The sequence below is a fragment of the Podarcis vaucheri genome, assembly GCF_965113315.1.
Source record: "Podarcis vaucheri genome assembly, chromosome: 1".
Lineage (NCBI taxonomy): Eukaryota > Metazoa > Chordata > Lepidosauria > Squamata > Lacertidae > Podarcis > Podarcis vaucheri.
Window position 1 is genome coordinate 84744599 of NC_138759.1, and position 60948 is coordinate 84805546.

The following is a 60948-nucleotide window of genomic DNA, read 5'->3' on the forward strand; positions in this document are numbered from 1 at the left end:
TCTTATCACTCGTCTGTAGCTCTTGTGCCATCTTACAGTGCTGTTAAGGAACCATGTTTGGGGTTTGTGTTTATAGGGGAGGGGAGGGGGTTTGATTGAAGTAATGGATGTTAAGAGGGAGCAGGGAGTTGAAGGGAGCACTAAATGGCAGTTGGGGTATGGGTGGGAATATTGACATTGTGTGTGTGTGTGTGTGAGAGAGAGAGAGAGAGAGGGAGAGGGGGAGTATGGATGGAATTAGCAGGCTGGGAATGCATTTAGATTGCTGGGTTGAATCACATTCACCCCAGACTTCAGTTTACTGACAATTTGTTTTCATCACTCCTCAAATAAACACTCTTGTCATTAACGCTGCTGCTTCGTTGTCAGTGCAGCCCACGCTTAAAGGGTTTGAACACCGACCCCAGTTCTTAACACTTCTGCTGTGCTGTTAGCACAGTAAGGACTATCAGAGCCCTATGCAGAGAGAGGCTCTAGGAAGCATTCTGACACCTTCAACAAAGGAAGCTCTTATACAGGAAACGAGGACTAGAGGGGAAAGGCAGCTCTGCTGCCAGCTAAGACTGTGCAATTTATCCAATAAAGCTGTATTGGCAGCTGCAGTATCAAGACCTCTGAACAGTTATGCAGAAGCAATCGCCTGCACCCCTCCAGTCCTTCCTGGTCAGCCCTTGCTGTGATCTCATGTCCCTACAAATGTCCCTCAGGCTTATCCTCACCCACTGGTTGCTATTCCATTCTTGGATTTCCTACAGGCACCTATACAACTCATTGGCACCCTAAATTCTCCCTTAGGAAGCTGCCTCATTCTGAATCAGACCATTGGCCAACCTAGCTTAGTGTTGTTGACACTGACTGTAAGTGACTCTGGGATTTCAGACTGGGATCTGCCAGTCCTCCCCAGTGATGCCAGGGACTGAACCTGGGACCTTGTGCAGGATCCCAGCAAAGCACCTAAGGGGATGGAACAACTCATCTATGAAGAAAGATGACAACATTTGGGGCTTTTGGGTTTACAGAAAAGGCGAGTAACATGCTAGAGGTGTGCAAAATTATGCACAGTGCAAGAAAGTGGACAAAGAAACGTTTTTCTCTCTCATAACACTAGCACCTGGATGTTGTGAGATTCAGGATAGACAAAGAAAGTACATCTTCCCACAGTTCATTGTTAAAACTATGGGCATCACACAATAGACAGTGATGGCCACTTTCTACCCTTGCTTTGTCTGAAATTGTTTGGTGTTCTTCAGACATGGAAATCTGCTGAACTAGACTGACTGCGAATACTATACAAGCATTCTTTCCCCCTCAGGGGTGCTCAGTGGTGGCATGACTGAGTGATGGGAGCAACTTTGGGTTCACTGAAGAAAGGAACCCTTCAAACTAGTATGGCTGACCAGTCACAATGCATACGAAGGTTTTCCTAGAATTGAAGGAAATAGGATTGTTAGCTGTTGTTTGAGCTAATGAATAATGGGGTGAGCTCAGGAATTATGGGCCTCTGCATCAATTTTGCCTTGAATTTTGCCTCAGCTGTTTTCCCAATCTGTAAAGCTGAAAAGAAACCGGTCTTCACAGAGACCCTCCTAAAACTCCTTCCATCAAATTAAACTGCTCATTAGGAAGAAAGGAAGATCCCTTACATCAGTCAAACCAATGGTCTTCCAAGGTTTTAGACCGAGATCTTTTCCAGCTCTTCCTGGAGTCGAGTGACTAGATGAAAAAGAAGCCAGGGGAATAGTAGTGTGAAAGAGGAAATTTCTGTAACTATACCTGCTGAATTACCTCTTTTTCGCCTGGGCAGCCTAACCAGGAGATTCTGGGAGTTTTCTCACATAATACATTTGACTGAGTGACAGGCCTTCCCCAATTCACAGACTGCCCTGGATGCTCAGGAAGCAAAGGAGCAAAGTTTGACGTGGCCTTTGGCCACTGGCCATATATACAAAAGGAAGCCTCTTTGGTTTGCCTCATTCACGGTCTGCCTCCGCAATCAGAGGCAGCATCCTTCTGGGTACCAGTGGCTGGAAACCACAGGGAAACCACAGGACAGTGATGTTATGCTCATATCCTGCTTGTAGGCTCCCCACAGGCATCTGGTTGGCCACTGTGAGGTCAGGATGCTGGACTACTTGGGCCATGGGCCTGATCTACTAGGACTCTTCTTATATACATAACCAGATTGAGCCTGAGGAGCTTTGGCATCTCTGCTCATCTTTCCCCTGAGAATATAGGTGCACAAAGGTGGTGGGTGACTGTACGTCTTCCAAGATTTTGAAATGGATTATTGGAGGCATAAGAAAACTAGTCGGCTTGTTGAGATTTATTCAAGCTCAGCTCCTTGTACTACCAGATAGTTAGAGGCACATCATGAAGGCTGAATTATACGCACTTTCCTGAGAGTAAGCCCCAATGAATACGGGGGGGGGGGTGTTTCCAGACAGGGTTTATTGTGGGATCACTTTTCTTCATGCATGCAGGGTCTTAGCAGCCAATTTGTTGCCATTAAAGTGCCAGCCTATATCTCCCATTTCATCTGAAGTTACCTCTCCCAGGGAAAAGCTGGTAAATAAATAAATAAACAACAACCCGAAACCCCAGCTCTGTTGCCAATATCCCATTTGCAATATCTCAGTGTCTCGTTTGCAAATTAAGCCTCTGTCTGGAAGCAGGCTGTCTCCAAGTACCTTACTTCCCAATACATACAAATAATGATAATGGAATTTTCTTGGCTTGCCAGCATATGTGCATTTGGAATCAAATAATGGTTTAGGGCACTGTGGCCAATATGTTTAAACCAGAGCCACTCACCAAAAACCCTCTCCTGAGAGCCAGCTCCCACCAGCCTCAGCCAACACTGCCAATGGTCAAGGATGATGGGAGTTGAGGGGGGGGCAACAATGACTGGCAGGCCCCATATTGGCTACCCCTGCTTGAACCCACTGTGCAACAGTCAGAAATTCAGCAGGTACAGTATTGCACATTACTGCATCTTTCCACCAGAAACCAGTTTCAACGGTGACAGGCAAAAATTCAGAAGGTGAAGAAACAGAACCATAAAATATGAGACAACTCTAATATTCATTTTAGAGAAACCTACCCAGTTTTTCATTGACTCCCAATTTAAGACAAAGCACTGAAGACAACAGGGTTTAAAAGAGCACCATAAAAGCAATCTGCAGAAGTGTCGTGATGTTCAGATTGTGGGACTGTGAACTGGGAGACCAGGGTTCAATCTCCACTCAGCCAGTCACCATCTCTTAACCTAACCTGCCTCACAGCGTTGTTGTGAGGGTGAAATGGGGTGTGGGGAGAACCATGTACACCACCTTGAGCTCCTTGGAAGAAGCAGGTGGTGTAGACGATAAATAAATAAAGAGGTAGAGGTAAAAATAGGTTATATTAAAAAGCCTACGGACGTAGAAAGGTCTTTGGCAACCAAATAGCATCAGCATAGACACCAGGTAAGCCTCTTTTTGGGAGTCACTGCTGAAAAGGCCCCTTCCCTTCCACGCCTGAAGAAGGGCCCATATTGCAGAGATGCTAAGTAGCCCCACACAGCCTCATCTGTAGCCCTACTTTGCCTCACTTTTTGTGGCTGTTTCTGCTCCTTGGGCCCTGAATGAACAGGAGAGCAATGCACAGGGTGGACTTTCCTTCCACTCTATCATTCTCTCTTGAGTGTCCAGGAGCTGTACTTGGGACCTGACTATGGCTCCAGAGCCACCATTTGGCCATCCCGGCATGTTTGCAGAATGAACACTTATCTAGACACATGGACACAAACAGTTCTTTTCGAGTACTGAACCCCTACAGTGGGCTGCTGGGAAAAGAGGGGGCTTTGGAAATGAGGTTGCACCTACCAAGCGGCTGGTCTTCTGCTCAGTCTCTCCCTTGCTCTCTCCTTCTCCTGCTTCCTCCTCCTGGTCTCCTCTCAGCCTCTCTTCCCCCCTCCACTGTGCATGCTGTGCCTTTTCTCATTGTTTACTACTCTGTTGATACACCCACCCTCCCTACTGTGATGGGTAACTGGACGCTCCTATTTTTATCAGGAAGCCAACAGGTGCCTCTTTCAATCACAGCTCCCACTTCTCAGAAGGGGCAGATGGAGCCAGGGCAAGGTGAAGAGAAATCAGTTCTCCCAGCAGCCTCTGAGCAACTCCGGTCTTGGTGAAGAGAACCACAGGAAACATTTTTCTTCCCTATAGGGGAGAGTGCTGTCTAGCAAAATGTCCGCTAGAGACCCGATGCCTTGAGGCATTGCCCACGTGGAGGTACATTGGGAACGAGATGTATTTCATTGGTAGCAAAAGTCCTGGAGCTCTTAGCAACAGGGCTACTCTTTATGAAGCACGAGGCATTTAGATGAAAGGCGGAAGAGAGGGATTCAGAGACCACTCAGATGAAAAGAAATGGAGCCAGCAGAAAAGAAGGAAACAATACTTTGAAGAGAGCACACATGAAACAAATGAGAATCAGGAAGACCAACATTTTTAATAAGGAATGGGGAAAATTTATAACTTATCTTAAAGACAATTGTAAACAGTTAAAATCATTAGTAGGATTGGAATATCACTTGTAGTTTAATGGTGAATTTTGGATACAATGGAGTGATAAAAGATTTTGATTATTATAAAAGATGCAGGAACAAATGATTAACAGTAGGAAGTCCAAGAGATTCCTTGGAATCTTGTTTTTATGTTGTATGTTGGATATGTGACTGTAAAATTTTAATCTGAAAAACCAAATAAATAAATTTCTAATTTTCTTATTCCTTAAAAAAAAAAAAGGTTGCAATGCACTGGCTGAAATTAGAATTGAAATTTGTACCATGCTGTCAAAACCTAAATAAATAAGAACAGAAATCTAGGTTCTGTTTTCATATCTGGGCCTGGAAGAAGGCTGGAACAGGGTGCTTCTTTATGCCTCATTTTCCCACTCTCTGACACTTTATTATATTGTTCCCACAGCAAGGCCCTAGGACTGTCTCTGTCCTGGGAAGGTGAGGAAATTCTACAGGAGCAGAATGTTTGGAGGCAAGCTGAGATATAGCAGCTTCATAAAGGCACATTTCCATCTGGGCCAAGGTGTTCATCCTTGAGATGGGGTGAGACTTGTATAGGTCCTAAACTGGCTGGGCACAAGACAACAGTATTTTGCTGTGATATGAGAGCAAAGCTCTCATATGTCTGTGTAGCATGTGGGATGCTGGAAGCACCCACTCTTCTAAGAAGTAAGGGCAAGCAAGCCTTGTGGTCTGAACCTACCCCCCCCCCAAGCTGGTCAGAAATGCCACTGAATTCAACAGAATTTAATGACTGGCAAATTTATTTAGGGTTGCAACCTTATTTCCATAAAGGGACAGATTATATAGCTAGTACTTAACCATATAGAAAATTTACTAATAGCCTAGGGACAAGACCCCAAAGCATGTTAATATTCTGACCTGAGCAGTCCTTAGGAACAGAATCCCAGTCTGTGTCAGTCCAGCTTCCTCTGGGAAAGATCTTCCTCAATGACAGAGACCTAAATAATGTTTTGCTGGCAACACAAGCTACACAAATATTGTCACTGTCCTTTTTTGCATCTTTCACAGCCTGACAGAGCATGTTTCCTATAAACATTGCTATGGGAACTAAACTGCGATAGTTCTTGGTTGGGAGAAACCCATGGTTTGAACGCCTTGTTTGCCAAGAACTTTATCCTTTCTAAGCCTGTTTTAAAATGTCTTCCTAGGGTGACAGTGAAAACCTGGTGAAAACTATGGGATTAACCTCTTCATCACAAAACCCACTCAATCCACTCAAGTAAACACTCTTCCCAACACATCTTTTTATTTCTGAAGCAGCTCTGACCTCTTGTGGCCAAATAGAGACTGAATGGGTCCCTTAACCAGGGTTGTAACAGGAGCAGGAAGGGGTGTGTGTATAGTGAGAAGGAATAATTGGACCGGGCTTCAAAGAGCAGACAGTCCTACATTTAAATATCACATGGCCCGTTGTAACCTGCAATAGGACTGGCAGATTTGGTAGTGTATTATGAAGCTTTTTGTTTTATCCTGGTTCACAAACAGTGTTTGTGAGTGTATGATATGTCTGGGAAATCTGTCAGGGCAGAAGAAGACTCACTTGTGACCAGTGCTGTATATCCAATAGCTAATAAAGGCACAGGAGAATCGTACAAGACAGATGGTGGACACACAGAGGTAGTCCTGACCATCTTTCCCCCAATCATGTTCTTTTTACTGGTCTTTCTGATGCCTTGAGGCTTCCCACTGCTCATTTATCCAAGTTACTACCCTAGTAGTAAAATGACCCAGTGGTTAGAAAAGTTGTTCATGTTTCGTCTGACTGATTTGCTGTGTGATCTGTGTTAGGCCTCCTCCCTTTTCCACCATGCCTGTTTGTTTTCCTAAGTACTGTAAATGGAGAGTAACCAAAGTGATCGAGAAGGAGCGTCCCATCAAGGCAGGAGACATTGTTGGCTCATGGCAGAAGTTGCTTTATTCACTGCTTGCATAACAAAGCTACACAAGGGTGGGTTCAAATTTGTTTCCAAACATAAAAAGAAGCAAACTGCTGCATGGCTAAATATAACCATGTAGCAAAGAGTTGACTCCTGCCAAATTGTTGAAAAACGCCTCAAGAAACATCACCGCTTGCACTGCTTTGGCCCACAAGCAGACAAGATTCCAAGGAGCCAGAAAGAAAACCGAGCCAATTGGTCACTTGGGTGTCAAAATTCAGCCTTGATGAAAATAGCTCTAGTGACACACTTCATACAATTCACCTAAAAGCTTGGCAGCTGTCGGCGCTCAAATCTCACTGCAAGCCATGAATGGAAATAAATGACTGCAATTTGCCCAATCTAGATTTCCCAGCTCAGTGGAGCAGGCTTCCATGTTACAACTGAAAATGGCCAGAAATCATTTGAAAGCAAGTGTGAATTCAACCCACAAATGCAAATAATGTCACCAGAGTTCCACACCACTTTCACTATTAATGGCTGTCGTGTTTAAGTCAGTTAAGCCAATGATGTAAATATGTCCTCAGGTGAGCAACCAAGTACAGTACAGGTCTTTTTCTGAATACATAGTGTTCAGGTCTTTGGCAATGGTATACTTATGATGAGATAAATATGAACCCTGGGATCACATCATTGTTTCCTTCTTTGGCATTGTGGCACCATGTATTGTGGTGAATGTCAAGGGGTGGGTGGAAATCTAAGGACTACAATGTGTTTCAGGTTTGTCTTGCATTGTATGGTCTCTAAGGCTTGCATCTCTTATGCATCTGATTCTCGAAACTGCTACTGAATTAGAAATGAATATTAGCTTATCCTGTAACAAAAATGGCTGTCTTGTTGCATTACCACAGTGCTTTATTTTCTTCAAACCTTTGCCAGGCTTGTGTGGTCACAGAGTGCGCTGCACATAAATACTTACAATGCAAAAGATGAAGGCAAAAAAGAAATGAGTCATGTAGCATCTAAAACACTAACAAGTATATTATGGCATAAGTTTTCAGGAACCTGAATCCACTTCATCAAATGCATGAAATTATATCCTCTGCTAGCAGATTACATACAGTATATATGTACACATGTGGGTGCAAAGGAAACAAATATTCGTTTTATTTATTTTTTTCCTAACTTATTACAGTGGTACCTCGGGTTACAGACGCTTCAGGTTACAGACTCTGCTAACCCAGAAATAGCACCTTGGGTTAAGAACTCTGCTTCAGGATGAGAACAGAAATCATGCTCTGGCGGCATGGTGGCAGCAGGAGGCCCCATTAGCTAAAGTGGTGTTTCAGGTTAAGAACAGACCTCCGGAACAAATTACGGTAAGTACTTAACCCAAGGTACCACTGTACTTTTATAGACCACCTTTTTTCTTCCAAGTTGCTCAAGGTGGTGTACATGGTTCTCCTCCTCCTCATTTCATCCTCACCCTGTGAGCTAGGTTAGCTAAGAGATGGTGACTGGCCCAAGATCACCCTGTAAGCTTCAGTTACACACAAAGCAACAAAGCTAGACTCTAGCTGCAACTCATATAAACAAGGTGTACCAAGCCTTGTACCAAGTCAGACTATTTGTCCACCTACTTCTGTATAGTCTACTAGGAATGGCTGCTACACCATCTGCTACTACAGAGCCTTTTAACAGGATCCAGGGACTGAACCTGGGACCTTTTGTGTGTAAAGGAAGTGCTGTACCATGGAGCAATGGCTCCATCCCAAATCATCTTGTTGGTATGACATCAGTTTTTGTTTCAGCCAGAATATGAACAGCAAGACGCAGGAGCAATCTAGCTGAGTCCACACATAACAACCTTGGTGGTTAAATATGGGACTAACACACCATTTTGGTCCCCAGACTGTTTTTGTGTCATTTCCTGTTTTACAGGGGTCATTTGCCCATTTCAGGGCAGTGCATCGAGAACTGGGCATCGAGACAGCTTCTGTCTGTGCCCACCTCATTTCCCATTGCAGAAATAAATCAGCCACAAGCCAAATCAAATTTCATCTAGCACTGACCAACAGCAAACTCAGAATGCGGAGAAGCATCTAGCCTCAGAAAGTAATTGTGCAGACAGTCTGCCCTCTCTAGGCTGTCTCGTTACAGGTTCAGAAAAGCACAGCAAGAGCTCTTCATAAAAGGGTGAATCTGCTCTGCAGAGAGCTCCAGCTCAGTTAAGCAGCAGGGCATAAGCTACATCAGAGCCAGGAGTCCAGGGTAAAGTTTTAAAGTCTCAAAATTAATAGCATTTCCCCAGACATTATGACTCATATTTTCAGATTTCAAAGCCCTGGATTCATTTTTCAAGCAGACAAGTCATTAGGTTTGTCCTAGGCCTGAGGTGGTAGTGTCCAACCAGAACGTTGAGGTATAGGTGGTACATTAGAGTTGGAATATAGATTTTCCTGATTTTCTTCAAAGTCATATGTTCTGTTTCTACTTTAATATGGCTGCTGATCTTTTTCTTTCTTCTAACACCATCAGGACAGAATACTGTACATAAAAGGCTGATAAACAAATAACCTTTTATGACTGTACTGGCTTGCTCCTTTTTGGCCCAGTATCACCAAGTATCTGAGCATTTTCTTGTCGTGCCTTCAGTGACTTAATACCTGCCACACTCCTTCTGTTCTTTTTCAGGGGATTGTCACACAGATGCCCCCAGGGATTTTTGTTAGGCAATCATGAATTTTGGGCATGCTTCCAGAGAGTAAGAACATCTACTTGCACTTGATAAAAGAAATGGAAAGGTTTAGGATGGTTATGTTTCCAAAGGTGTCAGCTTATGAATATACCGTATTTTTCGCCCCATAGGACACACTTTTCCCCCTCCAAAAATGAAGGGGAAATGTGTGTGCGTCCTATGGGGCGAATGCAGGCTTTCACTGAAGCCTGGAGAGCGAGAGGCATCAGTGCGCACCGACCCCTCTCGCTCTCCAGGCTTCAGGAAGCTATCCGCAAGCCTTGCAAGCCCGGCGGGAGTTCCCGCGGGCTCCCTAGGCTTGCGGGCAGCAGCCTGCAGCCCCAGCGAGTGTCCGCAAGCCTTGCGCGCCCGGCAGGAGGTCCTGCCTAGCGTACGAGGCTTGGGGCGGCAGCCTGTCGCCCGAAGCACGGGGAGCCCTCCGAAGGGCTCCCTGTGCTTCGGGCGAGTGTCTGCAAGCCTTGCGGGCCCGGCTTGGGGCAGCAGCCTGCAGCCCGAAGCACGCGGAGCCCTCCGGAGGGTGCCCTGTGCTTCGGGCAGGTGTGTGCAAGGCTTGGGGCGGCAGCCGCGGCAGAGGGGGGAATAAATTTTTAAAATTCATTCCCCCCCCCAAAAAAATGAGGTGCGTCCTATGGGCCGGTGCGCCCTATAGGACGAAAAATACGGTAGCTTTTTCTTTAAGCCTGCATATAAGATCAGTGAAACTATGTGACTGATTCCTTAATTGTTCAGGTCAGATATTAAAAGCTTGCTTCAGGAGCTGACCAAACAAAAAACAAACAAAAGCACGTCTAACTCTTACATGTTATATAATAACCTATTATAGATGTTTGCCTTCTGAGAAGTCTTGTTGTTCAATGTAGTAGGCAGCACACAGCACAAGCCTGTGCATATTTACTCAGAAGTAAGACTACTAAATCTAAAGGGCCATAATCAAATAAATGTTCATACAATCACAGCCTTTAAAGCTCCTGGAATATGAAAAGATAGAAATAAACATGCAATTCCTTTTTAGAAAGTAATCTGTTGAAAATCCATTTGTACTCACAACTGCCCAAGAGTCTATTATTATTTTCCAGCTAGGTAAACAACAGCAAGTTCGGTGGGTCTACTCTAAGTAAAACTGAGTACCACCCATGGAGTATTTAAATATGCAAATCAAACTGTTTCCCCTCTCCTTTTGATCAGTTATCAAACAAATGTTTGAAAGGCAGCATATTTAATTCAGCTTATAATTCGTTGCTGTAATGAATTATGAAATTGTGTGTGTGTGTGTGTTGCACCTTTCAGCTTTTGCTGGATTTCATAAAAATAAACACATAAGTGGAGGGAAAAGCCCTCCTGTGAACCGCTGCGTCTTTGTGTTGCTTTGCAATCCTCCATGCATTTTTATTTACAACCCCTCTTCCCTTCGGCCTGCGTTTCCAGACAAAGGCAGACAAGAAACGCACTAAATAATACACAAGGTAAATAATGCAGGCATGAGACAAGAAGCCCCTCCGCGGTGGGCGATGACGTAGCCGCTTCTCATCCCTTGACAGCGCAACTGAGGAAATCCCGCCTCCTCCCAACGTCCATCACCCCCTCCTGAACTCTATGGCAACACGGGCCATGGTCCCTCGCTGGGGAAAACGAAAAACAGGCCGCCTAGAAAGGCATTATACATGCCAGGAAGTCTCTATGGTTTCCCTGAAAGGCGCGCTGCGGAAGCGCCTGTTCCTCGTGCTTCCGGTTGATAGTTGCGGCTGGAGGTGAGCGTTGCTCGTGGTGAGGTAGACATGCTGTCCAACTGGCGGGAGTTGATGGGCAGAGCAGCCCAGGCGGGGGGACGAGGGGAGAGGACGGGAGCTGCCGCCTGGGGGCTCTTCGCTCCCTCCGTGCGCGTGTACGAGAGGAGGGGGGTTCACACGGGCTGTGAGGAATGAGGGCGGTGCGAGGGTCAGGTTGGGAAGCAGTGAGCCGGCGGGATGGACGTTGCCCGTTTTAATTTTGAAAAGCAAACAGAGCAGCAGCTCCTGTGCTGTCTTTTTGGGTCCATATTCCCACATTCCCTCACCCCAAGCAGTGGTTTTCTGCATCCAGGTCAGACATCCCCTAATGCAGGGAAACCTCTGGCCCTCCAGATGTTGCTGCACAGTAGCTTCCATCACCTCTGGCTATGGGCTGACTATCTGAAGGGCTCCCTGTCCCTGCTCTAGTGGGTCAGCAGAGGGTCAGCGTCTGCTCTTGTCACAGCACTGATCTGTTAGGTGGGGCGCACACCAGCTCACACTTATCTGCCCTTTTACTGCCAGGACTGCAGATGGACCTGACCACTGAAAAACTGAGCAGCAATCTAAAATACAGACTAAGTGGCAACCTTGTTGATAGTGTTTGTGTGTGTGTGTGTGTGTGTGTGTGTGTACTAGAGTCCTTGGGTTCTGATCCTTTGTGTTCTCCAGCAGTGTCAAGGACAAATACTTGAATGTGTGATGGATCCTGTGAGGGCTCAGCAGCTGGCGGCTGAGTTGGAAGTGGAGATGATGGCTGATATGTACAACAGGTACCGACTAACCACAAGCGTGAAGGCACTCCTCAGTGGTGCTCATTTAAAAGAGCTATGAAAACAATAGAGCTCTGAAAACAATACGGGCACTGTATGCTGTGACTTGTGTTTTGCTTCTCTAAGTACCCTAGACTTTCCAAGATTATTCTCCCACAAAAATGTACTATTTTAGGACCTATACCTTACTAGACATTGTACAGAACATATTATTAATGTATACCACCCTTCATCCAAAGATCGCAGGGTGGTTCATAAAATAGAAACAGGATAACATCATAGAATTGCCTTTTTAAAAAATCTGATCAAGGTTTCATGTGGTTGAATTGGGAAGCTTACAAGTAGGACATACAGGCAAAGCATCCTTCCCTGTTTTCTGTCTAGCAGCTGGTGCTCGCAGGGGTACTGTATTTGAACATAGAAGTTTTATTTAACCATAGTCGTTGACAGATCTAGGTGTCATAACCTGGTGTCCATCATTGCATCTTGTGTCTGAGAATTCCTTATTGGGTAAAATACTTACGTTTGTCCACCCTGAACCTACTGTATGTTAGTTTCATTGGGTAACACTGAATTTCGGTATAATTAGAGATGGCAAAAGATTCCTCTGTTCAGTCAAAATTTGATAAGTCTCTACCATGTTCCACTTAGCTAAATTTAAAAACCCCAAATGCTCTAGTTGCTGCTTGCTAAGTGATCTAGCTGGCCCTGCGCAGGGGAAATTATATCACAAATTAATGCTTTTATTGTGTTTTTATTATTATGCTCCATAAAATGTGTTCTTAATGTTGTATACTACCTGGGATCTTTTGATAAAGGGTGGTATTTAAATCGAATTAATAGTAATAATAATAGACAGACAGACATGGTGGGGATTTCAACAATTGGTTAAAAATATGCTTTGCCACCTTTTTGTTTTTAAGCACCAACAATCTGACTTAAATGGAACCGATTCCTTTTATCCAAAGACATTCCCCAGCATCGGTCAAATCCAAAGCCCTCCTCCAGATGCCACCATTTCATGCATGCACTGAGACCACACAGCTGTTCCTGTCTAGCTGGCCCTGTGCACATCAGAGAAAGCTACCTTGAAGTTCTTGACTCTAAGCCTCCTAGCTAGCAACCTAAATTTCTCTTTTAGGATCACACAAGTACTTTTCTCTGTGTCACTAGTGCCAACATGCACCATGGTCATTGACTCCTCCCCAGCAGTGTCTGCCAGTTCACTCTACGATCTGCATAACAGTCACATACCCAGTTATCTATATCTCTAATGATTGAATCACCCACGACCAGGATACCCCTGTCTCCACCTGGAGATGTATCCTTTGCATGAGAGGATAACAGCTCATACCCCAGTGACTGGGTCATTCTAAGAGTTCATTTTCCTCTTGCTCAGAGTGGTGCACTCCTTCCCCTAGAGCAGGCATGTTCAAAGTCCATTTCGGGAGCCTAATCTGGCCTGCCGGTCAATTTAATAATTTAAAATTTAATCCGGCCCCTGTGGCAGTATATGTCATGGGGTAAAATTGTAAAAAAAAGCTCAACAACTTCTTTGGTCGGCCCTCATGCATGTTCACTTCATCAAATCTGGCCCTCTTTGAAAAAAGTTTGGGCACCCCTGCATAGAGAGTCGTTCTGTATGTCAGCAGGGGAGTTGTCACCTTGGGACACAGCTTGTCCCCAGAAGCCTTGTCCACCAACCTCTCTTGGCCTTATTTCAGGTCATCCACCTTGCCCTCAAGGGAACAAACTGAGGACCAGGAGCTCATTTTACTAAGCACACATCCATTACTTTTATCCAAAAGGAAGATAGCTGTACGCGTGGCATTCTGTACAATTTATTGTTTGTTTACTTGGGAGCTTGGGACATGTTAGGTCACTAAGGGGCAGGCCAAAGTATTTTGCCCTGACCTCATCCTGCTGCTGAGCTCACTCCTTCATGAGGCATCCACAGGGGCTCTCCTCTTGCTTGTGGACCAGGCTCCCTGGCTAGCTTTTTCCAGATTTATGTCCCTGGCTAGCTTTCCCCACTTGCTAATGCAGCTAGTTAGATCAGGAAGTTCTCATTTGAAAAACACCAAGTTGTAACACAACTGCTGGGCTTGTTCAAATTCCGGTGAGTAGGAATTTGGAAGGAGTGTGTGAATTTAGGTCATTTTAACACCCTGGGCGGTCCAGGAATCAGCGTGTATTTACATGAGTAGAATGTGTCCTTTTATTTAAAATGCATCTCTGGGTTATTTGTGGGGCAGAGGAATTCGTTCATTCCCCCCCCCCCCAAAAAAAAAATAGTCCGACCCACCACATGGTCTGAGGGATGGTGGACTGGCCCACGGCTGGAAAACGTTGCTGACCACTGTTCTATACTGTCATTTTCTACCGTCCTTTTTAACTGAAGTCTATACTATACTGAGCTTGATCTAAAAGCTAAGCCTGCTTTTTAAAATCTAGGCTTACTCTGTCACTAGTTTATTTTTGTTATTTATTTATGTATTATTTGTTTAAACAATTTGTATACTGCTTACCTACAATACTCTCTAAGCAGTTTAAAAAGAGGCAATCCAAAAATAAGTATAAATTAGAACTATACAATCAAACTACAATTAAAATGCCTGCTGGATTATTATTTTTTTAGTCCTCAGAGGTTCAGTCGGGAAAGGGCCTGTCTGACCTCAAGTGGAAGAAGTTCTATAAGACTGGGCCCACAATACTAATGGCAATACTGGTGGATACAAGCCTTGCATCTGAGCCTTAGGGAACCATTAACAGTGACTTCCCCAAAGTGACTTCCTCAGTGATTGGACAGGATTCTAAGCCATTAGATGGTCCTTAAGGTATTCTGGACCAAAATGGTTAAGGGTTACTCTGTTGCATGGGGAATCATAAATCTGAGGTTGGTTTTGTGTTGTTGTTTAATACCACCTTTCTAAAATTGAAATTTTATCTAGGTGTCTGGTATACTGTGGCCCTGCTTGAGTAGAGATGAAAGATAGGTTTCTACAGACTTACTACCGCTAGAATTTATAGCTCCTGAGTTCTAAGTTTTACAGGATTAAGCTCTTAGCACACAGTGGTCTTACTGTGTTGTTTAAACCAATGATTTATATAAAAGGATCGTACTTACCCTCTAGTTGCTCAGCTGTTTAATTCGCTTGTTGCCTTGACACTGGAGCAGAGACACTTTGTTGCAGGGAATCTTTTTCAGACACCAAATAAGGCAAAGGAGTCAAGCAGACACTGACTACCACAGTCTTCAGCTGGAGGAAAAACATTTATTGAGATTTTTCTAGCCTGGAAGGCATGCAGTCTGGTCCTGTGCACATTTATTTGAATGTTCGCTGGGGGCTTACACACAAGTAAGTGTGGAGGGACTGTAGCCATGCAAACTGATTGCATGCATGTTTATTTGGATGTAGCAGCTTAGATGTTCCTGAAGCTGGTTGGCTACTCAAAAACACTCCTTGTCTGCCTTAATGTACGTCTTAATCATTTCACTGTGAAGTGGACTGTGTGTCCCTGACAAAATGATTGCCTAGGGCTCAGTCGGTTAGTTTTTAAATGGGATATGACAATATTGTGTGTGTTTGTACAATTGGTTAGAATTGTAAACAGATATATTAAGTTTGGGAAATAACTTGCAGCACATTCCTAACCATGTCTATTCAGAAACTAAACCCTATTGAATTTAATGGGTCTTACTCTCAGGTAAACAGGGTTAGAATTATAGCTTTAGAATCTTACACCTGACCTGCTGAAGAAATAGTCTAATTGACAGAAGTTCCCTGCAGTATGTGAAGGATGTCATTTGGGAGAGACAGTTGAAGGATGATGAGGGTTGTAAGAGAGACGGAGGAGGAGGAGGAAGTTAGAGTGGTGATCAAGGATTTATATGGGAAAGTTGCCTGAGTGGAATTGTTTACAGGTAAGATTATGCAGACAGAAGATTTGAACCTGCTGCAGTAGAGAAATAGAGGTGTTTTAACAAGTTTCTTTAATCCCAAAGTTCATGATGCTGATTGACATTCGGTAGTGGTTATTCTGTGAACCACCCTGAAACCCTGTGATGAAGGGCAGTATATGAATTTAGTAGATAATACATAAAATAATAATAGAGTTTTGCATTTGAATGCTTTATGTGTGTGTTTTGTGTTTTTTTTTTTTTTTTTTTTTTTACTAATAAGGTACTGTCCTTTATTCCTATATCCTGGGGCAAAATTGGCAGCAGGTGAGTGAAGTGGTGCTGCTCATTTTTGCAAGAGTGTCAGGCAGATTAGGAAGTCTGGAACTGAGATAAACCAGGTTACTCTGTACTGTGGAGTTACGTACAGTTCCTAAGGGACACCAGGCTTTGCACGAGTTCAGAGCAGCAGAGGCAAGGCCATTGGTAGCCCCCAAAGTGGCATCTCCTGCTTGAAGTGGCAGGTTGCAGAACTTTGGCACTGACGAAAACACAGATAGATATCTTTAGGATGACTGTGTTGGTGATCATTAGAATTTGGGTGGTGGTAGGGGAGAAACATTATGGCTTTTTAGGCTTTGATAGAGAGCTTTTAGGGAAGAATTGTGATGTGCTTGTTTTAGCTGAATATAAATAAAGCCGGCTCGGAACAGCCAAAAGATGGCCACTTCCTTCTGCTCAGGCTCTGTTCTTTCCTTGCTGTGCCCCAGAATGACCAATGCCTGCCATCGCAAATGCGTCCCTCCACACTACAAGGAGGCTGAGCTGTCCAAGGGAGAGTCTGTGTGCCTGGATCGCTGCGTCTCCAAGTATTTGGACATCCATGAGCGCATGGGCAAGAAGCTGACGGAGCTCTCAATGCAGGATGAGGAGCTGATGAAGAGGATGCAGCAGGGGGCCGGGCCAGCGTAACACAAACAAATACACGCGCACGCTTTTGATAATGGACAACATGTGCTTACCACCCCCTTTCCCCTACTTTGTGCCTGGACTCTGTGTTGATCTCTCCTTTTGCCAATAAAATGTTGAACATTATATTATCTGTTAACAACCAGGTATGCTGGAGTTTTCGTCCTTCCTTGCTAGGCCTGATGGAAGATGGGGGCACTCTGCAATTCTCTTGCCAAGGGAGATCCTCTTCACCTGTGGGGCCCTATAGAGCTTTCTTGTGCCAGCCCATAAATTTGAAAGCTGCAGAGAGACTGGATGCCTTTTGGCCCATCCCGTTCTTCTGGGTGGATTCACTTTCCTAAAAGCCAGTTTCACAGGTGGTTTTGGTGACTTCTTGCTTCTCTCTTGCAATGGCAGAACAGTGGTAGAAGCAGAGTTTATAATCTTTCTTATTTAGGTAATGCTCCAATTACAAGACGTGCTATTTAGACTAAAAGAGTTGAAATGTAGTCCAGTGTTTCCCGACCATGGCCCCTTTCTGACCTGGTTTCCTTCCTGTGGCCTCCCCATGGCCGGGGGGTGGGGCAGCAGCCCCCCAACTAAGTCAAAATCAATAAAAATCTGAGGTTCTGCCCCCCTAACAAAAATCCTGGCTATGCTCATGCCCCCCTCCCCGGTCGTACTGGTAGAAAGGGCCTATTTAAATGTTTTGTTTGTAAATACAACATGTTTTATTTATCATTTTTATAATTTAAACAAAATACAATTACATAAAATGGTAGGAACATAATGAAATGTTGTTGAAGCAGAAAAACAGAATCATAGCGCTGGAAGGGACCCCAAGGGTTATCTTTTTATTTCAACCCAGGAAACTCAGCTAAAGCATCCATGGCAGATGGCCAGCCAACCTCTGCTTAGAAACCTCCAAGGAAGGAGAGTCCACCACCTCCTGAGGAAGATCCACCTTCCATGTATTATTAAAAGTTAACAACGCTTATTTGACCCAAGTTATTTGACACAGAGGGGGAAACCTACAGATACAGTCCAAAAGGTGCACACGGAGTTCTGTATATATGGGAGAGTTTTAAAATGCAAGTGGTCCTCACCGACCTGGTGCAAACAGATCTTGTCATCAGGAGAGCCCTGGCTGCCTAGATAAAACACTATAGCCCTCCCCCCACTTACCTGGGAGTAAGGCCCACTGAACTCAGTGCAGCTTTCTTCTGAGTAGACACTTAGTTATTTACTAGATGCAAGTCAGCAGCACCAGACAACCCCGATCAGCTAGGCCCTGTGGTGGATTTCAGTCCGCGCCTTGCAGAGCCGGGCCAACAGTGCCAACTTCATCCTTCGGCAACATCTGAAGGCCCTGATCCACTAGGCGCTGGGATGGATTGGACTCTGCACCTTGCAGAGTTAGGCCCAGCATGTGGCAGCAACAAGCAGCTCTGGCTCGCCCAGCCCTACCCATTGCTACCCCACCACTGCACCTAACTGACCTCTAGGGCTTGCCGATCAGAAGGTCGGCGGTTCGAATCCCCGCGATGGGGTGAGCTCCCGTTGCTTGGTCCCTGCTCCTGTCAACCTAGCAGTTTGAAACCACGTCAAAGTGCAAGTAGATAAATAGCTACCGCTCTGGCGGGAAGGTAAACGGTGTTTCCGTGCGCTGCTCTGGTTCGCCAGAAGCGGCTTAGTCATCCTGGCCACATGACCCGGAAGCTGTACACTGACTCCCTCGGCCAATAAAGCGAGATGAGCACTGCAACCCCAGAGTCGTCCGCAACTGGACCCAACGGTCAGGGGTCCCTTTACCTTTACCTGTGCCCCCCTAGCCGCGTGCTACGCCCCCGCCCCCATTTATGCACTTTTCACCATATGGCTCCCGGTTGGGAAACACATATAGTCTATGCAAGATCATCTGCCCGTAACAGTGGGAGAGCAAGGGTGCCACATAATATTGTTAGCACAGAAAATCACTTCTGATTGTTCAAGCAAGTCAGGAAAGCTACAGGGGAAGTCCAAAAATAAAAATCTGAAGTCACCTGCTGAGCTAACTGCAGAAGTAATTCCTAGCCCTGTATGGATGAGATGGTTCAGTGTCCTGAGTCTTCTTCAAAAGAAGTTTTCAGTAGAGTGTGATATACACATTACCTGGCAGGCTGTGCATGTTAGCACAGTTAATTTTAACTATGAAAAATTTGAAATGAAATGAGCATTAAGTGGTCACACTGCTGTTGGCAAGGCACCAAAAAAATAAATAAAAAGGAAGCTGTCTGCAATTGCAGGAGGCAACCGCTAGAGGGAACTAAAGCCTGTAAAATTGTGATTTTGTTCTCCAGGCCCTGATGGACTCACCTCCAAGTACTACAGGATGTTAAAAGACTACTTGATACAACCATTAATGGAGGTTTGCAACCAGATTATGGGGGGAGGGAGGGCACCAGATACGTGGAAAGAAGCATTCATCACACTGATACCTAAAGTGGAAACTGAAAAGACTCAACTTAAGAACTACCGCCCCATCTCACTCCTAAACGTGGATTACAAAATATTTGCGGATGTTTTGGCTAACAGATTTAAAAAAGTACTAAATGAAGTAATCCATAAGGACCAAGCAGGCTTTCTCCCAGGTAGACATTTGTTTGATAACACTAGGAATATTATCGACATTCTGGAACTTTTACAAACAAATATTAACACCAAAGCAGTGTTAATTTTTATTGATGCGGAGAAGGCCTTTGACAACATTTCTTGGAAATTTATGAAGAAAAACTTGGAAGGGATGGGAGTGGGAAGGGGGTTTGAGAATGGAATAGAGGCAATCTATTCAGAACAAAAAGCTAAGTTGATAGTGAACAATGTGGTGACAGAAGAACTTCATATTGAAAAAGGAACACGCCAGGGGTGCCCCCTATCCCCTCTGTTGTTTATTTCAGTCCTGGAGGTTTTGCTGAATATGATAAGGGAGGATCGGCAGGTACAAGGAATACGGGTCGGAGCGAAACAATATAAACTGAAAGCATTTGCAGATGACTTGGTTTTAACATTACAGGAGCCAGAACCTAGTACAAAAAGAGTTTTGGAATTGATTCAGAAATTTGGTCGGGTGGCGGGTTTTAAGCTGAACAAACAAAAAACTAAGGTGTTAGGGAAAAACTTGACGGTTACTGAAACAGAGGGGTTTCAGAAGGAAACAGAACTAAACATTGTTAAAAAAGTGAAATACCTGGGGGTCAATCTGTCTTCTAAGAATTTGAATCTATTTAAAGATAACTATGAAAAATGTTGGTCAGAAGTCAAAAAAGATCTAGAAATTTGGTCAAGATTGAAATTATCCTTGTTAGGCCGAATTGCAGCTATAAAAATGAACGTTTTGCCAAAAATGTTGTTTTTGTTTCAAGCATTGCAGGTCGTGGACAGAGTGGAATGTTTTGGAAAGTGGCAGAGGGATATTTCTAGGTTTGTCTGGCAGGGCAAAAAGCCCCGAATAAAGTTTAAAATACTAACTGATGCAAAGGAGAGAGGGGGGTTTGCCCTGCCGGACTTAAGGTTATATTATGAAGCTGCGGCCTTCTGCTGGAGGAAAGATTGGATCTTATTGGAAAACACTGATGTCCTAGATCTGGAAGGCTTCAACAATTCGTTAGGTTGGCATGCGTATTTGTGGTATGACAAGGGGAAAACACATGGAATGTTCAAAAACCATATTGTCAGAAAAGCAATATATATGGTCTGGAAAAAATACAAAGACTTATTGGAAAGTAAAACTCCGAGGTGGATTTCACCAATAGAGGCCAAAGCTCGGAAAACATCCAATATGGAGGCATATTGGCCGAAATATTGGGAAATAATAGAAAACATTGGAGGTAATTGGAGGTTGCAGAGCTTTGAAAAATTAAAGGACAAGGTGCAAAATTGGCTACACTATGCCCAAATTAATGAGGTATTTAAGCTAGATAAAAAAATAGGATTCCAGGTGGAAAAATCGAAACTTGAGACAGAGTTGTTAGAACCAAAGACCAAGGTATTATCGAGAATGTACAACTTGCTGCTTAAATGGAATACTCAGGATGAGACAGTTAAATCAGCCATGATAAAATGGGCTCAAGACATTGGTTACAATATTATGTCTGAGGACTGGGAAAGGTTATGGACCACCGGTATGAAATTTACGGCATGTAACGCCTTGAAAGAAAACATTATGAAAATGGTATACAGGTGGTACATGACCCCAGTCAAGCTCGCTAAGATATACCATTTGTCTGACAATAAATGTTGGAAATGCAAGGAGGCTGAAGGGACATTCTTTCACCTCTGGTGGACTTGTCCAAGATTGAAGGCCTTTTGGGAAATGATCTATAACGAGTTAAAAAAGGTGTTCAAGTACACCTTCCCCAAGAAACCAGAGGCCTTCCTTCTGGGCATTGTCGGCCAGAAGGTGTTAAAAAAGGATAGAACTTTTTTTATGTATGCTACAACAGCAGCAAGAATCCTTATTGCTAAGCATTGGAAGACTCAAGATTTGCCCACACTGGAGGATTGGCAGACGCAATTGATGAACTACATGGAACTGGCCGAGATGACTGCAAGGATCCGAGACTTGGGAGAAGAGGCAATGGAGGAGGACTGGAAAAAATTTAAAGACTATTTGCAAAAGTATTATAAGTTGTATGAAACATAAGACGCCGTATGATTTGGAACGTTAGCCCCAGCAATGAAATTTAATTATCTATGAAATTGATAACATTCATGAAAGAATCAAAGTTTAAATGGGTAAAAATGACATTATGTTATATTTTTAGAGTAAATGGAGAATAAGAGATTTAAACTTAAATTGCAACTGAAAATATAAAGAAACACACGAAATAAGGGTATAATTTGCTGATAACTTTATTATCAAGAATGCATTATGTGGGAGATGTGGGGAAGTCCAATGGAAATTTGAAATAAGTTGTTGAAATGGTTGTGATTTTCTGTTCTTTTTTCTTTTTTTCTTCTATTCTGCCTTTCCTTTTGTTCTTTCTGTAATTTGGAAAAAATGCAATAAAAATTATTATAAAAAAAAATAAAATTGTGATTTTGTTCATATTTATTTCCTTTTCTGTGCCTGCAGCAGTAAGGCACAGGGTTTCGCAGAAGTTCAAGGGTGATGCTGGTGAAGGGATAAGCGTGGGCGGCATCTGTGTCTCTGCCAAGAGCAGAATGTATGTCAATCTTAATAGGTGCACTCGGAGGAGAAGGCCATGCGGAAACTCTGACACACTGGAAAACTGGATGTGTGAGAAAAGAATAATAAATGGGTAAACTTCCAGCAGCCCTCACCATATTTGCTAAAACTTAGTTCTTCCGATGTGCTTGTTAAGCCACTTCCACTCTGGTGCTTTTCGTTGGGAGCCCTCGAGCCATTTCTCTGTACGATTTGAACTGGAGATCCGACCTCCCTTCCCTCTGGTCCTCTGCAAAGGAGGAGGCACGCTGCTGTTTTTCATTAAACTCTCGCCCCTCCCTCTTCTAGCCTGATTGTAACCAAATGGCCCGTGAAGAAGTGTTTTGTTTCTGGATTTAAACATTTGCTGTGCTTTTCGTTGTGGCCAGCAGGGGGCATTGCAAAACACGTGCCTTTTCTTTCTTTTGATTTTTTTTTTTACCGACAGTGTGTGAGTAACAACTTTCAGGCACTCTTACTGTTATTTTTTTTATGAGTATACCTCATAATTGGGCCCCTTTGATTTCTTACAGCCTCATTCTGCATTTTCTAATTAAATACCAGCTGTGTTTAGCCAAAGGGTGACTTATTCAATTAGAGCTGCTTAAAGCAATTAGAAGTTATTTAAAACCACATGCTGGAAGTTATTTGGCAAGCCTTCCTTGTGGTTTGATGCCTGCACAGGGCCAGGACGTTGCTTTGGCAGAGCTCTCGAGTCCACCCCGTGGTGGCTGGAAAGGGCAAGGGGGAGCTAAAGGCGCAGTGGCAGGAGCAATTAAGGGAGCTAGTAAAAAATCAAGACCTCTCACATCCTGCTAGAAAAGTTCACCGCCTCAGCGGGACTCAGGGGTATTGGATCTTAATCTGTTGCTTATTCTTCCTCGTGATTTTCTGCAGCGGTGAACTTCAAACGTTATACTTCCAGGTGCTGCTTCCTACATGGATGTGAATGCTGAGGAGTTCCTGCTTGTTTTCCCTGGAGAGCCAGTGTGGTGTAGTGGTTAGACTAGAGACCGTGTTGGACTAGGACCTGGGATACCAGGGTTCAAATCTCCACTTGGCCAGGAAGCTCCTCCCGCACTTGGGCCGGTCATGGTCTCTGGGAGAGTTAAATGAGGAGGGGGAGACTCACGTATGCCACCATGATATCTTTGGCGGAAGGTAGGATGCACATGCAATCAATTACAAATATTCTGAGCCGTGGTCTAGGGCAGACTTGTGGGGGAGGGTGTACTTTGGTTCTTATTAGAACACTAATACAGAAGCTAAAAAGTGGCTAAAAGCTGCAGTCCTGCTTACCAGGGCTTGGGAACCTGTGGCCTTCCAGATATTGAATTCCCAACTCATCCCTGACTTGGTCACAAGAGCTGCCCTAGACCACAGCTCAGCATTTACCGTATTTTTCTTTCTATAACACGCAGATTTTTTCTCCTAAAAAGGAAGGGGAAATGTCTGTGCGTGTTATGGAGCGAATGTGTGGTCCCTGGAGCCGAAAAATCAGGCAAAAATCAAACCGTGCTTCACAGAGAAGGGAAACCTGGAAAGAGGAAGTTTCTGCTTTCCTGCACTCTGCCTCAGTGTCTTACTGCCCACCCTCTCTGTTTCGTTGCTGTGTTTGCTGAAACGGAACAAAGAGCAGGGAAAGCCCCTCCCCTCCAGGCAAGAAGAGGGGAAAGCAGAGTGCCGTTCCTTCCTCTCTGTGCTCCGGTGCTGCTGAAAACATGCAGGTGGGAGACACACACACACACACACACACAGAGAGAGAGAGAGAGAGAGAGAGAGCTGGCTGGCTTGGGTGGGTGCGTGGGGGAAACTTTTGCCTCCCTTTCCTCCCTCCCGTTATACCCCACTCCTGCATTCTTAGCCCTTCTGTGTTTTTCCTTCCCTCCCCACTTAAAATGTGGTTAAAAAGCATGGATCCACATGGATCCTCAGGATTTTTGCACTGGGTCACCCCAAATTCACCATCAGAGCACATAGCATGTCCATGGCTACAGCCTGCCCCCCAAAAATCATGCACCCACTATTGCCTGGGGCTGCAATGGTGCAAAAACGTGGTTACAAAGCATGGATCCACATGGATCTTTGCATTGGGTCACCCCCAAATTCACCATCAGAGCACATAACATGTCCATGGCTGCAGCCTGCCCCCCCCCCCAAATCATGCACCCACTGTTGCTTGGGGCTGCAATGGTGCAAAAATGTGGCTAAAAAGCATGGATCCACATGGATCCTCAGGACCTTTGCATTAGGTCACCCCCAAATTCACCGGGGCTGCAATGGTGCAAAAACATGATTACAAAGCATGGATCCACATGGATCCTCAGGATCTTTGCATTGGGTCAGCCCAAATTCACCATCAGATCACATGTCTGTGGCCACAGCATGAAGCACAAAAATGATACATCCACTGTTTCATTCAGAATGTTTTTTCCCTTGTTTTCCTCCTCTAAAAATGATGTGCGTGTTATGGTCAGGTGCGTGTTATAGAGCGAAAAATACGGTACCTGGGAACAAACAGCATTTCCCTATGAACTCAGTGGGGCTGGCTGCCATGTAGTCTTTCAGAAGACGCTGCTCTAAAGGGGGGTGCAGAGAATACACTTAGAAAGAAGGAACAGGGAGGCTTTTAACACACTGAGCTGAGCCCAGGGATGGGATTTGTGCACCAGATTTGAGCTTGCTGTTCTTTTCTCCAAAACCCCACTTCTGCACTCCCCCTTATACACTCTTCATTAACCAGCTGAATTTGGGGCCAGAGAACCAGACTTTTGCATCCAGTGGAAGTCCAATTGCTTATTTATTGCAACCGATCCAGAGGTTGTCTGGGAAATCTTGATCTATTATTACTTTCACACTTTTGTTTAAATAATGTAAGTCACACTTCAATTTAAAAAATAATAATTCTTGGCATCTTACAAATAAAACACAGTAAAATACATAGAAATCTACCTTTTCCCCCCTGCCCATGTTCAGATCATACAGGTACTTGCGTGGGATGGAGAACATCAAACCATAAGGCCCTCCAGGCTCCTCCCCCCATTAGCCTTGCTTTGCATCCCAGCCAGAATGTGCCTTTGAACTCTGATCATGCCTCTTGCTTGGCTGGAGGGAGGATAGAAAGTAGAAACAAGCCTACTGTTAAAAGGATAACATTCATATTCATGACTCTGCCCACCATTGACGTGCGGCCCTCAGAAGGTTGTGCAGAAGAGAAGGTGGCCCTTGAGCTGGGGAAAGTTCCCTTCCCTTTGTCCTAGACTCTGGGCCTCACCATCCTCTCTCGCACCCACCCACCCACCCGCTGTGTGAACTGGGAATGTGGCGTAGCACAAACCGAACCCTCTTGGCAAGTTTCAGAAGCTTATCTGTGGTTCCATATCTTCTCATTGGAGGAATCCTCCCAAATTTTCTAAAGAACATTGCCCTGTGGGCTATTCTTGGAATCTGCTGTCATGTATATTTTGGCAGAAGTGTACCAAAAAGGAAGGGACTTTGCAGAGTTCGTTTGGAAGCCTCCACCTGCAGCCACCAATGCTTGCAATTTGCTTTTAATTGGCCCAACTGGTTTTACTTCCTATATGGTTTCCTCAAACAAGTTGTTTTCCTGGCATTCCTCCACTCCAAGGATATGCCTTGCAGCCCAAATGTACAGGTCTATTGGGGTGACGGCAGCCCAGCTGATCCCGTTGCTGGAACCAGCATGTAAGTCTGCCATGGGACAGTCCCCATCGCCTTCTGGCATGTCACCCTGCCCAATGCCAGGCTTGTGTCTGACTGGGCCCATTTATGCAGGTCTATCTTTCCACTGTAGGGGTTTCAGTAGCTCACAAGGTAGAGCTTTTTGTGTCAGCTATACTTTCCACATGTACAATGCTGCAGGAAAGCAAAGCTGCGTTTGTTCCTCTGACATGATCACTGCCCCATAAGCTCCAGGCTGACTTGCATGATACACATCCAATTAGGCCTGGAGCCACTTCCCTTGGGCTCCTTTGCCTTCCTTGGCATTCATATGGTACATAAGCCACTCACTGCTGGTTATAACCTTTAAAACCCTCGTCTGCATATGGGGGCATGTAGTTCCCTTGCCCAGCTCACCTCCCTCATTAACCAGTTACCTTGATTTCTCCAGACCTGCCCTTTCCAGAATCCTTCGTTGCATTTCCAGCTCCGTTTGCCCTTCCAATTAAATTGGACAGGACTAACTCATCATTGCTTGCTTCAAGGTTATTTTGAGCAGCTATTTTATGCATTCTGTCCTCATTACCTACCGGTGCTGCATCCGGCAGCAGTTTTCTCCTATGGGCTGAAGGCATTTAACATCTTCACTGCATACCCAAGAACCCTTGGAGGGGGGGGGGTTGGACAAAGGATCTTATATGTGTTCAGGATGTTGAAATGGCCTGGAATAGGCTGTGTTTCTTAATTACAGGAGGAGCTTTGAGCTATTTCTCTTCTGGCATGGTTCCACATCACATTGTCATAAATAAAATGGAAAGAAGAATGGATTGGAAAGCTGCCTCCTGTAAGGTGGGGAGATGTGTCGGGTTGCGGAAAAAGTGCACTCAAAATGTAGCCAGGAGTGAATGGCAGTGAATGAAGGAGCCAGGGGTTTTCCAAAGGAAGAGTTGTGGGTCTTCCTGCTCCATTTGCCATTTTAATAATGTGCACAGAGGAGTGTGGAGGATGCTCATCTACCATATTTTTTTGCTCTATAACACTCACTTTTTCCCTCCTAAAAAGTAAGGGGAAATGTGTGTGCGTCTTATGGAGCGAATGCAGGCTGCGCAGCTATCCCAGAAGCCAGAACAGCAAGAGGGATTGCTGCTTTCACTGCACAGCGATCCCTCTTGCTGTTCTGGCTTCTGAGATTCAGATTTTTTTCCCCTTGTTTTCCTCCTCCAAGAACTAGGTGCGTCTTGTGGTCTGGTGCATCTTATAGAGTAAAAAATACGGTAGTTTGCTAGGAATACAAATCCACAACTCCAGGTTCAGCAGTCCAGGGGTTGCCAATGTGATGTCCTCGATACAAGGCTGGAAAACAATTCCCACTGTTCCTGACCATTGGCAGTGCTAAGTGGGGTCGATGAGAATCAAACAACATCTGGAAGGTACTGCATTGGCTATGTCTGGAGTAGACAATGACATGGATAAAGTAGAACATGGGGCTGAAAACAAAAAAAGTAAGTTCTCCAGCTAGCAATGTCAGAAGAGCCCTCCTGGAGCAAAACAAATGACCTACCTGGTTCGGCATCCTGTTTCCTGCCATGGCCAGCTGGACAATAAAAATCTTATGGTGCGTCCACATTTGGAATACTGAGTACAGTTCTGGTTGCCTCTCCTCAAAAAGGACACTGTAGAGCTGGAAGTTTCAGAAAAAGGCAACCAAAACAATCAAGGGGAGGGAATGACTCCTCAACGAGGAGAGGACATTTGGGGCTTTGTAGTTTAGAGAAAAGGTGACATGGTGGAAGTGCATAAATCTATGCATGGTGCAGAGCAAGCCGATAGGGAAAAGTTTTTATCTTTTCCTGCATTAACACTAGAACTCATGGGCATCCAATGAAGATGAACGTTGGAAGGTTCAGGACAGACAAAAGAAAGTTTTTCTATACACAGCACATAGTTACACTATGGTAAACTGTTTATTTCAAACCAAAGCTCAGCTCCTGCACTTCAGTCCAATAGGGTTGAATGTGTGCAGAGAAGAGAAAGGGGAAGCACAAGGGTGTTCTGAGTTGGCTTTTTAAAAAATAAAATAAAAAAACCAATGACTCAGTTACACAGAGGAACGGTTAACTTAGAAACATGCTGCCTTGCAACATTCATTGCACCCTATGCATTTAATCTAGCTGCATCGGTATACAGATAGACAAGGGTTGAATTTCTAAGCAAGCTTGTTCTGAAAAGCTTTTCAGTATTTACCTCTTTTATTTTTACTTTGAAAATACTTATTTCATATTTGCACACAGCACCAAGGGATGCATATCTGCACCTGCAATATGAAAAGTAATAGGCGTTAGTGCAAATTCTACTCCGCTGCTGCCCATAATAAAGAGCGGCAGGAGCAAAAGCGAGGTAGGTCAATATTATTTCCCCCATAGGGGAGAGAAGCGGGGACACACACACACACACACGCTCACATAGCCACCCAGCGGTCCCAGCCCCATTGTGTGTGTGTGTGTACATACATATACATGCACATACATGGAGTCCCGACTCCGTTGCCTGGGGTAGTGGTGAATTCGAATCCTGCGCTTTTGCCCCTGGCTACAAAGCCAGTCCTCTAGCGCCAACAATATCCCAGCTGCTTCTTGCTCCAAAGCGAGAGAGGCAGGCGAGAAGCGCTTAAAACAAGAGGCTCTGCGTGCGCGCGCAGGCTGGGGCGACGATGCCCACGTGGAAAGTGTTGCGCTCCTTCTTTTCCTGGCCTGGGGCTCTTTTGCTCCACTTTCCCCGAGTCCCATGTTCTTTCCCCCCCTCCTGACTGATTGACACGGAAACACAGAAACACACACACACACACACACTCCGATGGCCTTATAAAGTAACACGCGCCTCCGTCTCCCTCCCCCCGCCCTCCCCCGAAGGCCAACACTTCCTGCGCGGGCCGCCCGCTGCGCGCCCTCTCCGACCCTCCAGGCGCGCAACACGCTTGTTTCTCCGGGGCGGGCGGGACAAGCCGCCAGCGCGGCGTGGCGCGTAATCTTCGCCGAGGTGGAGGGCAGGGCCAGGAGGAGATCCCCCCCTCCAGCTCTCCACCCCTCCGGAGCGCAGCGCCGGCAACACCTCGCCAAGGAAGAGCAGGCGCGACTCCATTGCCGCCCGCCGGAGATCCGGCGCCCAGTGTGAGTGCCTCGACGGGCGGGAAAGGGGCGCGGGGCGGCGGGAAAGGGGCGCGGGGCGGCGAGTGGCCCGGGCGGGGCTCGCCCTGAAAGCCTCCTTTGTGGACTGCGCTCCGGTCTCCAAGCCGCTCGCCTGCCAGGCAGGGCTCTCCTTTCCACGTGGCAGCCGCTTCCTCTAGCCTGGGCTGGGAAAAACAAATAACTTCGGCCATGTGTTGATTCTGCCAGCCATAGATATTTTGGGTGTGCGGGAGGAGGGAGAAGCAGGGCCGGCCCGGGCCTGGCCGAAAGCTGGAAGAAAGAGGGGAGGGGGGGGGAAGCGAAGGGATCGCTTCAAGTGGGGATCGAGTCGCTGGAAAGTGCTGGGAGGAGGTCGTACTGAAACCAATGATCTCCCCCCTCACCTTCCTGATAGCTTCCAAAATGGGGTGGCTCCTTCTACATGGAGATAAGGATATTCTGATCGCTCCCCCTCCACCGCCCCCATTTCCAAGTCGACGGGCGTCCTGGAAGGGAATAAAGCGGCAGAATCTCCGGAGGGCACAGGGTACTCCTAGGGTATCTTCGGGCCCCCAATAGAATATTTGAAGGGGCTGGGATCCCCTAAATTTATGACCATTGGCATTCAAATGGTGTTTGAGCACCGCATCTTGGGATCGATTATGCGAGGCGGGGTTTACAGACCCCCCAATTTTTTATTCAAGTTGGCCCCCCCATACCGGAGGACTTTGCGGGGTTCATAAATGGGGGTAGGCGAGTTCACCGAGGAAATGGGACAGTCCCTGCAGTGCTTGAAACGTATGTGGGTTTGCTTAGGATCATCTCCTTCCTACCTGTTGCGATGCCCCACTTTGCCCCTTTCCTTGTGACTGGAGAGGCGACGGGGAGCATGGTTTGGCTTCAGTGGGGCAGTGGCGGCGTGGGGGGCGGGCGGGCGGGTCGGCCAGGGCGCTGTGGGGAACTTAAGGACCCCCTTCCCCCAATCCGAGCACTGCCCTTTACCAACAACTGAATTCCCTCTACTTAAATCCTAACAGATGTTCTTCCCTCTGCTCTTCTTCACACCTCCGGAGATTATACAGTTTCCTGGAGCAACTTTTTCCTCCTTTTTGCCGTTAGGGCGCTCAGTCTGATGTTCTTCCCCGGAAATCGCATCTTCCTGGAAATTGCTGCCTTTTGTTCCCCTTCCCCAAACTTCAGCCCCTGGCACATGGGAACTTGCAGCTTTTCTTGTGCTGCTTGTTCCCCCGCCCGCCCGCCCCTAATGCAGATAGGACAGGCTCTCAGCTACAGAGAGGGACCCATTCCCAAGGGGGCTCCGCTAGACTGCTTGGTGTCTATTGGGCAGAAAGCCCAGTTGTGTTCCCCCCACAATAGTCATAATAACTGACCATCTGCTGGTGTGCAGTGCTGCCCAAATGCACTAGCTTGCCTCTTCTCAGACTCTCAGATCCCTGTGATGTCTGGAGAAGATGAAAACATTTCCATCCCAGGGCCAATTCTGGGTTGATGATGCCCATCTACAACCTGCCCCTCCCAAAAAACCCCCAATATGTTCCACAGATTTCTCACCAGAATCTTCAACCCTTCCGTAGGGGAGAATGGGGTCCATTGGACATCTTGCCCTCCTCTTCCTAATGGTCTTTCTTAAGGCCAAGCCACATTATTCCTAGTGTGAGCGAGAGAGTGATAGCATGCATTGTGTTGATGCATCCTTGTTTTTAATGCACGTGGATGTCTGACAGATTGGTGCCTGCCAGGCCAACATTTTAAATTGCAAGTTCCTTGGTGCAGTGACTTGTCTTTCCTTTCCCCTTTTGCTTATGTTGTGCACACAGATGTTACTTTCAAATATGTGTGTGTGTATGCCTAAATATAGACTTCTGGAGAAGGTCGCTTCCAGGGTTTGGAATGAATGATGCAACTTTGTTTCGATGTTCTTACATCTCACTATTTGTTTTTATTGTAACCTTGCGATGGTCAAATAACTTGTGGAACTTCTTTCCCCCTTCTGAAGTTTTTTTGGCTAGAGTGGCTTTGTGTAAAGGAGGACAGCAGCAGAACTTTGGCAGGACACACAGTGTTCAGAAAAGCTGAATCTATTGAACTCCCCTCTTCTGTTAGACATCTAGGAGCTTTGCCTTCCTTTGCAATTTGATCACCTTACCTTAAGGGGTTTGTGGAGCGCAGGAAAGCAGGGAAACTTAGATGGGCAGCAGGAGATACAGGCACACTAAACCATGGGGAACTGTGCAGAGTTCAATAACATCTTTCTCTCTCCAATGTTTATTTCAGCTCCCATCTTAGTTAATAAACACTGGTGCCCAGATGTCTTCCAGGTTTTCCTTTGCCTCCATAAGAAGAGAAGCTTGCTTTCTTGTAAAACGAAATTTCAGAATCTCTAGGGTGGATTCAGCTGAGTTGTTGCACTTGCAGGAACAACTGCAAGAACAAGTCACACTAGGGCAATGGGGCTGGCTCCCTCTGCAATGGGGCTCTGGGTGGTCTGGAGAAGAGGGGAAGATCATTTTGCCTGGCAAGCAGAAAGGCTTGTGCTAACAGAACAATTGCCTCCCTACAACTTTGAATTGAACAATAACATGCAACCCTATAGCAGATCAGCATATTTCACAGCGATTTTTCTCTAACGCTGCTGGAAGAGACAGGGGAAAATATTTATTTATGTATTCTTTAGTTCTATAATTCATACCCTTTCCTTCTATAACAGGATGTACTCAGAGGAAATAAGAGAATAAAGACATTTAAACGTACTTCCAGTCAAATGGCTCAGCCTTCTTACCTGTCTTTGTAAGCCAATTGTCTGAGGAAAAATTATGGGGCAGCAATAGAAACATTCCATCCTTGGAATTCATTTCTCTTTAGGGCAGGAGTGGGGAATCTTTTCCTACCAAGGGCCTGGAGTGGTTGGGGCCAGATCGCACAGGAGGTGATGCCAGACACGTACATAATCACATATCCTTAATGCACAAATGCACACATACATTGCTCCTCTGTTCCCTCTCTTTGGCTGACGTGTGCAGGTCAGCTGAGGAGCCGGGGGTGATGTTTTCCTCTCCTAATATGCACACACACAGCCACTTGTAAGCAGACAGTCACACACATGCAACACACTTCATACACACACAGACCCCTTCTTTTTCCTGCTCAGCTCCCCTCTTCCTCAGCTGATCTGTGTGGAGTTTGTGTGCATGTGTTTGTGGAGTTATTTTTATTATGAAACTAATGCGCACAGTGACAGACACCAACTTGGATGGCTTTAAAAGTAAGTTAAGTAGGTTCATGAATGACAACCCTACCCATGCCTACCATTCATGGTTCTATGTTCTCTTGCCACTGTCTGGGGCCTATGCCTCTGAACACCTGCCAGTTGCTAGGAAGGGCACTGTATGAAGAGAATGCTTAACAAAATGGCCCTTGGGCTTGATTCAGTAGGGCTTTTCTGACATCCTTAGCAACATCATGGTGCTGGGATGCGGATGAATCCTAAAGTTTAGAGTTTACCTACACTCACCTGGAATGTTCAGAATGTCTCAAAAAGACCACCTGTCCTCACCTCCTTGTCTCCTCTCATTTCTGTTGAATGGGACACCTTTTCAAAAAAAAAAAATTCCACCATGTTCCCTGTGTTCGACAGCACATTGCCGTAACGGCAGCTTCCTTCAAGCACTTCAAGAAGCAGCTGCTTTCTGGCATTGTTTCCCAAAGGCAACATCTGTGTTTACGGCTCCTCTTTCTTTTGCTTCCATGCGAAATCTTGTGGTGGCCACATTTCCTTGGTCTTCTTTCTTCTTTTGGATCTATCAACACCCCGCCTCCGTCCCCCTGATGTTGCTTGTTTACAAATGCTGCTGGGTTGAGTGTCTTTTCTGAATTCCATTGCCAAGCTGTTTGCTTCCCTTTCTACCTTGCCACAGGAAGCGTTCAGTCTTCTGGGAGCTCCGCTGTATCTGTCGAGCTTCAGAAGTCTCAGCCCCAAATGCTCAGAAGCAAAAGGCTGCCTTCAGGACTCGGGAGCCCAGCATAACACTTGGAGCCCTTTCAAGTAAGGATAAGGTTCTGCGGTTGGGCAATTTGGCTGGGGCACTTGTAGTTAAGTCTCATGAGGGAGTCATGTTTTCAAGCTTTCATTTGCAGCTGCTAACATTTGAGCTTTCTGCTCGCTCATAGAACATTTCGCCTGCATTTTACAGCAGCGCTTTATGGCAGGACAACGTTAGTATCACCCCATTGTTTTAGATGGGGACTAAGATATAGCAAGTTGCTTATGGCTGCTTTGGGAGTTCATGGCAGAGGGGAGGTCTTAGTCACACTCACATCATACATCTAAAGTACATGGCTTTCCCCCAAAGAATCCTGGGATCTGTAGTTTACTCCTCATAGAGCCCAGCATCCTTAACGAATGACAGTAGTTGGGATCCTTTGGGAAAAGCCATGCATTTTAAATATATGGTGTTGTCATCCTGAAATAGAGGCCTCCTTGGTTCACAGCTAAAATATCACACAGATGTTCAAACTATGCCCAGTTCACATGTGTAGCTGGATTGCTGCCTACCCTTGATGTAAATATAATTAATTTAATATCTGCATGGAACCCATGAGCATCTATACGCATGTTGCTGTTTGCAGACATCCAACTGAACATGTGGAAATCCTCTCCTTTTGGGTTTTAATTCCGCATAGAACAACTACACAAGCCACCATGCTATTTTGTTTGCTCTGTCCCTAAGGTTCTGGATGGCTATATGTAAATCTTTTCCATTTCACATTTCTTCCTTTCTAAAAGGGGAGGGGGATTTCTCTCTTTACCCAGGGAATTCTGGGAATTGTTGCCCTCAGAGGGGGTTTCCTAAGAACTCTCAGCACCCTTAATAAACAGCACTCCCCAGGAATTTTAGGGGGAAGCCATGACTGTGGTATGATACTGCTTTAAATGTAGAGCATATATGGGCTCTTAGAGCAGTCAGTGCTCTGCAGCAGAGAGTGGCTGGCAGATCTGCTATGTGCCCTAGCAGGGAGGATGGGCTTGCAACTTTCTTTGCAGTTCTTACCCCTCTGAATGGCTGCTGTTGCCAGGCTCTCCTTCCCTCACATGGAGAGCCACAATGCAGCTGGTGATCAGCTGAGTCATCTGTGGGAGAGCTGGGAGAGCAGCCATTGGTCCTCTGGCTGATGGCTGGGCCAGGAAATGCACTTGTGACTTGGTGGGAATTGCATGCTCTCCCTCTCCTGTGCCGTACCCCTTCCTTATCTTAACCCTGCTAGCTGTCCCCATCCATTTTAATAATAATAATAATAATAATAATAATAATAATAATAATAATAATGCAGAATGGCTACCCCACTGTGTAGTATTAACATGCAGACAGGATGTTGCATCAGGATTACTGCTAATATAGTGTGGAGAATAGAATATTTTGTTTTCCCCATGTTTGGATTTTTCAGTCGCTTCCTTTCTCCCTTTCTGAATCAGGACACAGCAGCTGTTGTTCTGCTTTGCACCTGTTTACTTTCCTGCGTCAAGATACATCCCTGGTCATAGTTGTCAGTGGGGTGGCAAACTGCACACTACTCCCCCATCTCTGCTTTGCTTCAGCGATGGCTGTTTTCCATGCCTTTTATAAGACTGCCGGGTGCGAGGAGTGACATCCACCTTCCTTTTCTTTCCAGCCTGGTCTCCAAGTCCAAGGGAAGATGGCGCCAAGCCTGCAGCAGGCGTACCAGCGGCGCTGGTGGATGGCCTGCACTGCAGTGGTGGAAAACCTCTTCTTCTCTGCCGTTCTGCTGGGCTGGGGCTCCTTGCTCATCATGCTCAAGCACGAAGGGTTCTACTCCCATATATGCATAGGTGAGACAGGGGAAATCCCAGGGCGCTGCTTGCACATTTATGGTGAGGGAGAGAGTGGGGTAAGGCAGATGAAGAACGTGGTAGGGGCTGGGCAGGGTGAATTTCAGAAAAGATCCTGAGCAGAACCCTTGACCGATGGTTTCCAAAAAGCTCTGCAGAACCCCTTCCTCACACTCTGCTCTTTTGAGATCCCTAATCAATACAAGGCTGTTTCTAACCAGGTCAGACTTCTTCTGGCCGTGGGTCTTGGCTGGAGCAGAGTTTCTATGAACTAGCCTGATAGAGAATGTTGTACTGTGTGCAGTAGGAACGCTGGTGTGGATAAGAGACCAAGCAAAAGGACACATCCGCTTCAGCCTTGGTAGGGCTGGCATTCAACTGCCTCTGGTTCTACCCTGACCTTTTGACACTGCACATAATTTTCTTTTATTACTATTTTTTGTAAATTGTAATTTTTTTGTAAATTAGTTTTCAATTACTAAAATCCAATATAAATCACATTTTATCAATACCAAATTGCAATTCAAATTCAAGTATCATTATAATGAGCTGAGCGTGCTAGATTTCAGGGTAAAATAATTTTATTTCATCCTGCTTCCGATACATAAATTAACATAAATTTTTATTGCATTAGCCGTGTGGCCATAGCATGATATACATTAAAATAACAACATAAAATGGGGGTGGGGAGGTAAAGGTAGATATCGTCCTGGGCAAATACTTAAAGAGAAAAACACACACACACAAAAAAAAAAAACTGCTGAGGCTGGAGGAGGACCGTTAAAGGGTCCTTCAGCTCCTCAGATTTGTCCTAACTCCATTGTCCTTGTACAATAAGGCTACTTGGAACTTCGTTCGATTGTGCGGCGTATCGACTGCAGCTGTGATGTTAAGGAAGAAGTTAGTGCCGCTTTCCTCTTCATCACACTAAGCAGGAAGTTAGCTGTCATCTCGGTAATCCAACAATCAGAATCCTGCAAAAAAAGGGACACTATCCAAGGCTGGATTGGGAGATGAAGCTTGTTCACGAGAGGGGTTAAAAACCGAGATCTTTCATCTGTCCAATTAGGACAGAAGAGCATTACATGTTCCATAGTCTCCAGGGTCATGTCATTACAGGTGCATGTTCTATTTGCGATGGGAACTCTGGAATAACGACCCGACAGAACTGCTGTAGGAAAACAGTTGAGACGGGCACAGGTAAAGGCCCTTCGCTTAGCCTCCGAAGAAATTGTGAAGCAATATAGAGGGATCCCTTCAGGGGGTGGAATAGCTAGCGCTAGGCCTGAACACGGCCCTCTTGCATAGGAAGCTGTATTAGAGAAGTCAAGTTGCTGTAGTTTCTTTTTAATTGGAGGTAGGGCCGCCGGGCTGATATACTCTGAGTTAAGAACAGTTTTACAATTCAAATTGAGAAGAGAGCGGAGTTTGAGGTTAATTGTAGTTTTCCAAGGGGAGTTATGAATATCTCTTAGGATCAGATTGGAAAACCCACCTCTAATTCGAGCATCCGATGCTAATAGGTGGGAGCTATAGGAAATGGCTCAACTCCATGCTCGTTTTACAATTGAGGGCTGGGCGAACTCGAGTCGTAGGGCTGCACCTGAGACACATCTCGGGACGCCGGAAAGAGATCTCAGAAACATATGAAGAGGGCGATCCAAGTTAGCTGATATTGCAGTAGTCCATACTTCACATCCATATAATAATTTAGGGACAACTTTGGCATTAAATATTTGAATTGCTGCTGGAAGGTGTTTGCCGCCCTTCTGGTGGTAAAATCGGGCAATGGCGTTAGAGGTCGTGGTTGCAGCGAGAAAGGCAGATTGTAGATGGGTGGTCCAGGAGAGATTATTAGTGAATATTAAGCCTAGGTATTTAAAGGCTTTTACCTTTTCTAAGTAGCCACCTGTGATCTTAAGCGGCTTCAGCTTGAGTTTGCGGGAACGAGTGAAGTGGAGGACTTTCGATTTTTTATAATTAATATTAAGAGCTTCCGCCTTACAATAGGCGATAAATGCATTAACTGCATTTGCTAGGTCCGCAGCTGTTCTGGATAAGATGACGGCATCATCAGCATAGAAAAGGGAAGCAACGGGGTGGCCTGCTAAGTGAGGAGGGTACTTAGATGCTAGCTTCAAAGTGGAAATTGCATCATGAAGATAGAGATTAAACAGTAGAGGGGCTAAGAGACAACCTTGTCAGACACCCTTGGCCGTTGAAAATGGAGTAGTGAGGGAGCCGTTGGGCCCACTTCGGACGCGAGCTGTGGTGTTTGAATACAGGGAAATAATTAGGGAGAGGAGGTGTGGATCAATTCCCAGATGGACAAGTTTGGACCATAACCTCTGCCTAGGAATAGAATCAAAGGCGGCCTCCAGGTCCATGAAAGCGGCAAATAGGTGGCCTTGCCTTGGTGCAGTGTATTTACTGGCAAGGTGATAGAGAGTTAGGCAGTGGTCCATGGTTGATGCTGACTTTCGGAAACCAATCTGTTCTAGCGGTAGAATGTTCCTCTCCTGGACCCATGAGAGAAGTTCCTCCAGTAAAACAGCGGCAAATATTTTCCCCGGGATAGATAATAAACTGATGGGGCGATAGTTCCTAGGGATGTTTGGCTGGCCGCCTTTGAAGATCGGAACTATTATAGCTTCTCTCCAGGAGTCGGGGATGTCTAGGGCGGAGGAGATAGCGGTGAATACAGAGGTCAGCTGTTCGCTCCACCAAAGAGGATCAGTCAGGAAAAGGTCCAACGGGACCATGTCTGGGCCGGGGGCCTTATTCCTTCGCATTGACATTATGATGTTGAAAATGCGAGTTGAGGTAAAGTTTATTGAGGAAGTGAGACTAAGAGAGCAGGAACAGGGGTCCGACGGGGATTGGAGGAGATCTTTAAGATGATTTGGAGAAGCGAAACTGGTTGAATAATAGGCAATCCATTCGTCAGCGGAAATCTGGGTAGCTGGATTGAATGGTGCCGAAGGTCTAACTAAGCGCCAGAAGGAGCGGGAGTCATGCCTCTCTACAGCCGAACGAAGAGTGGACCAAGCCTCAAGGATGTGCTGCTGTTTCTTGCAATGAATCATGTTTCTGTATGTCCTTTTAGTCTCTGTGAGCTTTGCACGGGTTTGAGGGTCGTTGGAAAATTTGATGATTCTGACCATTTTCCTAATTTGCCTTCTTAGGGCTTTACATTCCTTGTCAAACCAAGGCGATTCAGAGAAGAGGCGTTGGTGGGTAGGCGAGGTGGTGGTTATGTAAGTTGTTGAGAAAGCATCAAGTAATTTCCGGTATTGATCAGCGGGCAGGATTGGGTCAGAGGGAACTGCAGACATAACAAATGATTTTTGTATGTCCAGGGCAAGAGAGGAGCTGAGGCTTGTCCATTTCTTTGTTTTGTATACAGGGTGGCTTTGTACCGTGGTACTATAGTTTGAGGGGACTGAAAATGGCTCTGTTAGGTTTAACAATAGAGTCAATGGAAGGTGGTCACCACCAAAATATTCAGCCACTTCCATTTTTGTAGAAATTGAGAATAGCTCCGGCGTCAATAAAATGTAGTTGACAACACTAGTTCCCCGGGAAGTGATGCACGTTAATTGCTGCGAGGACAAGGGAGTAATGTTACCATTCGCGATACAGAGATCGTTTTCCATGGCCAATTGGGCCATCAGCCTCCCCGACGCATTTGTTATAGGATCAAGAGAGCATCTGTTTCCCCAGGGGGGCTGCAGGGGATTGTCCAGGAGTGCTGCGAGAGATACTATATCATCGTCGTTGGGACCTATTCTTGCATTAAAGTCGCCTAAGAGGATTTGAGGAAGTCCTGGGTTAGTTGTTTGAAGATCATGGAGCCAAGACGAAAGTTCAGACCACCTTTCATTGCGGTCGAAATCATTAATTACTGGGGGCAGATATACTGTAGTTATCAACCATGGGCTTTTGGTCTTTGAGAGATGGATCTTTATAGTGAGAAAGTAAGGGGAAGATTTAATTTCCTTGCAATTAGTGAGGGGTAAGCTGGTTGAGATAAGACAGGCGAGGCCAACTTGGGGGCGACCCCTGTTGGTTAGTTTACGAGCACAGGAACTAAAGGAACAATAATTTGGGAGAGCAATACTTTGTTGGGACCAGGTCTCTTGGAGGCACACAATGTCAAAAGAAGAGATGAAGTTCATTGCTTCAGGATCCATTTGCTTTGTCGCCCAGCCGTTAACATTCCAGGAGACAATTTTAAGGCTCTGGGATGGGTTAAGTGCATCTTTCAAGGAGAGAACTGCTTTTGCTTGATTTGTGAGTGAGGGTTGAGTCTGTTTATATCTAATGATATCAAATTTCCGCGGAGATAGGGAGCCGGCTGGTGTTTGCCTCTGGTCTGATCTTTGTCAATTGTTTCCCAAAGTGCTTTTAGGGATTACTCTTTTATGAGCCGGCCCATTGCTCTCCATACATGGCAAACTAGCCAAGGGTTCTATAGTTTCAGCTGTTAACTGTTGAATACTGACATTGGTGGTCACCGGGCCTTTGAAGTGTGTTATCTCTTTCCGTAGGTATTTTTCCGGTACCTGATTATGGCCCAATTCTGCCTCATCTAGGTATCTTAGCTTGTCCCAAGAGCCTGCTTCCGATAAATCTTATTTAATCCAATTACATTCAGTCTTGATCTTAATCCCTTATCAACAGCTACAGAGTTTTTGACTTCCATTTGTATTAACACATCTAATAAATTTTGTTTCTGCCAAAGGAGTTCTGTATCCTTCCACACAATTTTCTTGATTGTAATCTGTTTCTGATACTGTATTTTTATATTATAAGCCACCCTGGGACCTCTTGGAAAAAGGTGGGTAAGAAATCAAATATGTACTGGCACTACCACTACTACAAGGATACCTAATTCATGTGTCTTCCCCACCCCACCCCACCCCACTCCCCGCATCAAGCATGTGGGGTTTGTGTGAGTGACTGAAAGTCAAAGCAAAGTTGCATGTTAGACTTATCACATGGAGGCTGTTTGAGAGCTTCTAGACAATGCCATACTACTGATGCCATCATAGCACACAAAGTAGGGCACCACATACATCCACATCATACTTTTTTTATCCATATTTATTTAATCTATAACCTGTTCCTCTCAAAGGCGCCCAGGATGTCAGACACGGGAATGGTATTTTTTTTTAAAAAAAATTATTATTATTATTGTTGTTAAGAACAATGAAAAACTGTTAAGAAACATTCTAAAAACAGTGAAAATCTTTCACAACCTGTGATCTCTGGGTTGCTGGGGACATTATCTCCCTGCCATCAAATACCAGGGTAAACAAGAATGTTCTTAAATTCCTCCTGAAAGTCAGGCACGCCTCACTAGGGAGGGTTCTCTGCCAATGGGGAACCACCTCTGTAAAGGCCTTGTCATGGGTCCCCCCAACCTTGGCAGCCCTCTGGAGTTTCCCCACGCTGAGGTCAAGTGGGTAGGGCTGGTGGGAGACATTTCACACCTTGTGGAAGCACAATATGGCAACTGCGGCTACCCATTAGGGCAGTAGTAGGCAGAAGCAATCACACAGAGGCTGTTTCAAACATTCTCCACATGATAAACATAGCCTATGGGCCTGTCTTGAAGTGAGAGTGCCTGGTTCCCTCCTACAGGCCTCAGGACAAGACACTTGTTCCCCTCCCAGGATGCTAATTTGCAAGCCACAGATGGCCATCTTATCTTACTATGGGGCAAAACTTTAGAAACACCTGCTCCCATTATAAATCGAAGTGATACCCTCCCTTCTCCAAGCCCTTGCCCCAGGGAACCACTTTCCCCTCACACTGATGCCTCCTGTGATTGCATATCTCAGGTAGATTCCTTCCCTTGACCACAGTGTAAAAGAGGGAAGTGACCACAGGGTAAAAGGGCATCAGACTGCACTGATGCTGGATCCCCAACCTTATTCCACCTCAGGCTCTGTTGCTCAACCTGCTGTGGAGCAACACAGATTCTGCATTTCCTCCAGCACATCAGGGAGGGGGAAGGGTGAGAAATGGGACCTCGGGGTAGAGAGCAGCCTGCTTGCCCTAGGACACCGTGGGTGTGATTACTGCAATGCGCTCTACGTGGGGCTACCTTTGAAGGTGACCCGGAAACTACAACTAATCCAGAATGCGGCAGCTAGACTGGTGACTGGGAGCGACCGCAGAGACCACATAACACCGGTCTTGAAAGACCTACATTGGCTCCCAGTACGTTTCCGAGCACAATTCAAAGTGTTGGTGCTGACCTTTAAAGCCCTAAACGGCCTCGGTCCAGTATACCTGAAGGAGCGTCTCCACCCCCATCGTTCTACCCGGACACCGAGGTCCAGCACCGAGGGCCTTCTGGCAGTTCCCTCACTGCGAGAAGCCAAGTTACAGGGAACCAGGCAGAGGGCCTTCTCGGTAGTGGCGCCCGCCCTGTGGAACGCCCTCCCACCAGATGTCAAAGAGAACAACTACCAGGCTTTTAGAAGACATCTGAAGGCAGCCCTGTTTCGGGAAGCTTTTAATGTTTGATGTATTATAGTATTTTAATATTCTTTTGGAAGCCGCCCAGAGTGGCTGGGGAGGCCCAGCCAGATGGGCGGGGTATAAATAATAAATTATTATTATTATTATTATTATTATTAGTCAGAGATAAGTCTCTGACCCAAGCTGCCCCTTTCTCTTCCTAGGTGCGAATGACACCAATGCCACTAATGGCTCAGCTGCGACTACCTCGTCTCACCCTTGGCCCAGCTGCGTGGAGCAGGAGGAGATGCTCAACCTGGGCTTCACCATCGGCTCCTTTTTACTGAGCGCGGCCACTTTGCCTCTGGGGATCCTCATGGACCGGCTTGGCCCCAGGCCACTGCGCCTGGTCGGCAGGTATGGATCAGAGATCGAGAAGAAGGAATGGGGAACCTTTCTTCAACTGAAGGGCCTTTCTCCACCAACAGCATACAAATCAATATGGCTAACCTGATCCAAAACACCCACCCACCTCACTCACACACGAAAACAAAGATCACCACAGCCAATCACAAGCAAACAATCACACCCTAGGCCAACCCCAACCTCTCTCACCACCAAAGGAACACAAGTGAACAACACAAGCAACGCTGACACCAAACTCTACATACATTAAGCATAATAGAAACACTGCTACCCGACCCCACCCCCATCCATCTCCCCTCCCTCCACCCCCTTTCTTTTTTTCCTTTTTTTCTTCTCCCCCTAATGCCTCAACAAATGAAACGGATTTGTAAAAATGTTACATGGGGGGGGGGAAATACGAGGCATTACGCTTACACTGTAAAACAAGAAAACCCTTATTAAAATATATATTTTTTTAAAAACTAACTGAAGGGCCTTTCTGGACAATGACCTGAGGGCCACTTTCCAGGTGTGGGTGGGGCCAGTGACAAAAGTGGGCGGAGACAGTAATGTACATTTTACCTTTGTATGGTAGGCGAGTTTCTAGACATGCCCCTTTCTCTTCTCTATCTGGTCAAGCAAGAGGCATTAGCAGATTTCAAGGACACATTCCAGCCAGGCAAAAGCACTTGGGGTGAAGCAAGCCCAGGGAGGGCTGTGGCCTAGGGAAAATTTTGAAGACCAGATAGAGAGACCTAGAAGGCCAGATTTGGCCCCTGGGCCTGAAGTTCCCCACCCCTGGTCTAGGGACAGTGACAAATTTGCCCTGAGAGTGCTGGCAAGTGGGTTCTTGTTTCAAAGGGGTCTGGAATAGTAATAGTAATAGTAATAGTAATAGTAATTTATTTATTTATACCCAGCCACTCTGGGAGGCTCCCAGTAGAATAATAATAATAATAGCGATCAAACATTACAAACTTCCCTAAACAGGGCTGCCTTCAGATATCCTCTAAAAGTCAGATAGTTGTTTCTTTCCTTGACATCTGATGGAAGGGCGTTCCACAGGACGGGTGCCACCACCGAGAAGGCCCTCTGCCTGGTTCCCTGGAATGGCAAGGCGGGGTCCACTGGATAGGCCGTGGAGAAACTGAGAATGGGTTGTAGTTTGGGGGGATGACTTTCTGACATGGTTGTGGGGCATCTCATTGAAGGCATGACTTAGCTTTGCATTGTTCTCATACGTCTGTCTTAATTTCTCTACAGTGCCAGCTTTGCTGTTTCCTGCGCTCTCATGGCCCTGGCAGCCTACAAACCACCAGGTAAGACTGGCCATGTGGCACTTTACTTTCAGTAGCAGTGTGGAGAATTCCCCCACCCTCCCTCCCTCCCTCCCACCAGCAAGGAGGATGGTTCTGCAGCATCACCCCTCTTGACCAACTCCCATAGTCCACCCTCCCCCTCCTGTTGTGCCTCCACAGTAGGCAGCATGTGGGTGTGAGCAGTGGGGCTTGCAAAGGAGAGTTGCTGCAGAAGCCATGGCTGGATCCCCCTTTCTGGCTGCAGAAACCTAAAGCTGATGGGATGGTTCTTTAGGTTGCAGTCTGCTCCACCCCCTTACCTTAGCAAACTCACTTGGTGCTCTCAAGCCCTATGGACTATGTCACTCCACTATTTTTTATGCCCCCATTCTTTGCAGCACCCCACTATCTCCTTTGTGCTCACCCCACATTTCTGTTCTCTTCCCGCTAGTTCTTTCCCCGCTGATTTTCCTTGGCCTTTCACTGAATGGCTTTGGTGGGATCTGCCTGACCTTCACCTCCTTAACTGTAAGTAAGGGGGAAACTGACATATTGGCCCTTTCACTGCATAAGGAGATGGGTGGCGATAGTAGGAGATACCAGAACAATATTCTTCACCCATATTCATTCCAAGGACGTTGGAGAGCTTCCCATGTGGCCTGAGTTCAAGATGAGTTTTAAGCCGGGGTGGGGGACCTGTAGTCCCCTGGGTGTTGCTGGGCTCCATCAGTCCCACCCAGCAGGACCAATGGACAGGAGTGATGGGAGCTGTAGTTGAGCGATATCTGAAAGGTTACAGATTCCTCACCCCTCCTTTAGGGTCTGTCTTGTACTGGTCGCCTCTCTCCCATTTTCACAGTAGCTGAGAGGGGTGGGTTACAGTGCCAGAACTGTACAGCACCCCCCTCCTTCCCTGTCCTCCCTCAAGAATACCGCCCCAAAAGCCAGATCTCATAAAACCTGCAGTGAAAAATAAATTGCGCAGAATGACATTGCAAATACATACAGTTTACAGTTTAAATATGTTTTTATTGAAATATTTTTCATAGCTAACAAAAGTACATTCAGTGCCGCTGTTTTCAAATGGTAGAATCCTTCGTACAGGTCAGTTGCAGTCAGTTTGAGGCCTTTTTTTGTAGACAATGTGGGTTGAGGGAGAAAGAGAGGTGGGGAGAGAGAGGAGAAGAGAGGAGAGGAGAGAAGAGAGAGAGAGAGAGAGAGAGAGAGAAATAAGGGGAAGGTGAGGGACACATTAAACTTTCATTCTTTACATAGTATATGAGTGGAGCTTTTTTGTCACCATCTTGGGGATAGGCAGTATGCAAACACATATGCGCATTTATTGATCTGTATGATTTGGTTTAGGCTGGGATTTAGCTTCATCTATTGAAGAACACTTTTTTTCCTTTTTTTAAAAAAAGCACCGTCCTCATTGAACTCAGACAAACCCCTTCCTCAACTTGATGCCCTCCAAATATTGCTGGACAACAATTCCCATCATCCCTGATCACTGGCCATGCTGGCTGGGGCTGATGGTAATTGCAGTCCAACAACATCCAGAGGGCGGCAGGTTGGGGAAACTGCAGATGATAATGGCGTAATTCCCCTGCCAGGGAGATCAATGAGGGCAGGGCTTCTGTCTCTTTAACCCTGGTGGAGAAGGGCAGCTTTGGGCACCTGTGGCTTTCCAAGCAGGGTGTGGTGTGCAAAAGTTGAACCTGCCAAAGGCTCCCTCTTTTGTACGGCTATTAAGCATACAGAAGCCCTGTCCTTGTTTATAATTGGTTGTCCCAGGCGGTAGCTGCTACTTGTTTCCCAAGGAACAGGGTAACCAGCAGCAAGAAACGGGGACACACACAGTGATTGGCTCAGAGGCAAGGCGTGGCAGGGGCAGGGCACTGCACAGGACTGGCAGGGTGCCTATCTATACTTTGCAACAAGTATTGCTGCAGTCCTGTGTCAAGACTGAGTATGTGGCTGCAGGAGTACTTAAGAGAGGGCAGAACCGGCCTCCTTGTCATTTGCATTTCTCACTGAGCTTCTTTGCATCACTTAGGAGTTATGTTTTTCTTCTTTGATAGCACGCAAGACCATTTTGATTTCTTTCATAATTTCTGATAACTTGAGGCAAGAACCTGGGTAACTGAAGTGCTGGGCGCCTCTCTCATTTCAAGCACAGCTGCATACTTGCTCATATCTGAGCTTAGGCATCATCTTTTATTCTGAGCTAAATATACTGCGTTCTGTGTATAAACACCTACTGGGAATCTCAGCCCCGCTCCTGCAATTGAGGCTGCAAGGAACCCAGAAGGTGTGATTTTTACATGGGGACATCCTATATCCACTCTCAACCATCAGTTTACATCTGTGTCCACAGTCTGCTCTGTGAACACCAGAGAGCCCACACTTCATGACACTGCCATGGTGCCAAAAACTAGACCAGATGCATGAATCCTCATGATATCTAAGAGGAATACCAGAGATCTGCTGCTGCTGTTGTTTGTCGAGTTTCTGAGATCTGCATGTAAAAGCCATGATGATCCATGAAATCATAGAATGGAAATTTGGAGGTTAGCCTCTTTTGCTCAGAACTTTAAATTGTATATTAGTATTTATTTGTCAAATTTGTATACCGCCCTGTATCCAAAGATCTGAATGACAGATGAGACTCCTAAGAGCATAAGAAGAGTCTTCTGGATCAGGCCAGTGGCCTATCTTGTCCAGCATCCTGTTCTCAAATCTTGTTGCCTGGATTTGAGCCCAAGAATCTTCTCCCCTCCTGTGGTTTCCAGCAACTGGTATTCTGAAACTTTTCTACCTCCAAATGGAGGCAGAGCAGAGCCGTCAGGGCTAATAGCCATTGAAAGTCCTCTTGCCTTTGTATAGTAAGCTATGTTCCAGCTATGCACAAGTCAGGGGTTGCTCTGCACACACACAAACACATCTCCCCAACCCCCATTCAGGCCACTGAGACGCATGCGCATTGTTCAAGGACATGTTCCAGCCAAGCAAAAGAACTCAAGGGGATCAAGAGAAGGACCAATGACAAGTTTGGCCTGGGAAGAGTCCCAGGGGTCAGATAGAGAAGTTTCATCCGGCCCCTGGGCCTGAGGGAGACTCATGTGTCTGAGCATTTTCCCATGGAATTAAATCTTTGTACACAGAAGACAAATGACTCACATCGTCTTCACCCTCCTCTTTGTGTGGAGGATCATTAAGTCATGCCAGCTTCCACCTGCATTTTGAGGTGGTACTGTCCAGAAACAGTCTTTTTTCTTCCTTCGCTGTATTTAAAAACAAGTGGGGAAAGCAAAGCTTGGCTGCTGTATGGGTGGGTTTGTGCAGGGAAGGACACCTACGCAGGATAAAAGCACGAAGAAATAAGTAGTCTCCCTTTGAGACCATCATTAAATGCCCAGGTGTTTGTTTTCTACTAAATCTCTCTGTCCCGCTAGCTCCCTCACATGCCTTGTTTCTCTGCGCTGTGGTATAATTTGCGTGATTTATGATGGAAGTATTGGCAACAAGTTAATTTGAGAAAAATCCGCCCTCGTAAAGCTCAGCAATTAAAGTGATGCAAATCTGTGCGGTGGAACTCAGCCCTGCAGGTTGAGACATCTCTCTGCTCTGCATGCGTGTCTTCTTTCCAAGCGCAGAGAGTGTTCGTGTAAAATGTGAAGCCCCTTTTACTGGTTGCAAGAACATGCGCGTGTGCATGTGCAAGTCCACAACTTGTCTGTTTTGGCATAGGGCGTGTGTATTTCATTGTGTAATCCGTCTCCTGTTCAGGTATTGGGAGGGACATGCGTGCCTTCTCATTCCTGTTGTGTAAGATTCCAGGGAGTGCAAAGTTTTGAGGACAGAGCTCTGTGGTGACATGACCTGCGAGAGGTGACCAAAGACACCCTGTGCCTTTTAGAGCCGTGTCAAAGAGGGCATGTTGCAGGCATCTCATCATCTGGGACTGAGAATTTACTGGAATTCCCTCTTATTATACTCTTTTTTTAAAGGCACATTAACCCTTTCCTCCTGTGCTACAGTCACCCTAGCACAAAGTTTCCCAAACTTGAGTCTCCAGCTGTTTTGGGACTACAACTCCCATCCTCCCTAGCTAGCAGGGCCAGTAGTTGGGGGATGATGGGAGTTTTAGTCCAAAAACAGCTGGAGACCCAAGTCTGGGAAACCCTGTCTAGAAAAACCCATGTTGCAAGGTCCATGTCATGGGTGGTGATCATGGTAGGAAGAGTGGCAATCGTCTCCCACAGTTTGTTTGTCCCTGTTGTGCCAAACCAATCTGTGCTGGCAGAAAGAAAGGGAATATGATATTGAGGATGGGGGGTGGGTGGGGAGATATCATACCTGGTGCTTACCTCACTCCCTTTGTGGTGGTGTTTGTGTACATGCTCTGATTATTTCCAGTTCTTCCCAGAACACATAAGGAATGGTGCTTGCCTCACTATTAGATCACAGTGCCTTCTTGTACCCACAGGGTACATATACATAAGCCAGGAAAGGGTAGTATCTGGCCAATCAGAAGGCTGGGTCGAGTGCCCCACCCGCTTCCCCCTTGCCTTTGGCAAGGGCATATGTTGAAGAGCTGGAGTGTGGCAGAGTCTCCCTGTGCGCCACTGTTTACCCAAGCAAAGTGCTTGGTTGGCAGCACGCCACAACCCCAGGGCTGTTGCAAAGGAAAAACAGGTGGATAACTAGAAAGTTCTCCCTCCAAGTATAAGCATATTTTCTTGGGAGTGGAGTACAAATAGCTCAGTGGATGTAAATGTTTGGCACTCGGAAGGTCCCGGGTCCAGCCTTGGACATCTCCAGTTGAAATGGTTCTAGTCATAGGGCTGGGAATTTTATACCTGCCTGAGATATTGAATGGTCTTTGGTGGGTCAACGGCCTGGCAGAATAAGGCGACACCATATGTTCAATTATCTCTCTCTGATGCTGGTGCAGCTTACATCTTACTAAGGACTCTGAGGGCCACAGCTGTTCTATACCCAACCTTGCATTTTTAAGATGCTGCAATCAATCTAGAAATTGGAGTTTCCCTTCCGGAACAGTAAACTAAATGGAAGCCAGGTTATTATTTCTCTTGCTCCCCACTGACTTATACACATTCCTACCTGGAGGTTTCTTAACTCTTCACAACACCTGAACTCCCCTCCTGATAAACAGGTGGCTTTTTTTGGTGTCTCTGAGATACCCAGTAGTTTTACCAGCCTCTGCTCCAGTACCTTAAACAGCAGCTTGATTTGCAGAGATTAGAGGACAATAGTGTTTATCTGTTCTGCTCTTGGAAATTAGCCACATCTTTCTCTGCTTTGTTTTACTGTGGATTAGTAAATCTGGGCTAATGACTATCACTTCCTAGTTCTCCACTTGCAACAAACCACATGTATCCAGATCTTCTGCATACCATTCATTTTCTTTCATGAATTCACCATCCATTTTATTTGTGTGCCGCTTTTCCACACACACACACACACACACACACACACAAATCATGCTCAAAGTGGCTTACAACAAAGAAAGGGATGCATTTCAAACAAACATGATAAAAACAATATCATAGTAACATAGCAAAACAACATAGCAACAATTTCAAAACAAAAGCAGTTTCATAATAACATGGCAAACAGCAAATATAATAACATACCAAAAAACCACATTCCAAAACTGTAAATATAGCATTCCTTAAAGAACATGCAGCATTCATTAGCAAAAATGACAAGGGAGCTTCACAATTTCCCTTTCATCCTAGAAACACCCCTCCCAAGATGAATTGAAAGAGCGAACTAAGCCCCACCTTCTGTGCACTGAACTTGGTTAAAGTTGCAACACTTAACTGGGATTAAGCCCCCTTGAACTCTGTGAGAAATACTTCTAAGTAGGAATATGTAAGTTGGGCTATAACACATGTTGGATAATTAAGCTGTGATACATTTATGTAGAATGTGCCTCATCTGTAGTAAATGAAAGCTCAGAATGAGAGATGCAATGAGAATTTGGAAAATAAACAAGATTCCAGCCATTTGGTCCCTGGAGTGTGATAATCCTCCAGCACAGCCTTTGGAGCTTCCATGGTGTTCTGTGAAGTTCTTGAATAAGGCAGAAGGACTCTAGCAGCCCTACAGAAGAAGCCCTTGAATTGGAGTGGAAGCAGGACATTTCTGCTAATTGTTTTCTCCTTTTGTTTCTCCTTAGCTGCCCAACATGTTTGGACACCTGCGGTCCACCTTCATGGCCCTCATGATTGGCTCGTATGCTTCCTCTGCTGTTACATTTCCTGGGGTCAAGGTATGTAGCAAACCTGAATCACCCCAGCTGCCTAGGGTGCAGTGTCCCACTATTACTTAGGGCTTGAGGCAGCTCCCAGATCTATGCCTGTGCGCTTCTCTCCTGGCTGACAGAGCCTTACAGTTGATTCAGAGATAATATTTCCTCCATTAGACCTGTTAGGGGTATTGAAGGGAGGCATAAGGCGAGGCAGGGTAGAATCCAGGAGGCATTGGTTGAGTTCATACATAACACTAAACCTTGGCTTGCTTTTGCAATGGTTTGTTCAACAATCCACAGGGTGTCTCTCACATGAGCAAACAAACCATGGCTTTCTTCTCTGATACTTGGTCCCCCCCCCCCAGCTGCTCTTGCCCTGTGCCTCTGTAGCTTGGCAAGTGTCTAGGGTAGGGTGGCCAAACAAACCATGGTTAAACAAAGGCTGTTGGGTTCAGACAGAATGCCACGCTTAGTTAAAGCAAGCCATGGTTTCTAAACCAACAACAAACCATGGTTAGTGCTAGACTGGGTTTGATGCTCAAAGAAAGGACACTTTGGCTAAAACCAATTGTGGCTTAGTGTAGGGCAGCCAACGTGGTGCCCTCTAGATATTGCAGGCTGCAGCTCCAATCTTCTCTGACTATCAGCCATGCTGGTTGGGGCTGATGGGAACTCTGTGTTCTCCAGGTGTTCTGGACTACCTGTTGGCTTCCCCCTTGATTCTACTTTGGGAGACTGCCCAAGCCCACCTGAGGCCTCCTCTGCCGCCCTCTCTCTTCTCCCACCCCTTCATTTCTGTCTCCTGTCCCGTTGCTGTTAGCTGATCTACGACAGCGGAGTTTCCTTCATCACCATTATGCTCGTCTGGTCAGGCCTGGCTTGCCTCATCTTCCTCAACTGCGTCATCAACTGGCCCCGCGAATCCTTCCCGGCTCCCGAAGAAGTCAGCTACATGTAAGCAGCAGCCGGTTCAGCCTTAACGGAGGAAGGTTGCTCCTGTTCCCGTCACCTGGGGCAGGCTGTCCCGTGGACAGAGAGAGCTGCTTTCTGTGAGGGAGTGGGGAGGTGGCTATCCCAAGAGCAGCAGCACTTTAGGTACGCTGAGTGGCCTTCTCTGTTTGGGCAAACTGGGCAGCTGGGTCTGGCAACCCTTTCTGATTTCTTGGAAATGAGCACTGTGGGAAATTTAAAGGGTGGCTAAAACCAGCTGTCTGGTGCTGCTTGGAGTGCCAAGCCAGGAAAAAACAACCGAAACAGGCAGGACAGCAGCAGCAGCAGCAGCAGCAGTGGGCCCTGCCAGTCATGGCACATGGCCAAAGACGCCAGGTGCTGCTGCTGAACCCTGACCCTGAGGCACTTCTACCACATATGCCTGTTTCCACTCTAAGCAGTCCACAATATCTGAGACTCAGTTTTATCGCCCCCCTTCAGCCCAACACAGCTCAAATTTGGACTTGGGCCCATTGGGCTCTCTCACTACTCGAGAGGTGGGCAGGCATTAGGCTTGCGGGATCCACTTCGTTTTCCACTAGAGCTGTGGCAGTGCATCCCATTTTGCCGCTTGAGGCGAAACCGGAAATGCTGCCTTTGCCTCTGCTGCTGGTGTAGAACTGGTACTGGCATTGGCAACAATTTCCCGTGAGACAAGATGGCGTCTATCGTAGCACAACACTGAATTTCTCCCATAGGCTTTGCCCAATGTGGGGGGACAGCAAGCATGTAACGCTCCCTCCATGTCCTTGAGATAGGAAGAAGATCAAACTGAGCAGCTTAGCGCTCGACCACAAGGTGACGGGCGACCGGTTCTATGTGCACATGACGGCTGTGGGGCAGCGGCTGAGCCAGAGAGCGCCACATCTCGATGGCCTCTATCCATCTGTGGAGGACCTGCACCAAAAGCCCATGAAATCCTCTGATCGTGAGTGCCCCCTCATTACATTACCACAGCTCCCCAAGAAGGAAGGAAATCCCGGCTCCCCCGGCTTGTCAAACAAAGCCTGCGGTTTGGTTCGGCGCCCGTCTAGTGTTCCATAGTTTGCACACAAACACACACAGATCTCTTGCAGGTCAAGGGGCTTCCTCGAGGCTTCCTGAGGGATGGGAAGTGTTATAGATTTATTCCTGCAAGGCCTTGGGCCTCTTGCGTCAGGCTCTGTTCCTAGCAGTGGCTGCAAGAGCTGGGAACAGGCCCTGGCATCTGGTTCCATCTATCGGCAGGAGCAAGCCATTGCCGTTTCCTTTTGACATCTGTCTCGCTCTTGTGAGGAAAAACAACTTCTAGGGAGTGGCTGGGCTTTCTCTGCCTGCATAATGTGAAGGAATTAAACTTGAGGAGGTTACTCTAGTTCATAGCAGAAAACAGGGCTGAAGCCCATTCCTGAGTCCATCCTTTTTTTAAAATAAAAAACCCTTTCCTGTATTCAGGCATGATGCACTAAGTACACACTATCCCCTTAAAGAGTCTCACCTCCCATCCCATAAGCCAGATGAATCGCCTGCTGCAGGCTGGAGTTAAGAGTCCTGCCGGGGAGATGTATATAGCCTTGTAAATAATCCAATGGAAGTTGCCAGCAACTGTGTTGAGCCTGAATTCAAAAGGTAAAGGTTTTACCAAAAAAGCCACCCCCTTCTTGTTCTCTAACAAGGCATAATATACAAACCTGAGTCTCAGAAGTGCTTCCATCTCTACTAAAGCTCACCTTTTTCCAGAGCTGAAATGATAGTGAAGCTAGTGCTCTTCCATGAGAGCTGGAGACTAATCTTTCCCATCATCTTTTTTGGTGTTTGCCACCTGCAGGGCTGTTCAGATGAAACATCCTATGCCTTCAACGATGATGGACAGGGAGCAGGATTGCCCTGTTAGCCCCGCCAGTGTGCTCCATGTTGGTGCGTGAGGATGGGCAGCAAGTGGAAAATCCCACACCCCCATATACTTCAAGCAGGTGGCTCTGTGGTCTAAACCACCGAGCCTCTTGGGCTTGCCGATCGAAAGGTCGGAGGTTCGAATCCCCACAATGGGGTGGACTCCCATAGTTCTGCCTCAGCTCCTGCCAACCTAGCAGTTCAAAAGCATACCAGTGCAAGTAGATAAATAGCTACCGCTGCGGCAGGAAGGTAAAAGGCCTTTCCGTGTGCTCTGCTTTCCGTCATGGTGTTCCGTTGCACCGGAAGTGGTTTAGTCATGCTGGCCTCATGACCCAGAAAACTGTCTGTGAACAAACACTGGCTCCCTCAACCTGAAGCAAGATGAGCGCCACACCACATAGTCGCCTTTGACTGGACTTAACCGTCCAGGGGTTATTTACCTTTTTAACTTTACCTTAAGTGAACACAAAATTTTGCTCTGCTTTGTCCATCTGCACAGCCTTATTAGGTCCTTCTGGCTGCTGTGCCACATCAACCCTCTAAATTAGGAAGGGGAACCTACAAATGATTGGCCCCACAGGTCCCAGCCCAGCATAGCCAGTGGCAGGGCTTGTTGGTGTTGCAGTCCAGGGAAACTTGAAGTTTTCTCCATTCCTGATCTGTATTCCGTGCTCTGTTTGGCTCCAGGTGCCACCCCCTTCCGCCGCAGCGTCTGCTCCCCCATCTTTCTGTGGAGTCTCTTCACCATGGGCATGACCCAGCTGCGTGTCATCTTCTACATGGCTGCCATGAACAAGATGCTGGAGTTCCAGGTGACAGGCGACCAGGACCCTGGTGAGGACTGATAGGGGAAAGATTTCCCAGCTGCCAAAGGACACCTGGAAGCAAAGGAGAAAAAGATGGGAGCTGGGGGAGAATAAACAACATAGGAGACTGGGAGAAGTATTGCTTGCAGGGTGACCTACATAATAATTGTGTAGAGTTTCCAGGGGAGTGAATCTGGGTCTGTTGGGACAAGGTCCTGCTCCAATTACTGTGATGCAGTCTTGTTCTTTCCTTCCTCTTTTCTTGGGCATTCCAGTTCCAGAAGAGTTGGCGGATGAAGCTGAGGCAACAGGTAGGAACCCTCATGTGAGATGAGCCTAGTGCAGACCTCTCCATGTATGTATGCGGTAAACAAGCCCTCTGTGCATCGCTCTGCCTGCCCAGGCTTTGAGTTGGTTGGGAACTTCCATTTCCTAGGAAACAAAGCCTAGACAAGGGATCCCAAGTATCCTTTTAAAATCTCAAAGCCGCCTCCCTGCAACCATAAAATGGTTCTCAGCCTGCTTTGGAAAATTTAATAAGTCCAGGTAGCAATTTTTCACAGTGGCAAGTTATGAGTGCTGATGGAGCAGAACTGGCCCATCTTGACTGATAACCAGAGCTGCCTCTGCAGCTGCTGTTATTAATAAATGAATTACCTTTTACATGTGTCTCAAAGCAACTTACAAACAAACCATAAGAACAGCTAAAAATAATTTTGAAAATGGTACGAAACAACAACTGGAGCAATACAAAATGAACACCTAAGGCAAGAAACCTTTTCTTCTAGCCGGAAAAGCTTGTCAGAGCAAAAATGTCTTCAATTGTTTCTGGAAAGTACAGATAGTGCTGTATCTCCACAGGGATGCTGTTCCACAAAACAAGGGATAGCCACACTGAAAGCCCTGCTCTGAGTTACTTTACTGTGGGGCAAGCTTCTGATATGTTTGGCACTTTAAGGAGAAATTCTCTGGCTGAAGGCACTGCCCTTCTGGGTATATAAGGGATAAGACAGTTTCTCAAGTAACCTGGTGCTGAGCTGTATACAAAATGGAGAGACTGGAAATGGGAAAAAAGTAAGTTTTATACTGGGTTTCTGGTCCTTTGTCCAACATAGCAGGTAATGTTAGGAGCTGTAGGAGCTGTTGAGTGGTAGTTTATTGGTTTACAATTTTGTTTTGTTCTTTTTATCTTTTGATTGTTAGCTGCTTAGGATGGGCTCTTTGCCCCAAAAAGTGGCCTAGAAACACTTTTAAATAAAAAAAGCTTACCTGGGGAAAGTGAGGGCCAGACTGGATTAGCTGAGAGAAATAGAATGGGAAGCAGGGACAAAGAGGAAAGGATGAAATGTGGAGTGGTGAATTCATGCTGTGTGGACAGCCTAGACCAAAGCATTTCCCCATGGCAATTGGTAAATACTTCCCACACCATCTGCACTGGGTGCAAAGGATTATTATTTCTCCTGTGTTTGTTCTACCCTGCCTCCAGCGAGTTCAGAGTGGTGCAGAGTGGTTCAGAGTAGGGCCTCTCAGATGGCAATCTAACCACTGCTGGTTAGCTTCAGGTGAAGAAGTCTTTCGGACTGTTCTCTCATTCCTGCCCCCTTTCTTTTTGCTGGGCAGTTGACTTCTACTCCTCCATCTTTGGTGTCATGCAGTTACTGTGCCTTCTCACCTGTCCCTTCATTGGCTACGTGATGGACTGGCGCATGAAGGACTGTGTGGATGCACCAGGGAACGTCAACAGTGCTGGATCGGCAAGGTGAGGAGTCACAATTCTCCTAATTTCAAAAGCAGAATCAGTACGAAGACCAAACCTGAATGCTCTCAGTGTGAGGATGTTGATGCAGTCACAGGGGGCTGTCCGTTCTCTTTTTTTCTCCTTAGGACCGAGACAAAAGGAAAGCCAGCCAAAGTTCGCTACTGTAAAATCCAGAAGCTCACCAATGCTATTCGAGCCTTTGTCATCACCAACCTACTGCTGGTGGGATTTGGTACCACTTGCCTGATCAACAATCTCCCTCTCCAGGTAACTTCTGCCCCACTTCTCATTTCACCCATGATGCCCCGTGGCATATGGCCTCCCCCTGACCCTGCCCTTCATCAAATCAGCCCAGTGTGGCCTCCTTCATTTTGTTTCTTTCTCCACAGTATGTGACCTTCATCTTTCACACCATGGTGCGTGGTTTTTTCCATTCTGCCTGCGGAGGTCTCTATGCCGCTGTGTGAGTTATGCCACTGTGTGGAGCGCCCTTTGCCCTCCCAGCTTCAGAGTGGGACCAAGATTATGGTCAGCACCAGCTTCCCCCCAACCTGGTGCCTTGCCCTCCTGATGTAGTTGAACTCCCCTCAGCCCCAGCTAGCATGGTCAGGAGAGAGGAGAACTTGCATTGTGCTTCTTACGCTACACCAGGGATATGGAAATCTCAGGCCAAAGAAGGCCTCTTATCAAACTCTTTCAAATGTGGATACACCCTGATTTGGGTCTAGTTTTAGTTCCCCCTCCCAAAGCTATGTGGCTAGAGCACAAGGCATGGGGAGAGTTCCACAGGAGGTGGAGGAAGCAGGAGAGACAGCCAAGTGCGCTCCTTTCCCCTTCCTAGTAGCAGTTTCCGTTTTGGAGCTGCAAAGCAAGACCATACAGGTGGGAGAGAGGGAGGGCCCTGTGTGTGTTTGCATTCTGGTAGGGTTGTCTGCCACTCCAAAATCTCATGCTGTGACACCTGCGTGAAGAGCAGCTCTGCTCTCTGGCTCTACTCATTGGCTGACAGGCAAAGAGAGCTGGAAGGGAGGAGGAGGAGGAGGAGGAGACGCTCTATCGGCTGGCTTTCCCCTTTTCTTTCTCTCTCGTTATCTTTTTTCTGAAGGCAGCATATCTTCCCTAACAGTTAACAGTTTGAGGAGGGGGAAAGGAGCAGCAATAAAGAGGCAGTTTACATTTGCGTTTCTGTTGCCAAACCTTAAAGCGGTTCCTGCTTTTCAGTAAAAGCTGTTGTTCATGTCACTACTAACTTTGTCCATTCACACATTCTTTTCCTCTTCCTGTTCATAGATAGACATCTTTATGTGTTTCACATGTCCTGGCTCGACCTCTGCCAATCTGGTGCCCTCCAGATGTTTTGTACCGCAATACTTTTGGGGGGATTTAAAACCCAAAGCAATCTGGAGGGAACCAGCTTGGCAAAGGCTGCTTTAAAATATGGATAGATTTTTATATCTTTTGAGCAGCTGATCCACTTCCCAGATATCTGGAAGGTGTGTGCAATGGGTCTTGGGAGTGGGGGAGGGTTGTTACCAGCTTCTGCGGCATTTTGAGACTCACCCTCTGTATGCAATTTCTGGTTGCCAGGTATCCGTCCAATCACTTTGGCACACTGACCGGTCTACAGTCCTTGATCAGTGCTGTGTTTGCTCTCCTCCAGCAGCCACTCTTCATGGCTATGGTGGGACCACTACACGGTGATCCCTTTTGGGTGAGTTATGGCTTCTTGGGATGAAGACTGAGGTTGCTTTTTAAGAGGGATCGCAGTGAACTTTTCACTTGCAGTGTGGATCCGGTCAGGGCCAGATTTAGGTTTGATGAGGCCCTAAGCTACCGAAGGTATTGGGGCCCTTTATATGTCCAGCTGTCCTTTCTCAGCAACAAATTGTCACTGTTTTTTGTGTTGAATATATGCTACATGGTAATTTATGGAGCTAGTAGGTGTCTAAAGCCATTTGCACATAACAAATAGGAGCCTACACAACACAAAACACTGTTGCTGTATGTAGTTTTTTTATCTTATATATTGGAAATGTACATTCAGTTTTCCCCCCTTTAAATTTTTTTGGGGGCCCCCAACCCAAGAGAGTGGGGCCCTAAGCTATAGCTTGTTTAGCTTATATGTATATATAGCACTGGATCTGATTTATACTTGTGCACTTCTTTTAACAAAGAAACAAGCATCAGCATTTGTGCATTCACCCCACATCTTGCAAAAAAGAAAAGAAAAGAGATTTGCTAACATTTTAAAAACAGTTACAAAACTACCCTGCCAGTGTGGAGAGGTTGGTAATGTCACATGTGCTGAGCAATAGGTGCCTGCTGCAGCCAGCTTTGTGCTCTGACCCTTTCTCTAGCATGCTTGTGCAGTGCGGGAAAAGGAGCAATCACAGGATGGTTGGCTGAGTGGGCACGTGCCTGCGCATCATTACATTGGCTTCCAGTAGGTTTCTGAGCTCAATTCAAAGTTTTGGTATTGACCTTTAAAGCCCTAAACGACCTCAGCCCAGTATTCCCGAAGGAGCGTCTCCACCCCCATTGTTCAGCCTGGACACTGAGGTCCAGGTCCGAGGGCTTTCTGGCGGTTCCCTCACTGTGAGAAGTGAAGTTACAGGGAACCAGGAAGAGGGCCTTCTTGGTGGTGGTGCCCACCCTGTGGAATGCCCTCCCATCAGATGTCAAGGAAATAAACAACTATCTGATTTTTAGAAGACATCTAAATACAGCCCTGCTTAGGGCAAGTTTTTAATGTTTGATCGCATTATTATTATTATTATTATTATTATTATTATTATTATTATTATTTTGTTGTGAGCTGCCCAGAGTGGCTGGGGAAACCCAGCCAAATGGGAAGGGTATAAATAATAAATTATTATTATTATTATTATTATTATTATTATTATTATTATTATTATTGCATGTGGAAGCAGCAGGATGCATCCTTCTAATTCATTAAAGGGAGGATATTAAAAGTTTCTGTTCCCTTGACTTCCTTTTCTGAGTTGGGACTTTACAGTGAAGACAGTATCCCACTTTAATTGCTGGCCAGGAGGTGGAGGCAGCATTTTCTCTGCCCCTCATCAGCATTTAGCATAAGTGTACATCACTGGGTCTGCACTCCCGTTGCTGAGTCTCCTTGCCCTTCTCCCCAGGTGAACCTTCCCCTCCTCATCTTCTCTTTTGTGGGCTTCCTGCTTCCCAGCTACCTCTACTTCTACCGCCGCAGGCTCCTCCAGGAACAGGCAGCCAAAGAAGGGATTCCAGATCAGGCGAACGGTGCCCAGATGAAACTCCAGGACAATGCAGCCACCAATGGCTTGTTGAGCAATGATGCCACCACTGTATAAGCCAGGGACAGGGAAGGTGGGGAGCTGGTGGGTGACAGAGAACAGAATGTGGAATCCGAGTGCTGAGCAGATGGAGTGAGACGCTATTAGAGAGGGGAGGGGGAAATACTGTGACAATTTTATATTTGGGAACTATGAAAATAACCGAGGTGCTTTTAAATCTCAACAAATGCCTATCTATATTTATGTCTATATTTTATATATATCTATATACAGAAAGAGAACTCTATTTTTTTTGCAGAGTATTTTAAACGGCCCTAAAACTTTTTAAATAGATGCTAGGGCAGTGAGCATTAAAGGACTAGAATAGTTTCGAGAAAGGTCTCTCTCTTGCTGACAGGTGCCAGGTCATGGTGTCTATGTCTAGTTCACACCACTTAGCCAGCACTTTCCAATCATAGTCTCAACGTTCTGAGGCTGTGCTGCCAAATTACCCTTTTCGGTTCCCTCCTCTCTGCCATGGTGGTTATTGCAGATGCAGTCAAGGGATGAATGAAGCCAGCCTTCCCCAGCTTGGCGCCCCCCCCCCCCGATGTTTTGGATTTCAATCCTAATTGACCTCATTTGTGGATCTGGAGGGCGTTAAACTGAGGAAGGCTGAATTAACGCACACAGATATCTGTCCAATTTTAATGCTTTTTTCTCTCTCAACTGACTCTCATGAGTCAAAGATGTTTCCTCAGCTTCCTTGTATTCTGGCAGCTGCTGTTGGGGATTCAATATTGGGGCATCATTTTACAGCTGACACTGCAAGTCCCTCTCTCCAATCTCCTAATCCCACACCAAGCTTTATGAAAACAAGCTTATCTTGTCCTGAGACTAAACTCCGCTGGCCTCTTGAATGCTATGTGTCTCTCTACGGGTTTGGACCTTCTCTCCACAGCAGTTATGACAAGATGTGCAAATTACAGAACTGTTCTGGATTACTCTGGGGAGGATGTTAATGTAACAGGATTTGTAATAGAGGAGAACAAGAATGTAATTTTTAATGACTTTTGGCTGAATTATATCCTAGCAAGAGCAACTGTAGCAGTGCTTTCTAGAGGCTGGATTTCAGGTATTATACCAGGTGTATTGCCAGACCCCAACAAAAAGACTTATTTATTTATATTTAAATTTCTAGTGTTGCCTTTCTACCAAAAATTGTCCTCAACGTGGCTTACAGCAAGACAATCAATCAACAATAAAACGAAACCGGTTTTGGTTCGATTTTATTACTAGCAGTAGTTAAGCTTCTTACAAATCACTCAAAGCAAGATACAGTAAAATACGCCATACAATATATGAAACACAAAGTAATTTAAACCAAAGCACAACACGAGGTAATCAAATCATAAAAGCAATACCTCCATCCCTTAACATAAGTCTGAACCACCGCAGACCGCCGCTAGAGGAAAATAGAGAGCGAGAAAGTGTGCATGCTCCAAACTGTTGGAAAGGAAAAAAACAAATAATGCTAAAATTCCTAGGAGGAGAAAAGCTGCTTTGGCAGACAAGCCTCTCCTGGAACTGCATTCTGCTGAGGGCACTAAACGGGGGTGGGAGGTGGACTTTGTGGTGGTACCCAAGAGATAAAAAGCAAGACGAAAACACATAAAAACTACAAAAACCTGGTAGTTCTTACTAGGCCCCTAAAATAACAACTGGTTTTCTGGGACTGGCAGGTCTCGCTTGTGGATAATGCCACAGCTAGCACTGAAAACACAGCTGATGTTTTCCTGGCCAAGGAAAATGATGCTGGTATCTGGAAAAATTATTTTGCAGCAGCTCTCAATCCACTGGTGGTGATTGGGGAGGGGTCAGGTTAAGGACAGAAGTGCACATAGGAGAAGGTGCTACTGAGGTACCCCAGACTCAGGCCATTCACAGCTCTAAACAGAGATAGGGAACCAGATGCTCTTGGGACAACAGCTTCCTTCAGCCCTGTCTATTAGTCATGCTAGCTTGAGCTGATAGAAGTCCAGCAACATCTGGAGAGCCACATGTTCCTCACATCAATCCCAGCATGTTGAACTTTGCCTAGACAGAACGTGGTAGCAAGTGCAAGTTTTTGTGTATGGAAAGGATTAAGTTATATGTACCCTGTGGCTTATGCCAGCTAAAAGCAAAGCTGTCATCTTTTGAACCACTTTCTGAACAGTTTCCAGGGACAGCCTTACATTTAGCACATTGCTGTTGTCACTTAGGGAAGTTGCCAGAATGTGCACAACAGTGGCCAAGCCTTTAGTCTCCAGAAAGGAACACAACTAGTGAATCGGCCAACGTGGAAATAAACCAAAAGCCAAAAGCCAGACCCCACACTCCTGGCAATGGCTCTCTGCTCTCTGTGTTAAGGTAACACTAAATCCAGGATCGTTCCCAAGCTGCGAATCTTGATGGGAGAAGGAACAGGTAATTCCCCCGACATCTGGATCAGCAGATCTTCCCATCATCAGCAACTTCATTTTGCCTGCATTGAATTTCAGTTTATTCACTCTCGCCCAGTCTATTACTGATTCGGGCAGTCATTCATCAAGCGCCCTCACACCTGATGCAGAGGGAAAAGAGAAACATAATGGGACATCAGAAGCATACTGATGATACCGTGCCTGAGTCCCGTGAATCGCTTATCCTAGCAGTTTTGTGTAGATGCTAAAAGGAGACAAGATGGGAGCTTGGGGAAAAATTCTCACAGGGAAGAGCACTTTCTGGAACATGGCTGTGAGGGAGGATAGAACTCTTTAAAAGTCACTCCTGCTGCTCCCAACATGTGCAAATATTTCAGGAGGACACTACGGTCCCAGAGATCCTGCAGAATCAAGAAGGTCCTACTGGCACCCTTTACGGCAGGGGTGGGGAACGTGGACCTCCACACATTGTTTGGACTCTCAAAATCAAGTCGAGAGATTAAAAAGTGGCAAAAGGCTATGGAAAATGACCTGATGAACTGAGTATGAAAAGATGGTGGCCAGAAATGGGTGGAGGGTCCATGTTTTAGCATTGTGAAGCCCTCAACATGCCAAAAATGTTCAGATTCAATTAGGTAAAGGTACCCCTGACCGTTAGGTCCAGTTGCGGACGACTCTGGGGTTGCAGCGCTCATCTCGCTTTACTGGCCGAGGGAGCTGACGTTTGTCCAAAGACAGTTTTTCCGGGTCATGTTGCCAGCATGACTAAGCCGCTTCTGGCGAAACCAGAGCAGCGCAC

General features: G+C 46.1%; 3 protein-coding genes and 2 long non-coding RNA genes across 8 annotated transcripts in view; 2 read left to right on the forward strand and 3 right to left on the reverse strand.

Moving 5' to 3' along the window:
* The window catches only part of SMTNL1 (smoothelin like 1), a 17911-nt gene extending 13894 nt beyond the window's left edge, over positions 1-4017 (reverse strand). Inside the window, exon 1 of the mRNA XM_082231287.1 lies at positions 3864-4017. The gene's annotated coding sequence lies outside the window, so the exon portion shown is untranslated. The remainder of the gene's footprint in view (positions 1-3863) is intronic.
* A 6819-nt stretch (positions 4018-10836) lies between these two features.
* TIMM10 (translocase of inner mitochondrial membrane 10) lies at positions 10837-16758 on the forward strand. Of its 4 annotated transcripts, none has more exons than XM_082231311.1 (3): positions 10837-10971; positions 11662-11762; positions 16434-16758. In XM_082231311.1, exons 2-3 carry the CDS (start codon positions 11692-11694, stop codon positions 16633-16635), a joined length of 273 nt encoding a protein of 90 aa, XP_082087437.1. In that variant the 5' UTR covers positions 10837-10971; positions 11662-11691; the 3' UTR covers positions 16636-16758. The 4 variants fall into 4 exon arrangements, with proteins under 4 accessions (XP_082087437.1, XP_082087439.1, XP_082087436.1 ...); XM_082231313.1 differs by having other exon boundaries at positions 10841-10971; positions 11665-11762; XM_082231310.1 differs by having other exon boundaries at positions 10971-11105; positions 11665-11762.
* A 7572-nt stretch (positions 16759-24330) lies between these two features.
* On the reverse strand, positions 24331-28501 carry LOC309526861. Its single transcript, XR_014216984.1, has 3 exons — positions 27746-28501; positions 27063-27182; positions 24331-24925 (listed from the first exon to the last, which is right to left on the reverse strand). It is a non-coding gene; the product is annotated as an uncharacterized lncRNA (long non-coding RNA).
* A 5-nt stretch (positions 28502-28506) lies between these two features.
* SLC43A1 (solute carrier family 43 member 1) lies at positions 28507-58976 on the forward strand. Its single transcript, XM_082211763.1, has 16 exons — positions 28507-28668; positions 32601-32728; positions 34354-34531; positions 41227-41419; positions 42671-42726; positions 43157-43233; positions 48914-49006; positions 49806-49939; positions 50734-50903; positions 52538-52684; positions 52932-52967; positions 54277-54415; positions 54541-54682; positions 54805-54878; positions 56003-56126; positions 57568-58976. Exons 3-16 carry the CDS (start codon positions 34378-34380, stop codon positions 57760-57762), a joined length of 1734 nt encoding a protein of 577 aa, XP_082067889.1. The 5' UTR covers positions 28507-28668; positions 32601-32728; positions 34354-34377; the 3' UTR covers positions 57763-58976.
* LOC309526799 lies at positions 43248-48907 on the reverse strand. Its single transcript, XR_014216925.1, has 3 exons — positions 47065-48907; positions 45886-46060; positions 43248-43832 (listed from the first exon to the last, which is right to left on the reverse strand). It is a non-coding gene; the product is annotated as an uncharacterized lncRNA (long non-coding RNA).
* Positions 58977-60948: the final 1972 nt, after the last annotated feature.

What these genes read in the sequence shown, in the direction of transcription:
- SLC43A1 (XM_082211763.1), top strand. Translation starts at nt 34,378, where the DNA reads ATGGCGCCAAGCCTGCAGCAGGCGTACCAGCGGCGCTGGTGGATGGCC. An exon ending in CCACTGCGCCTGGTCGGCAG is followed by an intron (nt 41,420 to 42,670) that starts GTATGGATCAGA and finishes ATTTCTCTACAG; the next exon opens with TGCCAGCTTTGCTGTTTCCT. An exon ending in TCAACAATCTCCCTCTCCAG is followed by an intron (nt 54,683 to 54,804) that starts GTAACTTCTGCC and finishes CTTTCTCCACAG; the next exon opens with TATGTGACCTTCATCTTTCA.
- TIMM10 (XM_082231311.1), top strand. Translation starts at nt 11,692, where the DNA reads ATGGATCCTGTGAGGGCTCAGCAGCTGGCGGCTGAGTTGGAAGTGGAG. An exon ending in ATGGCTGATATGTACAACAG is followed by an intron (nt 11,763 to 16,433) that starts GTACCGACTAAC and finishes GCTGTGCCCCAG; the next exon opens with AATGACCAATGCCTGCCATC.